The following is a 72089-nucleotide window of genomic DNA, read 5'->3' on the forward strand; positions in this document are numbered from 1 at the left end:
CACTTCTTGATTCATCTTTGAGCCTCATTTCATACACTTTTCATTAGCTCTCTCCTTGCCATAGCCGACCAAGATAGAGAGTGAGGGAGTAAGAGGAAGAGAGTGATTCAACTTGATTCATCTTTAGAATTGCTTGGAATTGGAGGAATTGAAAGGAGTTCTTGCTAGATTGAACCTCAAGACTAGTAATTAAGAAACCTAGGTATGAATTTCATTCTCTTGATTGTGTCTTTAAGTTGATTCATGCATGATTCATGCTTCATTGTAGAACTAAGTCATGTTTTGGTTCATTGTTGTTGAATTGAAGCTCAATCCTTGCATGCATGGTTGTATTGTAGATGTTGAGTTGTTCTCATGGCAAAATGTTACATGCATGTTCACAATTATGTTTAAGTCCATGATTTCATCATGTTTTGGAAACAATTGGCTCCTTAGAGCATCAAATTGAAGCTTTGAGTTGATTTGAATTCATGCATGTTTGCATGTTCTCCATGTTCATGAAATTGGTTTGAGATTGGATTTGAATTAAACACCCTTGGGCTTTGATTTCTCAAATTGAGTTTTGAATCATGTTATTCCATGTGTTTACAAGTGTTTTTCCAGAAATTAGCCCAAGAGGACCGGTTTTGAGTTGCTAACAATTTGGTTTTTGGCTTGGAGGTGCAGTCTGGAATTTCCAGATGTTGCACTTCCGCTCGAGCGGGGGAAGTGCCGCTCGAGCGTGGAATCCGAGCATCCAGCATCTTGCACTATTTTACAGTCCGCTCGAGCGGAGGATTGGGCGCTCGAGCGGAGGCATGTGTCTCAAGCTCGAGCGGGCGTCGAGCGCCCGTCGAGCGGAGATTTCACCCATCCAGTACTTTTACAGTACGCTCGAGCGGGGTATTGTACGCTCGAGCGTGTAACGTTGTCGCATGTTCGCTCGAGCGGGGAAACATGTGCTCGAGCGGGACTCTGTTTTCTGAAAATTCTGAAATTGCTTTTTGAGTACATCTTTGCATCCTCATCCCATTCTAGGCATTCTTAGGCCTAGTTTAAGACATCTTATTGAGGGCATAGGTGTAGAACACACCGAGGCAAATTAGGGATTAAGTTATTATCTTTCCCAGCTGTGTAGCTTAGTGTGTTCAATCTGTTAACTGTGTAGGGTTGGCAACTGGGGAGGCACGCTCTAGCATACTGTAGCCCAAACTCTGTGAGTAACGATTGTGTAAAGATATGTTCACAAATGATTATCTTCTGAACAACTGAACTGTATTGTTTCTGAACTGATTACTGTTAACTGAATGAATGTATGTCCTATATTCTGAACTGTATTGTGGCATCCTTAGCACCTACTGTTTACTGTTACTGTTACAGAGATCTCTGTCGGTTCCCTTGTTGGAACCACTACTGTTACTGACTGATGGCCATCATTTACTGCTCGGTCTTTTAAGACTTACTGTTTACTGTACTGTTATGCTAATGGGTGTACCACATATGACTGTACTGACTGAACAACTGAAATACTGTTTAAATGAACTGTTTTCATATTGTAAGGACATTCATTTTTAACCTCTTTATGCATTATGTTATTCACTAGGCTTTAGCTCACTACTCATATATATATGTAGGTGTACAGGCACCAAACCGCGGCTAGGAGCGTCAGGGTTACTCCAGTTTTGTCGAGCCAACTACTATGCCTCACTGCGAGGTTCCGAGCCTATCATGCTAAGGCTTAGGGGTGTTTTAGGATTCCCCCTTCTGTACTGTCTTACTGTTTTGTGATAACCAAATGGATTGTAGAGACTGAATGTTTACTGTACTGTCATGTAAGAGATGGAGTCCCTAGTCTGAATGATTGTATATATTGTGCATACTGCTCTGTACTGATTATGTGTATATGTATGAAAAGTCTTTTTGCATACAGACTGTCACAGCTCATTAGGCATTGTTTAATTACTGTATTGGCTTCTGCCAGGCCCTGTACTCTGTTTTACTGTTCTACTATTAAGCAGGCCTTCGGTAATCTCGGATTACTGGCCGGTTACGGTGCTAAACCCATAGGGCCGGGTTTGGGTCGTTACAGAGTGGTATCAAAGCGATACTTACCACGAGTTATACCGAACACACGTGTTCAAATAAGCTATAGGGTGTCCTAGAAAGGTAATTAGGGCATGTCATGAGCATGATAAGTGTGTGGTTATGTTATGACTGAATATATGCTAACGTGTTAAACTGTTAAACAAATGACTGCTTATGTTTAAAACTGTTATAACTGCTTATAGTGAAATGGATAACGCAAACACTGCAAATGAAACTGAATCCTCATCCTCTGAGGCCAGAATGGCCAGACTGGAACAAATGATGGAACTGATAACTGCAAGACTGGATCAACAACTGAATCAACAGCCCCTACCTCCTCCTCCTCCGGCTGTACCGGAACAAAATATGAATGTGAATGTACAAAATATGAATGCTAATGATGGGGACATAATTGCACTGACCCATAAGTTCAGCAAAATGAAACCGCCGTCCTTTCAGGGAGGCCTAGAACCGTTGAAAGCTGAAGCATGGGTTCTGGAGACTGAAAAATTGTTTGAAGTTTTCCCGTGCTCTGAAGCACACAAGGTACTGTTAGCCACCTTTACATTGCAAGAAGAAGCTAGAAGGTGGTGGATGCTCATCCGTGATGAAAATACCGTTCTGACTTGGGCTCAATTCAAGGGAGCCTTCTTTGAAAAGTACTTCCCTCAGTGTGTTAGGGACAGAAAAGTAACTGAGTTTGAACAACTGAGACAAGGAGCAATGTCTGTGGCTGAATATGAGACGAAATTCACCGAGCTTGCTAGATATGCACCGCATATGGTGGATACTGAGTATAAGAAGGCCAGAAAATTTGAAGGCGGCCTTAATGTTGCAATTCTTGACCGAATAAATGTTCTGAAACTACCGAATTATGTAAATGTTCTTGACAGAGCCTTGATGACTGAATCAAACATTGAAGCACTGAAAACTGAAACACCATTGCCTGAATGGCGGGGAAAAAGGCAGAATTTTAAGTTTAAAAAAGGCAAGCATAGTCCATTGGACAAGAAACAGAATACGGGGTCAACGACTACGTTTAGTCAAGGAAACCGTACGACACCACCTTGTGCTGAATGTGGTAAAAATCACAAGGAAGTCTGTTACAAGATATCAGGAGCCTGTTATAGGTGTGGCAAAGTGGGCCGCATGGTTAAAGACTGTCCCTCTGCTCCACAAGGTAGTAGTAAAGCTACACCAAGCGTAGCGGCATCAACTGTCACACCGAAACCGAACCCCAAAGCTACCGGGAAAGAGCCTATGAGGCAGGGCCGAGTGTTCGCCCTAGTACCGGGAGACATCCAGAATACCGAGACCGTTGTGTCAGGTATTCTCTCTATTTGTACTCAGAATGCTTATGTACTGATTGATTCGGGGTCTACGCATTCTTATGTGTCGCATGCTTTTTCACGTAAATTGAATAGACCCTTAGAACCTATGAATTATCTGTTAGCTGTATCATCACCCGTTGGGGGATCTATGACCTATGCATACATGTACCCTGCTTGTGAAATCATTGTTGGAGATGCACATCTGCTTATCGATTTACTGCCATTGAACATTGACCATTTTGATGTTATATTGGGGATGGACTGGTTAACGAAATATCATGCCACCATAGACTGTGTAACGAAACAAGTAGTTTTCCGTCCACCTGGTCTACCTGAATTTGTGTTTAATGGGATTGGAGTAGTACCTCCTCCATATTTGATTTCATCTGTCAAAGCCGTAAAACTGATTAGAAAAGGATGTAAAGGGTATCTGTGTTCTGTATTGACTGTGTCTACTGATGATAATGCTAATGTGAACTGATGATAATGCTAATGTGAACTGTATTCCTATAGTCAGAGAATTCCCAGATATTTTTCCAGATAATCTTCCAGGAGATTTGACTGACAGGGAGATTGAATTTACTGTTGATGTGATTCCCGGAACACAGCCAGTATCTAAAGCTCCTTACCGAATGGCTCCAACTGAACTGGAAGAACTGAAGGTGCAATTGCAAGAACTATTAGACAAAAAGTTCATCAGACCTAGTACCTCACCATGGGGCGCACCTGTTTTGTTTGTAAAGAAGAAAGACGGCTCACTGAGAATGTGCATTGGCTATCGCGAACTGAATAAGGTAACTGTAAAGAATAAATACCCATTACCGTGTATTGATGACCTGTTTGATCAGTTACAGGGTGCTAAAGTATTTTTGAAGATTGATCTCAGATCTGGATACCATCAGTTGAAAGTTAAATCAGATGACATTGATAAAACTGCTTTTAGAACGAGGTATGGACATTACGAATTTTTAGTTATGCCTTTCGGAGTCACGAACGCACCAACTGCATTTATGGACCTCATGAACAGAATCTTTAAACCATACCTTGACAATTTTATTGTTGTATTCATTGATGACATACTGATTTACTCCAAAAGTATAGAAGAACATGAATATCATCTGAGACTTGCCCTACAAACCCTAAGAGAACAGAAACTGTATGCTAAATTGTCTAAATGTGAATTTTGGCTTGACCATGTTATGTTTTTGGGGCATGTTGTTAGCAAAGATGGAATTTCTGTTGATCCGCAGAAAATCGAAGCTGTAGTGAACTGGCCTAGACCAACCAACGTGACTGAAGTCCGAAGCTTTTTGGGTTTGGCTGGATATTACAGAAGATTTGTCAAAGATTTCTCCAAAATTGCTTTACCGTTGACTCAACTGACTCAGAAGGGGATATCATTTGACTGGACTGACCAAAGGGAATCTGCCTTCCAGGAGTTGAAAACTCGATTAGTGACTGCACCGGTTCTTAACTTACCTTCAGGTACGGATGGTTATACTGTATTTAGTGATGCTTCTCATAAGGGTTTGGGATGTGTTTTAATGCAGAATGGGAGAGTAATTGCCTATGCTTCCCGACAACTGAGACCGCATGAAAAGAACTACCCGACCCATGATCTGGAACTTGCTGTAGTAGTATTTGCACTGAAAATCTGGCGTCACTATCTGTACGGGGTGACATGTGAAGTATATATCGACCACAAGAGTTTAAAATATTTCTTCACACAGAAAAAACTGAACATGAGACAGCGGAGATGGCTAGAACTGATAAAGGACTACGACCTACAGATCTTGTACCACCCAGGAAAAGCCAACACCGTTGCCGATGCACTGAGCCGGAAATCGACTGGAAACTTAGACTGTTTGCTTACCGGGCAGAGAGAGTTACTTTGTGACCTTGAAAAATCTGAAATTAAAATTGTTTTACGAGAACAAGGTGGAACCTTAGCTGCTATTTCTGCTCAACCGGCACTGATTGAAGAGATTAAAGAGAAACAGCAACTGGATGACTTCTTGAAGAGGATCATCGAAGAAAGAGAATCTAAACCGAGACCGAGATTCAAATTTGAGAATAATGTACTGAAATTTCAAGAAAGACTGTGTGTACCAAATGATACTGAATTGAAAAGAAGAGTTCTGCAAGAGGGCCACAACTCAAGATTTTCTATCCATCCGGGGAATACGAAAATGTACCAAGACCTGAAACTGAATTTCTGGTGGCCGGGAATGAAGAAAGAAATTGCTGATTTTGTATCGAAATGTCTTCATTGCCAACAAGTTAAAGCCGAACATCAACGACCCGCAGGCTTATTGCAGCCCTTACCGATACCGGAGTGGAAATGGGAGCATATCACCATGGATTTTATAGTGGGATTGCCTCGCTCCAGTAAAGGTATGGACTCGATTTGGGTTATTGTTGATAGACTGACTAAATCTGCTCATTTCTTGCCTGTTAAGACAATTTATAATGCGGACAAATTGGCTATACTCTATATTGATGAAATTGTTAGACTGCATGGAGTACCTGTGTCCATTGTTTCTGACAGGGATTCGAAGTTTACGTCGAGATTTTGGCAAAGCCTACAGACCGCACTGGGTACTGAACTAAGACTGAGTAGTGCCTATCATCCTCAGACAGATGGCCAATCAGAAAGGACCATCCAGACTTTGGAGGACTTATTGAGAATGTGTGTCCTTGATTTTCAGGAAAACTGGGAAAGCCATTTACCATTGGCTGAATTTGCCTACAATAACAGCTACCATTTGAGTATTGGTATGGCGCCTTTCGAGGCATTGTATGGCAAAAAATGTAGATCTCCGATTTGCTGGGCAGAAGTTGGAGATGGGCCTTTGCTTGGGCCCGAAATTGTTTATGAAACAACTGAGAACGTGAAACTGATACAACAGAGACTGAAAACCGTACAGAGCAGACAGAGAAGTTATGCTGATGTCAGAAGACGAGACAGAGAGTATGAAGTGGGTGATCACGTATTTGTGAAAGTGACACCGATAAAAGGCCAGACTCGTTTTGGAGTCAAAGGCAAGTTAGCACCGAGATACGTCGGACCATATGAGATTATTGAGAAAATCAATCCGGTGGCATATCAAGTTGCGCTTCCTCCTGAAATGGAGCATATGCATAACGTCTTCCACATTTCTATGTTATGAGACTACCTCTGGGATCATTTCCATGTAATAGAGCCTACTCGTGTAGTGCTGAGTGATGACTACACTTACGAGGAACGACCTATACAGATTGTAAACAAACGGATCAAGAAACTGAGGAACAAAGAAATCCCACTGGTAAAAGTTGACTGGCAGAACCATGGTGGTGTGTATGCCACTTGGGAAAGGGAAGAGGACATGGCTAAAAGATATCCTGAACTGTTTCCACTGAATCCTGTTTTCTTCCAGAACGAAGGTAACTCGAGTTTAGAGGACTAAACTCTTTATAAGGAGGGGAGACTGTAATAACCCTCACCACTGCTTACCGATAAACATTGATTACCGTTAAACTGAACTGATTACGACTGATAATTGAACTGATTAAAGTACTGAACTGACTGACTGAAAACTGGAACTGAATTGACTGAGTATGTATGTTAATTGGTATTCTATCTGTTTGATTGTTTATTTGATCTGTCCACGTTTTATGTTTAAACTGCTAATTGAAGGCCTTATCGGCGGTCGAATCGGGAATTGATTGATGTTTTATGATCCTCATAATTAATGTGATTTTATGGTGTATTTATCTGAAAACTGATTAGGTATGATTAAATTAGATTAAATACTGATCAATTGCTTAAGTTGGCCTTATTTACCAAACTAGCCTTAGTGGCCACTTCTTGATTCATCTTTGAGCCTCATTTCATACACTTTTCATTAGCTCTCTCCTTGCCATAGCCGACCAAGATAGAGAGTGAGGGAGTAAGAGGAAGAGAGTGATTCAACTTGATTCATCTTTAGAATTGCTTGGAATTGGAGGAATTGAAAGGAGTTCTTGCTAGATTGATCCTCAAGACTAGTAATTAAGGAACCTAGGTATGAATTCCATCTTCTTGATTGTGTCTTTAAGTTGATTCATGCATGATTCATGCTTCATTGTAGAACTAAGTCATGTTTTGGTTCATTGTTGTTGAATTGAAGCTCAATCCTTGCATGCATGGTTGTCTTGTAGATGTTGAGTTGTTCTCATGGCAAAATGTTACATGCATGTTCACAGTTATGTTTAAGTCCATGATTTCATCATGTTTTGGAAACAATTGGCTCCTTAGAGCATCAAATTGAAGCTTTGAGTTGATTTGAATTCATGCATGTTTGCATGTTCTCCATGTTCATGAAATTGGTTTGAGATTGGATTTGAATTAAACACCCTTGGGCTTTGATTTCTCAAATTGAGTTTTGAATCATGTTGTTCCATGTGTTTACAATTGTTTTTCCATAAATTAGCCCAAGAGGACCGGTTTTGAGTTGCTAATAATTTGGTTTTTGGCTTGGAGGTGCAGTCTGGAATTTCCAGATATTGCACTTCCGCTCGAGCGGGGGAAGTGCCGCTCGAGCGTGGAATCCGAGCATCCAGCATCTTGCACTGTTTTACAGTCCGCTCGAGCGGAGGATTGGGCGCTCGAGCGGGGGCATGTGTCTCAAGCTCGAGCGGGCGTCGAGCGCCCGTCGAGCGGAGATTTCACCCATCCAGTACTTTTACAGTACGCTCGAGCGGGGTATTGTACGCTCGAGCGTGTAACGTTGTCGCATGTCCGCTCGAGTGGGGAAACATGCGCTCGAGCGGGACTCTGTTTTCTGAAAATTCTGAAATTGGTTTTTGAGTACATCTTTGCATCCTCATCCCATTCTAGGCATTCTTAGGCCTAGTTTAAGACATCTTATTGAGGGCATAGGTGTAGAACACACCGAGGCAAATTAGGGATTAAGTTATTATCTTTCCCAGCTGTGTAGCTTAGTGTGTTCAATCTGTTAACTGTGTAGGGTTGGCGACTGGGGAGGCACGCTCTAGCATACTGTAGCCCAAACTCTGTGAGTAATGATTGTGTAAAGATATGTTCGCAAATGATTATCTTCTGAACAACTGAACTGTATTGTTTCTGAACTGATTACTGTTAACTGAATGAATGTATGTCCTATATTCTGAGCTGTATTGTGGCATCCTTAGCACCTACTGTTTACTGTTACTGTTACAGAGATCTCTGTCGGTTCCCTTGTTGGAACCACTACTGTTACTGACTGATGGCCATCATTTACTGCTCGGTCTTTTAAGACCTACTGTTTATTGTACTGTTATGCTAATGGGTGTACCACATATGACTGTACTGACTGAACAACTGAAATACTATTTAAATGAACTGTTTTCATACTGTAAGGACATTCATTCTTAACCTCTTTACGCATTATGTTATTCACTGGGCTTGAGCTCACTGCTCATATATATATGTAGGTGCACAGGCACCAGACCACGGCTAGGAGCGTCAGGGTTACTCCAGTTTTGTCAAGCCAACTACGGTGCCTCACTGCGAGGTTCCGAGCCTATCATGCTAAGGCTTAGGGGTGTTTTAGGATTTCCCCTTCTGTACTGTCTTACTGTTTTGTGATAACCAAATGGATTGTAGAGACTGAATGTTTACTGTACTGTCATGTAAGGGATAGAGTCCCTAGTCTGAATGATTGTTATATTGTGCATACTGCTCAATACTGATTATGTGTATATGTATGAAAAGTCTTTTTGCATGCAGACTGTCACAGCTCATTGGGCATTGTTTAATAACTGTATTGGCTTCCGTCAGGCCCTGTACTCTGTTTTACTGTTCTACTGTTAAGCAGGACTTCGGTAATCTCGGATTACTGGCCGATTACGGTGCTAAACCCATAGGGCCGGGTTTGGGTCGTGACAGTATGCCATATAGCTCATGTGCATTGTGTATACCATTTTAGTCCATGGCATTGCGTATACTAGGTTGCATGTGTGCATATCATCTTTCGCATGCCAGCATGATTAGGTTGCATTGCATTTAGGGTTGCATGTTAGTTGCATTGTGTATGACATCTCATTGCATTGTGTTTGGAGTAGGGTTAGTGCAAACACGGGAAACGAGGGGCATTTCGTACTCAAAATGACGAAACGTGTCTCAATTTCCGGTCATCAACACTCTTGACTATCCATGATAGAGTTGTTGGCTTTAGATGCTTATTTGTGCATTCATGTCACATTAAATCATGAAATTTGACTCCTCGGCCATCATGCATCGAGATGCGTGATTGGTGGTCTGAGGATCAAGGGTTACACTCCCTAGAGCCTATGCTATGACGGAGAGAGTGGTCGAGCACACATTTGTTGAAAATACCTTGCCATGCCTCCCTATTGCTTTGTGTTGCAGAAAACCAGAATCCAGGTGCAGAAAGTGGTCGGCCGACCAGGTTTTCTGGCAGGCCGACCACCTTTTTTGGTCTCCACCACAAAGGGTGGTTGGCAATGATCTCCCATGTCATTGGCTGGTCGGCAGCCCTCCCACAATTTCCCAGAGTGGAGTTTCAGCTTTTTGGAGCTTCGTGCAAGTTTCTGAAATAAATTGCACACAAAGGCGAGACGAGGCACCGCAATTGTTTTCCCACCGAGGCGACACGAGCATGCATGCATCTTTCGTCATTCGGAACAAGAGCTAAGGCAATCCATTTTATAGCCTGCATGCTAGTTTATTCGCTTTCCTAGTTAATTTGTTAATTAATTAGCGTTTTGTAATATTTAATTAGCTAGAGTAGTTAATTATTTATTCGGACTGTATTATTTATTCGGACCCTCCGAGCGAGGGCACAATTGTAATAAGTGTGCGTGTGTGTGATGTATGTCTTCCAACCCCACGTCTTTCTCCCTTTTATTTACCAGCTTATGATGGTTATTTTAGGGCATGTTTCAATTAGCATACTTATGATAGTATGTTTGCATTCATTCATCTGTTTTGCATACACCGGGCTCGGCGCATCATACTAACTGCATCGTATTTCAATTCCAAGTTGAATACATGTATCAATTGTTGCATTTCATATGCCATCTTAGAATAGCCGAGTCTATCTTAGTTGCATTTTTGCATGTGTTGCATTAGGCATTTCAGCATAGTTAGGATTCATGCATGATTTCTAATTAGCTTCTTTCTTTGGCTCGGAGTACTCGGTAAGTGTTTATGTTTTAGCATCCTTGCATGTGTGTGAGTGACTGGCATGATAGCATGCTTACCATGAGGCTAACTGCTTATGTGATACAATTACCTGAATGCTTGTGGGTGAAGGTTGGGTTGCTTGAGTTGGAATAATTCGTCAAAACCCGTGTTTTAGCTTACTTGCGAGTAGCAAACTTCAATCTATTTTTGAAACAAACGGATATGCGATGCATCGTTCCAACTTAGGCAATCCAGTCTGTACTTGTTTTGCTGTGTGCATCACAAAATAATTCTAGGCTAATAACCAGAATAAGAGCACATAATGTTTTCAAAACTCGATATCATGGTTAGTAAAGGCCGATCTTTGATCGGGCGAGCGGGGGTGCTCACGAAGTGACCTTCCCCAATCGTACCCAAGTTTTCGAGCCGAGGCAACTTTGGTAATGACGGACACGTCGCCTTAGGCAAACGAGTCAGGGTTTCCTAAATTCCCCAAAATAAAATATTTAGGTGGCGACTCTGTATCTGGCAAAGTAGTCCATGTTTGGCACTTCTTTCAAAAAAATCTGTTTTCAAAAACAATTTGCCGAATTTAGACTCTTTGATGATTCATCGGTCTTGCATTGCACTCTACGAGATTAGATACAGGACCGTGACATTTGAGTCCCGAACTATAGTGAGCCCATATGAACAAAACGGGATTTGCCTCCCGGGGCGTTCGGGGACGTCTACACCCTACCTTTGAACTATTTCAATTAAAACCCTCCATTTCTTGCTTACTTGCAATTTGAACCCTAGAATCAAAAACGTGTACCAATCGGAAACTTGCAAACCCTAATCGAACCTGAAAACTCAGGGATCATTTCCAAAGCCCTAATAATAATTAAATTAATTCCCTAATTATATTTTCTGCTCAAAACCCTAGGTTTCCAGTTTTCATTATGATTTGTCGTTTAATTTGAAACAATGAAACTTTAACTGAATTGAATTTCCAAATCCTAATTTAATTAAATACTATACTTAAATAAATATTCCAATTCATAAATTAAAGCCTTAGCCCTCACATTTTACTTGAATTACAAATTGATCCCAAGTTAGTACCATTATATATATATATATATATATATGTTTGTGTGTGTGTACACAAAATATCTTCAAATAAATATCAAATTGTACAGATAATCCCCCCAAATCCAAAGCACATGGCCAGCCACCCCCCCTAGGCTACAATTATAGGTACCTTTGAAACATAATTCCTAAAATCATGGAAAAAGATTTGGACAAATAAATACATTGATATATATATATATATATATATCTAATGTACTTGTAACTAGAATGGATTAAATTAGACTTAAGCCTAGCTAGATCATAATTAAGTACATGATTAAGGTCCTAATCACCCCTCATTTCATTACATTCAAACTAAATGAAAGAACTATTCAGTTGAATTGAAATCAAGGGCAAAATAGTCTTTTTCTCACTTTTTTTTTTCTTCTACAAATACACCACTCCCCTTCTCATTTTTGAAGCAGAAACACACTCACATGCACTATTTTTGGTTGAGAGAGAAAAAGAAGAGGAAGAGAGTGAACCTTGGTGGTGGAGGAGAGGAAAAAAGGAATAAATGGAGCAAACACTTCACTAGGCATTCAAGTAAACATGACCATCCTTCCTTTTATTTCCTCTTTCAAATACATCTTTTTAGAGGTTCTAACCATTATTTTTGGATGTGTTTTAATGATTTTGTTTGATTAAAAATGAAAAGAGTTGAGCCTTGTTCCATCTTTACTCGTGTTTTCTCTTAATAGATGCAAAACCATCTTTTTCTACACCTATCTCACATGAATTCCAAAGCCACACCTTGAATATAAAATTTTGAGTTTATGATATATTATTTAGCATGTTTTCATCACAATTGAAGTGAAAAATTATCCATGGTTACCCTATTTTATTACTTTTTCTCTTATTTCAAGCTTTGTCCTCAAGGAACTACTATTTATATCCCATTTTCAAAAATTATATAAAAATGTAGAAAAATTATATCATTCTCACTTTTATATCAAAACTTCCCGTAAGGTGTTACCTTTTAAGTAAAAATGGTTTTATTGTAGCAGTTTGAGGGAAAATATGATTTTCGTAATGATTGATGAATTTTGACAGAGTTGGAGTACTTCATTAATAACTAAAAAAGCTATCTAACTTCAATAAATTAATTTTGAAACTAGACAAAATTCGCTACAAATCTTCAAGAGTCCGAGTTCAAAAAAAAAAAATCTAAAAGTGACATTTTGATAGTTATCTTCAAAGTAAATCAAATCTAAAAATTTGTAAATTTTGGTAGTCTCATACTCTTATTTGTTTGGATGTACCTCTTATTGTTTGTTCAAGCTTTTGTAGGATATCTACGTATGTTTTGGTTGTATCTCCTTATATTTTTGTCCAAAAATGCCTATACATGTGTAGTAAATATTGTTTTGATTGTTTTTCTAACCTTAACATGATACACCTACTTTAACGGGAAACTTAATAATGGTGATATTGGGTTTTCGATCACTAAGGAAAATTTTATGAGATAATGACATGTTGATTTCAAGTATTGATTGGTGTGATGTGTTCCCTATTCGGGGGTTAAGTATTGCACAAGTGTGTTTTCGAACCCTAATATGGCACAGGAGGTATTCTAGCTACCTGACGAAATTTGAAGGTATAAGAGTGGCAGTGAGGGTCTCATACAAGGAGAGTATCCCTGGAAGGCCGTTCCCTAGGAGCAGACCATGATGTCATCACTCGGGTATGTAACCTTGGTGTGTGACGATCATTGGTAATTATACGGTAAGCGATGCAATGGTATTTGTTTTAACCAATAGGGACTCAGAATTGCCTATGGCCAGTGTTAGTGGTTGGGTAGAAACGACATTCTGTGGGGAGTTTCCTAGAACTAACTTGATTGACCGTTATTCTTGAGCATTGAAATTTAATATAACCTCTGCTTGATTATTACTTCCACTATATATTATGATCATGCTCTTATTGTGTATTAGATTGGGAAAAAAAGACAGGGTGTGTGTGCGTTTACTAGGCATTCAAAGCTTATGGCATTTCATTCCATGTATTAAAGACTATTAGCTGGTCGAAGACGAAGCTAAAGCATTTGAAGACATATTACTACCCTAGGAGATCTAAGAACTAGTTTTGTAAACATGTTTTGGGATTGCAAGTGTTAAATCTCCTGTTGTATTTAAGACATGATTATGTAATTATTAGTTTGCTTATATATCTATACATATATCTTTTGTAGCCTATGCTTATATTCCGTCAACTCATGTAGACCTTGTGTTAATACCTTGTTAAAGATCAGTAAAAAAGGTGGCTTTGTTATCTATGGAGATTGAACTTTGAAGTAGGCTATTTTGACTCCTCAGATCTTTCCTAGGACCTTAGTTAGTTATTAACCAAGTACTCATTAGTGACGTTTCCTACACTTGTAACCTTAGAAAAACCCTGTAATTATTTGTTAATATATTCCTTAATGTTCTCAATTTTTTGGGGCATCACAAGCAGGTTTGGGGAGTGTGGAGGAAATGGACCTAGCGATAGTGGACCTCGGCAGTGCCCATGTCACGACCCAAACCCGCCCCTATAGGTTTAGCATTGTAACCGGCTAGTAATCTTAGGATTACCAAAGGCTTCTAAACAGATTAAACAAATTAGAGGGGCTGGCGGAAGCAAATATCAGATACAATGTCCATAGAGCTGTGCAAACATACGTGAGACAGAAAATTTAAAACTTAAATATATATATATATATATATATGACGTCATATTAACGTTAGTCTCGCGTCACCAACACAGATACAGTCAAAGTGACTTAGCCCTGAATACAAAGTATACAAGAACTGTTCAGACAAACAGAAGAAAACAAAAACTTAAAACTTGTTTGCAGAAGCATGACCACACTTTAACTTGAGAACCTCCTCGGGAGGCGCTATGGTTGGCAGACAAAACAGATCTCGAAGCAATTATCACTGAGCCTGGTCACGTGCCTGATCACCTACATACATAAATGATACAATGAACTGGAACCAAATGAATAATAACAGAGTAAAGATTTTAATTAAAAATGTCTATAACAGGTTCAAAAATCAGAATTCAAATCAGAAACAGATTCTTATCAAAAACAAATTCTTATTCATTTTCAGAATTCAGAACTCACAAAATAGTCATACGTGGTACATCCATTAGCGTTAACAAAATAGATGACCATAAAGGGACCAGATGACCATTGAAGGGACCAGATGACCCAAAGAGACATATACGAAGCAGATATAGAGTAAATAATGGTTATGCTTAACTAGTTTCATTATGAAACCTCTGGTACTAGGTAACTGATAATAGATATCACATGATACTAAGGATTTCATGAATGTATTTCAGAAATCTAAGCCATCATTCATCCATACAAAAAGTAGCACTTCAAAAAAAAAATCAATTCATATCATTAAAAAAATAAGTAAAGTCAAACATAGCTTTACAGAGTTATTACTCATAGATAGCTCCAGTAGAAGAATAGTCAGAACAGAAGGATCAGATAGCCTATTACGCATGACCTACACAAATACATAATGGATACACATTGAAACGCATGTTCGGAAAAACATTTAACTCATTTCTTTTCTATCTTGGTGTGTTTCTAATCCTTACCCTCATTATTATATCTTAATTAAGGTTTAAGAATGCCTAAGATTCAATGAGGATGTCAAAATATACTTTGAAACACTTAGTCAAAGTTCTAAAAATAGGACAATTTGCTTGAGCGCAACATTGGTCACTCGAGTAAACACCTTAGTCTGCAAAACTTCTGGGAGCTCTCATTTTACGCTCGAGCGCAACTTTTGGTTGCTCGAGCCAAGGCTCAAAAATAAGAGTAGTCACTTGAGCGCAAGTTTCGTCGCTTAAGCCAACCCCCAACTCTACAAAAGTATTAGGAGCTCACATTCTTCGCTCGAGCACAGATTATATCGCTCGAGCGAACAGTGCAAATTCTGAAATTTCCAGCCTGCTCTCGAAGCTTCAAAACACAATTCTCATGTATCAAAACACATTCTTTTGGGCCAAAACTTGAGAAAACATGTAGAAAATCATAAAAATTTATGAATTGAAAGTCGTTTTGCAAAATCAAGCCTAAAAGCAAGTGAATTATTCCAAAAGTAAACTTGAAATTTTGAAAACATAACATGCATGTAATCATTTGAACTTCACCTTCCAAAACATGATTAATTGAGATGTTTAGCACAAAAACATGTTGAATTCTTAAAACATAGCCATGATTAGAACATGCATGTGAGAATTTTTTGAAATCAAACTCAAATTGTGATGAAATGGACATGCATGCATGGAATGCTCTTCTTTCCTCCCTTCAAACTCAATTCTCATGTTTAGACACTTAAACCTCTTGACTTCATTCACTAATGTCTTGAATATAAGGGTTAAGAGTATGATTCTTACCTAGAGTTCCCAATTCCTTGAATTCTAGTAATTTCTTGCCAAATTTCTCCAATTCTCTTCAATTCTTCTAGCAACCTTTAGCAATTCTCCTTTTTCTCCTTAAATTCAATCTCTTCCTTTGGTCTCTCTCTCTCTCTCTCTCTCTCTCTCTCTCTCTCTCTCTCTCTCTCTCATTTTTTGTTCTCAAGGAATGAAGATGAAATGTTGTTGGGTCACCATTATCCTTATATAGGCTTGATTAGTGGGGTTTAATTAATCCTAGCTTAACTTAATCAGTTATCATTATTCTATTCTAATTATTTGGTTCTAAATCGAATTCTAATTAAATTTACCATAACATTCTAAAAATTCCAAATTACACATTAACCTAGGCAATTTCGTGATCGGATGCTGCAAAGCCTTCAATTCGCATACCGAAACAGAAATACAAACAAATATTCCTATGTCAGATGGATATAAACACAAATAGCACAATACACATGTAAATAACTCAGAATTTTCGCTCAATTACTTATTAAGCATTCTTAATCATGGTTTAGTGACTAATCATAGTTCGGGGTTGTTACAGCCTGCAACCTTGACCTCGGCCTTCACCGAAACCTTGGCCTGGCCCGTAATAACATCCACATACATGAGCATGGCATGGCACTCATCCCTAAGCTCTCCTGTATTCCCGAGCTCTTCCACGGCCTTGGCCGCGACCTCTGGCAAGTACTACTACATATGCTAGCTCCAGGTCCACGTTCTCTATGATAGCAAGAATGAAAGCTTCTTTGATGTTGTGCCTAAAGGAAGAGTCGTTGTAATCTGTGGAATTCAATTTGTCAAAATTGATAGGAGACTCGAGAGAAAAAGGAAGGAAATCGTCGCCATCCATGGGTGGTGGTCGAAAGTGGCTCAGAGGAGTGTGGGAAATGTTTTTGGATGAGAATACATGGAAGTTGGATGGTTTTGCGCTTTTATAGAACTTTTGGAGGTGAAAAGTCCAAACAACCCTTGTTGTCGCTTGATTAATCCAACCGGCTACAATGTCGTACAACCGACGGATAAATCATCTGGCCACAAGAAGGTGTGGCAAATTATCAGTATGTTTTGTACAGAGAATTAGAGAAGTACATGGTTGTTGCCCTATTATTTTCCAAATGACGGTTATCTTGAGTCTCTAGCTATTAACTCCAGAATCAGTACCCCTATCACGAGAATAAGGTCGCCTTTGCGCTATACCTAGAGATTTTGAGGTGATCTCTGAAGTTTGTGGCTTGCACGCCCATTCCCAAAGTTTTAAGGTATGTCTTTTATACTACTTTCTTACATCTATTGCATGTGATATGTGTTGTATCATTTGTTTATCCTGTTGCTTGTCCCCTTTTTTGCATAGAACACATCTAGGCCTATTTTCTTAAGGCTGCAGTGTCTCTTTCTGGTTCATTCTCTTAAGTTGTGGTGTGTTTGGAGTGTGTTTTTTGGGTTCACCTCTTGACTGTCGGTCAGGATTATAGTTCCATGTTGTTGTGACTGCCGATCACATGCAAGTTTTGGCTTTGGCCGCCCTTCCTCTTTTCACGTTGCGACATGTTTGTAGTGTGATTTGAGGTTCACCTTTATTGACTACCAATCAAGATTGAAGTTCCCCGCTGCTGTGACTATCAAGATTAGGTTCACCTTTATTGACTGCTGGTCAATATTGGAGTTCCCTATTGCTATGACTACCAATCAGCTATAAGTTTTAGCTTCGGCCACCCTTCTTCCTATCTTGTTATGGCATGTTTGGAGTGTGTTTCAGAATTCATTTTTGTTCACAACCGGTCAGGATTAGAGTTCTCTATTGCTGTGACTGCCAAACAAATGCAAGTTTTGGCTTCGGCCATCTTTCCTCCATTTGCATTGCCATATGTTTGAAGTGTGCTTTGGGGTTCACTTTTGTTGACTGTCAGTCATGATTGGAGTTCCTTATTTCTGTGGCTACCAGTCACATGCACGTTTTAGTCATGGCTGCCCTTTCTCATCTCATATTACAATGTCCCTGTCATTGTGATTGCCGATCATGAGCAAGTCTGGCTTCGGCCACCTTTCCTCCTTTGGCATGAAGCGTGTATGGATTTTCATTCTCCATTCATGTAGAAAACATGTATGTGCATCTTGTTTTATATCACTCGTGTTGAAAGCACATTTAAGTGACATTTTTTTATTGCGTATGCATTTGTTAGCATGTTGGATGTCATCTGCTTGAGGCTCGCCTCATTCGTTGCCATCTTTGCAGCTTTATCATCAGTCCATCCTATCACAATTCATTTTATTTGCATTATCAAGCTTTTCAAATTTTGGTTGTGTGGTAACGTAAGACCAACTTTCAAGCAACCGGATGCGCATAGTGTGTAAGTGTAACTTTTCAATTGCATTCCGAGCATATCATTTTCATTTTGTCCCTGAACTATCCTGGTTTGATTCCTTGCGAAGGGATACGCAGGAAATCTGTGGGTTCAACCAATTACATTTGCATTTTGTTTGTTTGCCCAAAGTTTTACGGCCTTGTCAAAAGGTTGTCTTCAGGCTTTGACATTCACTCAAGTCATGAGATGACGCATCGAGCTCTGTCAAAGGAAGGCAACTATGGACATCCTATTTTGACCGGCCTTAAGACTTGGGTGCTCCTTTCTGAACACCCGACGATGAAAGCCAAGATGTGCTAGTCTTATGAAACTCTTCAGCAAGGAGTCCAAACTTAGGCTTTAAATCCAACTTCACACCTGTTTTGGCCAAAACATTTTAGACCAAATTAGCACCTTGTTTTTTTAAAATATGTTTGGTTGCGCAGTTTCAAATATTCCTACAATGTCTCAAGGCTCGCCATTTTAAAACTCCAAACATTGTCTTTTTAGTGAATTGGGCGAAGAATATAATGGGAATGAATGGAAATGGTGAAATCCTCAAAAATACTTGTTTCTCATTTTCAAATCATGCTAGCTTCACCCTATTAATCTAACAGTGTATTTATTTTTTTTCTAGTCGTAGAACAATTCATAGTCGAATAAAAAATGTAGTCAGCTAGATGAATGAGAGTACAATAGGATAAAATGTCTAGGTATAGAGCATTTTCTAGAATTTTGGTTTTTTCTGTGACTATTTCACAAATATGTTAGATATTTGGACCCCTAAAGTCATAAAAACACGACCCAGCTTTAGTTTTGAGGGTTACCAAGATTTAAAAGGCCAAGAGACTTGTTTTGAGAGCTTATCACCTTACCTCTCTGCCAACTTCTATTTTTCACACATCAACCACCCAAACTCCATTGAAGCTCAACACCAAGCTTTCTTGTTAAGGATTGTAAAGACCCTAAGTAATATCTTAAGGACCGTGAGGGTGCTAAGGAGGAGTTTGACAACCAAGAAGCTCAACCTTCTTTTAGAGGTGAAACTGTTGAACTTTTCTCACTTTTTCTTCATTTTTAGGCTATTAGTTTGTTGCAATCATGTGATAAGTTCTCGTGGATGGGTTGGAAAGTATAAAGCAGCCACCCATCTATTGAGTTGATTGTTTCTTTTATTTTTCTACATGTTGGTACTCATTTTTTCTTTTTAGAAGTACAATTCAGTGTTGTTGTATGTAAATGTGTTGATTGGAACCTTGTCGATGGGTTGGGAATTAGAAAGCAACCACTCATCCATAAGTTTCATTACATAGTATAGTTCTTTTAATGTTCTTGCACTATCTCATCATTTATCTACTCATTCAAGCATATTAGTTCTTGTGCTTCAATCTCCACTCAATCTTGAAGAGTTGTTATGGTTATTGCATAGAGCCATTTGAATGATCCTTTAGATTTGAAGTTGAGAAGGTTGTTGGGTATGTTATTTTGATTGATTTTTCCTTGGAAGTAGAATAAGAGATTTTAGGTCAAAGATGTTAAAAACTCTCCTCCTCAATCTTTTGTGAACATGGAGAGGGATGGAAACATCCTTGTTTCGTAAATACGAGATGAGTTTTCAATAACCCTTGATGAATCTCTTACTTTAAAGGCAAAGCTTCCACCAAGAAATAGTGGGCATTAATCTATTCTCTCCAATTAATAGCATGGATTTGGGTATTAACATGCCCCTATTCACAAAGAGATAATTGTAGGTTCTTATTAATTTTTTGGGCTTGAATTTCTTCCAATCTCTAATTATTTTCATTTTATTGATTGTTGTTAATATCATGTTGTATATAGTTTGTTGTGTTGCTAATTATGGGTTAAGGCTTCTCTATCATTTTCCTGAGTCTACCTATGAATGAGGGAAGTGGAGAGGATGAGCACCTCCTAGAAGGTGTGTTTTGGTTCTGCTTTGTTGTTTTTGCACAAAATAGTGTTCATCTCGGAGGTTAGGACCAGTTTGACCTATTTCCATTTGGCTAGATGATTTTTCAGGTAAAGCAGAGCAAAATAGGGTAGTTTTTGGGAAGTTCTCTCCTAGGCATTTTCTGGTTACTATTTGTAGTTTGCTTTTGATTTTTGTATGATTTGCTAGATTTAGCTTAATTTAGCTGAATCAACTCCTTATTGTAATGACCTCAAATCCCACGTCTTTTATTCAATTCATTTGTTGTAATAAGTCTCAACCCCACGTCTCCCATTCAATTCATTTGTTGTAATAACCTCCTAAACCCACGTCTTCTATTCAATTAATTTGTTGTAATAACTTCTAACCCACGTCTTTTTATCCCTTTTATTTCAACGCTTTCCATATATGTTGTAGAGCATCATGTTTTATTCATCATACTATTGTGCATTCATTTTTCATGCATATGGATTCCGTTCTTTATATTTGTGGATTTTATCAATTTAAATGTGATTTCGTGTGCTAATCACATGCCTTGAAATGATACACATGTCACAGGATACTAGCCGAATCCTTAGTTATATCTTGTGGGTGTATAACATTAGCTATTGGTATGTAAGATCATGCATGTGTGTATAGCATATTATTTTGGCTTACCACAAAGAAGTACTAGGTGAGTATTTTTATTTTTTATTTTTTGGTTTGAACATCTTACATGTACATGTTACTTACTATATCTGGCATTTTATCATGTGGCTATATGCTTAAGTGGAATATATGTATGAATGTCAGTGGATGGAGGTTGTGTTGCTTGTGTTGGAATGCAGTTTATTCTTATGCTTCTGAACTCCTTTTTATTGAGAGTTGTGCAAAAAGATTTTTCAAAATGCATGAAATCAAAGCATAACCAGAACAAGTGACAAAATCTATATTTATATGCCTCAGATAGTAATGTTAGCATTATTAAAACCAAAACATGAACATATGGAGACTATGTAACGCCCAAACCCTTCACATGTCATCGTTATTGTCCGCTTTGGGCCATGTCCGCACGGATTTGTTCTTCCCAGTGGGTCACCCATCTCAGAACTACTCCAGCCTAAGCACGCTTAACTGGGGAGTTCTGCTACGGATTTCACCACCTGGGAAAAGGCCTTGATGTTATATAAGGGTCCAGGATTTTACTTTTACAGCTCAGGAACTCCCCCTCCATTCCCGATGTAGGACACCAGGACCTTACAGACTATAAAACTTACATCATGACTTAGTAGAGGCCAGTCCTCTAATCAGGTGAGTGAGGGTACTCAATTCATTATCTTTCCCCCTTATACCTAAGTTCCCGAGCCGAAACACTTTGGTTGTGACAGAAAGTGGCCTTTGACATAAGTCACGGGGTTCCTAGTTTTCCCAAAAGGTTAGGTGGCAAGTCTAAGATCTAGAGATGTAGTCCATTTTCGGAAAAAAATTTTACAATAAAATGAATTTTATGTACTAATTGTCGGATCTAGACTCTGATTTGTGTTTTATATTGCACTTGTGAAACTAAATCAGGAGATTGAGAGTCCGCACCATTGGGCGTGCTTAGTAACCCTAAAATGCATCATATATAGGTTTAATCACTTGCAGAATGTATGGCACTGCCTTATGCCTTAAGGTCATGTCAACTTGGATGGTCTCGGGCCTTTGACATTCACTTCTCATTGCTTCATGATTGTTTGAGCTCTATTAAAGAGAGGCAACTGTAGACACCCCATTTTGGCTGACCCTAAGATTTTAGGCGCTTGCAAGCCTCTCGATGATGAAATGATAATTACTTCATCTTTAGAATATTTAAAAGATTGTTTAAAGTTACTGTATAAACCCATGTTAGCCAAAAATCAACTTTTTGTGAAAATGACCATTTTACCCCTGGACCCATTCTTAGCTAAAAACCATCTTCTTAACCCCAAAGAGCCCAATTGTGCTTTTGATTGATCGTAATTTCCAAAATTAGTGACCCGTTTTGTCAAAAACATTTATCAAAATGCAATTTGGGCTTACTTGTGCCACAAGAAAGCCAAGAGCATAACACCATGTACTTGTGTATGCATGCATGACATGTGTGCCAAGGCAAAATGCACGTGCACACGTGAGATGTGAGTGCGCACATTGTTTGTGCATTATTTTTGGAAACTTCGACTTGGTGCAATTTTGGTGGGAACAGCGGAGGGAGGAACAATAAAACCTTAGAAAGGTTCCAGAGGCTTTTCCCAGCTTTATAAATAGAGCCTCTCCCCCTCTCTTTGAAAGGGTTAAGGAATTGAACCACTTTTTGCAAATTTAAGAGCCAAATATCACCACTCCTCTCTCAGCCTCCTCTGAGCTCCAAAAATACACGACCCACAGCAACTAAACAACTCTAAAAACTTCTAAGGACTGAAACTGTCATGACCCCAACCCGTCTCTAGAGGTTTGAATCATAACCGGCCAATAATCATAAGATTACCTACGACCTTAGACAGAAGTCAAATCATATTTAATCATATGGGGCCAGAAGCGGAAGCAGAATTATAAAATTTTGTCTAATGAGCTATGCATAAATGACATAAATAGAAACTTCTCATATATTAATAACTCACACTCATGCATACATAATAAGAATCCATACGTCTAAGATCTTTCAAACATCACTTTAATACAAAACCAGAACTTATATACATAATCGATAAAAAAAAAAGACAGAATTCAAAAGGCAAAAGCTTCGTATGTGAGACCTCCATAGCTGACTCCACAAAACTTGGTATCCTTTATAGGTTCACTAAGGTTAGGGCTAGAAATCCCGCTGCTCACCTACATACATATATATATATATATATATAACAGAATGAGCGAAAGCCCAATGAATAACATCAAAGTAAAGGCGTTATGTGAATGAGATCTTGTAAATGACATAAGCATTTCTATATCATAAGTAATTCATAACAGAATGACCTTAGGTCCAACAGAAAGCAGATGTACAGAATGGAATTGCTCATATCATAAGAGAAGGACCTCAGGTCAAATCATTTACAATTATATATTGACCATTCGGTCAACTCATAATAGACAATTAGACTTATTAGATGCTCAGAACAACCTTAGGTCCATCTTATCAAATGCACAGAACAGCCTTAGGTCTAATTCAGATATATAGAATGACCTTGGGTCCATCATACACATTCATGTCACATCAATCACATTTACAGATATCACATGGATTAGACAAATAGAAACTCATTCACATTTGCAAAATCATAGTTGCGAAAAGTTTCCCACAATAGGATATACAAAAAATAGAGTAATTAGGAAAATATATTCACTAAGATATTACTGACAATGACTTGGTTGTTGATGATCCTACACAATTCATCAACATACACACGTTGAATTACATTGCTTAACCGGATTGTTCTTTAACTTATTCAATTCTCTTAAGCTTCATTTTAACTCTTTAATTCATTTAGGATGTTCAATTTCATGCCTAAGAATGCCTAGAACAGAATAAGGATGCATATGTTATCAGAGTATGTCTTTTTAAAATTTGCTGGAATGTAGCACTTCACTCGAGTGCAATATTGGTCACTTGAGCGGACCACTTAGTCTGCAAATATACTGGATAGTTTGAATCTAGGCTTGATGTTCGCTTGAGCCAAGGTGCAAAATAAAAGGCGGTCACTCGAGCGGTGACTTGGTCACTCGAGCCAACTATAAATGCATGCAAAAATACTAGACACATGAAATGTGCGCTTTAGCGACGGATTGTTTGCTTGAGCGGTGAGACAAAATTCTAGAAATTCCATAATAGAGTTGAGTTTCAAAGCTGTAGTTTAAAATTAAATTCTTGCATGGCATGTAAACAACTTCTCAAACACTTTAAACTCTTCCAAAAACAAGAATTGAAGACCAATTCTCAAGCCTCAAGGCCAAACTTCATGAATTTAACTCAAATGATCATACATGTATGATTAAACTTCAAATTCCTTTTCAAAGTTTACAAAAACATGCAATTCACTTTCAAAAACTTGTAAATCATGGAATTAACCTCCAAAACTTCATAATTCATGATTGCATGTAAAAGATAGCATCAAAACTCAACATGGATGACAAAATCATGCTTTAAAAAGTGGTGAAACTCAATAAAACTATGCATACATGTATGAATTGTCTCTAAATTCAACAATCTTAACTCAATTTTTGTATTCAATCAGATAGTCCTCTTGAATTCACATATGAAATGACTTAAACGTATGAATTAAGGTATAAACACTCACCTAGAATCTTCAAGAACACAAATCCTAGCAAGAACTTGAGTGGTTTTACCCAATTCTCCAATTTCCTTGTCAAATTCCAAGTCCTCTAGCCTCTTCCTTCTCTAGAACGTGAAGTTTCTCTCTCTAGAGCTCTCCCTCAGATTTTTCTAGTTCAAGTATAATTAAGGGAGTCCAAACTCCTAATTATGCCATTTATATACATGGGGATTAGATTAGGAGGTTATTAAGGTTTAAATTAACTAATCACGCGTAATTCTAATTGATTTTATTCTAATTAATTTGGACTGGACTGAATCAAATGTCAATCAAACTTCTTAATAGGCTCTAAAAATTATGTTGATCACAATAAATTTACCAATTTTGATTTTTGACACCATTAAGGTCTTCAATTTTCAAATCAAAATAGAATTCATAACATATTTTCCTACAATCAGCAGATATGTAGTTAAGACCACATTAATGACATAATTATCACTCAAATTTGCACCTAGCACATAAGCACATGCATAATTAAGAAATTAAAAGCATAATACAGAATGAGGTTGTCACAATCTTCCCGCCTTTAAGAAGGTTGGTCCTTCAAACTTACATTACCTTGAGTCGGAAATAACTTGGCATACCTTTGCCACATTTCATCTTCTTTTTCCCAAGTTGCTTCCATTCTATTTTTACTATAGGAATTGATTTGTTCCTCAACTGCTTGACTTGTCAATCAATAATTTGAATTGGCTTTTCTTTATATATCATATCATCAAGTGCTATCCGGTGATAATCTATAACATGGAATGGATCTCGAAGATAGCCCCTTAACATCGATATATGAAACACATTGTGCATTTATTTCATTCCCGATGGTAGAGCAACTCGATACGCAACCTAACCAAGCCTTTTCAGAATTTGAAATGGTCCAATGTATTGAGGTGATAATTTGCCTTTCTTGCCAAACCTCGATTGACACTTCATCAAAATTACCCTTATGAACATATGGTCACATGTTTCATATTTAAGAGCCCTACTTCTATGATTCATATAACTCTTTTGTTAGTTTTATGTTATTTTGAGCCTTTGTTGAATGACTTTAATCTTTTCAGTGGTTGTTTGCACAATTTCAGGTCTAACCAAGATCTTTTCCCCAACTTTAGTACAACATATCGGAGACCTACATTTTTTTCTGTACAAGGCTTCATATGGTGCCATGCCAATGCTAAAGTGGAAACTATTATTGTATGAAAATTCTGCCAATGGCAAATAAATTTCCCAACTCCCTTGAAAGTCTAGAGCACACATTCGGAGCATATCCTCTAAAGTCTGAATAGTTCTTTTTGATTTCCTGTCAGTTTGCAGATGAAATGCAGTACTAAACCTAAATTCCATTACCATTTCTCTTTGAAGACTTTTCCAAAATCTAGACACAATATTTGGATCTCTATCCAAAATAATGGATACCGGTACTCCATGTAAATGAATAATTTCATGAATGTAAATTGTGGCCAATCTTTAAGCATCAAAGCTAGTTTTTACAGGTAGAAAATGTGCAGATTTAGTCAACCTATCCATAATAACCCAAATAGAATTCATATCTTTTAGTGTTCGAGGTAGACCAACAATGAAGTCCATAGTTATGTGCTGTCATTTCCAATCTAAAATATGAAGAGGTTGAAGTAATCCCGCTGGATTTTGATGTTCAATTTTAGCTTGCTGATGTTGAAGACGTCTAGACACATACTTTGCAATTTCCTTCTTCATGCTAGGCCACTAAAAACTTTTCTTTAAATCTCGATACATTTTGTTGTTGCCCGGATGCATTGCAAATTTGGACTTGTGAGCTTCTTCCAAAATACTTGAAATCTCAACACTTCATTTTCAATACTGAACCCTGGTTTCGAATTTGATTCAAATTCATCAAACATTCTCTTAAGGAATTCATCATATTTTTGCTTCTATTTAATCTCATCAATGATTGTCAATTGAGCTGAAATAGCAGCTATCAACCCACGCTGATCATATAACACTACATCAATCTCGGATCTTTCTAAGTCTTTCAATATCCCTTTCTGTTCAGTCAACAAACATGCCAAGTTCCCCGTTGACATCCTACTCAATCATCGACCACGGTGTTAGATATTCCCAAGTGATACTGAATCTAAAGATCATTGTTCTTAATCAACTCGAGTCATCTTCTTTGTCACATATTCAATTCCTTTTGAGTGAAAAAGTTCTTCAGACTCTTATGATCGGTATAGACTTCACACTTTGCTCTGTACAGATAGTGACACAAATCTTCAAAGCAAATACAACTATGGCCAACTCTAGGTCATGAGTCGGGTAGTTCTTTTCGTGAGGTTTCAGATATCGAGATGCATAGGCTATCCCTTTACCATTCTACATCAAAACACAACCCAAACCCTTGTAAGAAGTATCACTATAAATCAAAAAAATTTATGTACCTTAAGGCAATGTCAAAACCGGTGTTATAGTCAATCATCTCTTCAGTTCTTGGAAGGCGAATTCTCTTTCATGAACCCATCCAAACAGTTATCCCTTTCGGGTAAGTTGGGTAAGTGGTACAATTATCTTTAAAAAGTTTTTCACAAATCTTCTATAATACCCAGCTAATCCTATGAAGCTTCGGACTTCCATCACATTTGTTGGTGTAGGCCAATTTACAATAGCCTCAAGCTTTTGTGGGTCTACTGAAATTCCATCCCTATTAATAATATGCCCTAGAAACACAACCTCATCCAATCAAAATTCACATTTCTTCAGCTTAGCATATAATTTCTTCTCCCTAAGTGTTTGTAAAACTGTTCTCAAATGTTGTTCGTGTTCTTCTCTACTTCTTGAATAAATTAAGATATCATCAATAAAAACAACTATGAATTCATCAAGGTAGGATTTAAAAATTCGATTCATGAGGTCCATAAATGCTGCAGGTGCATTTGTACCTCAAAATGGCATAACCAGAATTTGTAATGTCCATAACTTGTTCGAAATATAGTTTTGTAAACATGTTCAATTTTCACTTTCAGTTGATGGTACCCGGATCTCAAATCGATCTTTGAAAACACTTGTAAACCCTACAACTTATCAAACAAGTCATCAATACGAGGTAGAGGGTATTGTCTCTTGATCGTTGCCATATTCAACTATCGGTAATCGATACAAAAACGTAAGGTTCTATCCTTCTTTTTAACAAATAGATTCGGTGCACCCCAAGGCAAAGTACTCGGTCGGATAAAACCCTTGTCAAGAAAATCCTGCAGCTATTCTTTCAATTCTTTCATTTCAGGAGTTAACATTCTATATGGAGTTTTTGAAATGGGTTGAGTACCTGGTACAACTTTAATAATGAATTCAATCTCCTTGTCAACTAATTACCCTATCAATTCCTCTAGATATACATCTAGAGATTCTCTAACAATAGGAATATCATCTAACACAACATTCATAGATTGATCAGTCAAAACACTACACAAATAACCCTGACATCCCTTCTTAAGTAGTTTGCATGCTTTCATTACCGAAATCAAGTAAGGCAGAGGTATTACACCATTGCCCACAAATACAAATTCATCATGTCCCAAAGGTCTATACAAAACCCGTTTCGTTACATAGTCAATAGTAGCACAGTATTTAGACAACCAGTCCATTCCCAAAATTACATCAAAATGTCTAATGTCAAAAGGTAACAAATCTACAAATAATGTGACATCTCCAACACGTATTTCACAAGCACAATATACAGATGAACATAGAACAAATTCACTAGATAGAGCAGACACACACAACAGATATGGCAATGATTTAATGGGTCTATTCAGTCTAGATGCAAATACAGTAGATACAAGGGAATGTGTTGAACCCGAATCAATTAGCACATAAGTATCTTGGTTACAAATAGAGATATTAATTGAGACAAAGGCTTGAGTGTTTCGTGTATTACCTGGGACAAGTGGAAAAACTTTCCCTTGCCTTAGTGTGTCTCTCGTAGCTGTAGGCCTTGCAACGTTTCCTGGCATTGGGATAAATCTAGTTGAACTAGCAGCTGGTCTTCCACTTCTATGTTCTACCTGGGGATAATCTCTAACCATATGTCTAGTCTTGTCACATCGGAAACATGCCCCAGAAGTATGATAACAAACTCTCTGGTGTTTCTTGCCACACACATTACAGGTTGGTGCAGAATCTCTTGTTGAATTAGAAGCACTAGATGTTCCCCAGTTTTGCTTCTTTGAAGACGATGATCCTTTATTCGAATAAAAATCATGCCTCTTTCCTCTTCATTCAAATGGTCGATTATGGGATGCCAAATTTGCCTTGGACATTAGGGCTCGGTCAAGAACATCCATGTACTTTGGCAGTTTCAAGACATTCACTTTTTCTAAAATTGCATTACGAAGTCCGCCTTCAAACTTTCTTGCCTTTTTATAATTGGTGTCGACTATGTGCGATACAAACCTAACCAACTCTATGAACTTTGCTTCATATTCAGCTACTGTCATGTTACCTTGCTTAAGTCCCTCAAACTCAGACACCTTCGATCAGGGACACACTACGGAAAATATTTCTCATATAATATTTCAAGGAATCGTGCCCAATCAATCCCTTTATTATCTTCTCGGATTATCATCCACCATCTTCTTGCCTCATCCTTTAGAGTGAATGCGGCCAATTGAACCCTTTGTGTCTCAATAGACGAAAATACCTCAAATAATTTCTCTATTACAAGGACCCAAGCTTCAGCTTTCAATGGTTCTACTCCCTCATGGAACAACGGTGGCTTCATCTTCTTAAATTCTTTAGTGAAGGCAATACGGTCACCAGTTTGATAATCTTCTATAGGTAGTACTGGCATTGGCAAAGATGGGGGTGGTTACTACTGTTATTGCCTTAATGCCTCAAACATGTTGTGAATCATTTTATCCACTCTATCTAGTCAAGCGGTAGTCGACTCTTCTATTTCATCAGCCCTTGTTCTCGCCATTATTTATATAAACTTGCATTATAATAGACACAAAAATTGCACATATACACATATAGCCACAACAATTCATATTCCATATACTCACATGTTCTCAATGCACACAAAAAGATACTTATCAGATGAATGCACCTTAAGTCTTTTCTTGACACCTTATTGCTCATTTGAACAAGTGTGTGAGTTATTAACTCATGCTTTGCATAATTAAAGAGAGGTGACAGAAGAATGGCTATCACGGAGGGAAGTGAAAGAGGGTGGAATCCGGTTCTTAGAAAACAGAGGATGGGTATGCAAAATGGTCGATCAACGATGAATGACGTGGTCTTTCTTTTCGTTGATGAAGTACCAGAGGCCATGACCCCTAGAGATCTATTTAATCTGTTCAGCAAGTTTGGAGTTGTGAGGGATGTCTTCATACCAATGAAAAGGAGGGAAACTACAAGAACAAGATTTGGATTTGTTAGGTACGACTGCAAGGTGGCTACAGAGGTGGCAGTACAAAAAGCTGATGGCTTATGGTGTCATAACAGAGCCTTGAGAGTAAAGATGGCTGAGTACAGCAAGTCCAATCAAGGTAGACAGATGCTAACAAATGCTAAGCAGAGAGGTATGGTGCAGAAGAAGCAGTGGACCCCCATCCAACCTATGATAGGAATCAAAGGTAAGTCATATACGGAAGTAGTTCAAACTGAAGGAAAAAATGGAGGAGAATTTGGAAAACAAAATGTGTCAGTTAGAGCTAGTAAGGTTGGGAATGAGTGGTTATATGATAGTGTACTGGTCAAGCTCAAAGCATTTTTTTCCTTCCATGACTTTAGAAAGGAGATCTATAAGAGGATTGTAAAGGAAGTGGTAGTTAGGCAAGCAGGAGGAAAGCTAGCAATTTTATCATTCAGCTCCAACCATCAGATGAAGGAAGAAAGAGCGAAAATGGAGAAGTGGATTTATGACTAGAGTGATGAAGTATCTGAATGGGAAAAAGGGAAGTTTTTGGAACATGATAAATGTATCTGGATCAATTGTGTGGGAGTTCCTCTCAATCTCTGGAGTATCAAAACCTTTGAAGCCATTGGCACTGCATGGGGAGAAGTAGTTCAGTATGATGAAAACACAGTGGGAGGCAAACATTTTATGTTTTCCAAAGTAAGGATTATTACAAAAATGATGGAGCCCATCAATACGACAATTAATCTAGTAGGAAACGTGAGGGCTTATCAAGTGCAAGTGTATGAAGAGCCCTTAGTCAGTATCTGTCAATGTAATGGTGAGTATAGTTGCCACAAAAATGAAGTAATGGAATCCAATATGCACAATGAGGTTGAACACTTGTCCAAACGCATGCGACAAGTTGATCATGTTCATCTAGAGGTAACTGTCAATGGTGCTGAAGGTGGGGTTGAAAGTGAAGTCGGTTCAGTTGCAGATGAGGACGATGATGATGATGATGTGGCAAAAACTGATGAGGTGTCAATTAATGGAACTCACACAGTGGAAAGAGTACTATCAGCAGTGGATGGCGACTATCATTGCATGTCTGGAGCAGCTGATAAAGAAACTGAGCGTGCTCTAGGGAAATAAAGGGTGGTGCAGGCGGTCTGCTCAAGGATAGTGGAGAATGGGTTAGCTCAAGGGGTAGAAGATCAGGTATGCACTACAGGTTTTATAAATACTTCAACTGGGGTGGAGTGTGGCAGGCCCAAAATAAATTTAGAAGTTGTGCTACATGAAGCCCAAGTCCAGCCTATAACTAATGGGCCAAGATATGAAGTTAATTCTAATTTAAGTGACTGCATAGCCCAGTCACAATTTATGGCTGTAGGGAAAGATGTAGCACAGAAAGATAAACATGAGAAGGGTGGCCCATTTCAGCAAGCTAATGTTAGATAAAAAATGAAGTCTGATCTGAGGAGGAAAGGAGTTAAACAGAGGAAATAAAGAATAAAGCAGGGTAGACAGCCAAAACAGAAGGGGATCCTATTCAGCAACAGTCTCAAGAGTGGAGTGATCCTTTGAGTGGCAGCAGTTGCTATGTCTCTACCAATATCACAAAGTAGTAGTTCACAAAGGAGAAAAAAGATACTTAAAGAAGCCCAACCTACGATTGAGGTAGGGGAGGCTTTAGGGCTAAACTGCGAAGGGAAGGAAGAGGAAGTGGTGGCCAGAATAATGGAGTTGGAGGAAAAAGATTTGGAAAAAGTTGAAGGAAGGGGTGAGGCTGATTAAGCTGCTGGAAAAATGAAGGAGCATAGGAGCTGTGTTGAAGGTTTTCATGAAGATTATGTCATGGAATGTTAAGGGTCTTAGCCGACCTAAAAAAAGGAGTAGAATTAAGGCATTGGTGAGGGCAAAATTAGTAGATGTTTTGATGCTGCAGGAGACTAAAAGAGAAGCTGTTGATGGTAATTTTGTAAAGTCCTTATGGCCAATGGATGAAATGGGTTTTATGGAGGTAGGTGCAGAGGGAAGTGTAGGTGGTCTCCTTTGCATTTGGAACACCCAAATTTTTCAATTGATAGACTGCTACAGTTCCAGGAATTCATTCTTCTCTCAAGTATCTTATCTCAATCATTTCATTGTGTTATTTGCAATATTTATGCTCCGATTGATGCATTGAAGAGGAGGAAACTTTGGGAGAGTCTTATAAATCTTAAACTCTCTTATCCCAACCCTTCGTGTCTGGGTGGTGGTTTTAATGAGATTAGAGTTATGAGTGAAAGGAAGGGATGTTCAAGTAGGGAAAGGGGAATGAAAGATTTTAATAATTTTATAGATAGCTTGGAATTAATTGATCTGAATATGCATGGAAGATTATCCACATGGTGTAATGCAATGGATGGGGAGAGGTGGAGTAGGATTGATAGGTTTTGGCTTGATCCTATTTGGCTAGAGAGGTATAAATTTAAACAATGGGGATTGTCCAGAGGCATGTCAGATCACTGTCCAGTTTTGCTAATGGAGGATGGAAAGGATTGGGGGCCAAAACCTTTTCGGTTTATTAATGCTTGGACATCCCATCCTCAGTTTAAGAAGGGAGTGGAAAAGGTCTGGGAGGAGGCTCAGATTCAGGGATGGGCTAGTTTTAGAATCATGTTTAAGTTCAAAAGACTGAGAGCATATCTATGTAGGTGGAACATGGAGATCTTTGGTAATATTGATGATGAACTTAAACAAGATGAAGATGAACTCCATGAGTAGGACCTGAAGGCTGAATCTAGATCCTTGTTGGAATCAGAGGTGAATAGAAGACGAGAGATCAGAAGTCAAGTTTGGCATTTAAGTAGAAGTAAGGAGAGGATGTGGTTACAAAAGTCTACCATGTCATGGGCACAAAATGGTGATAAAAATACTAGACTATTTCACTTGATGGCAAGTAACAGGCAGAGGAAAAATTTATTGGATTCAGTTCAGGCAAATGGTGTTGTGGTGGAAGACCCAAGTATGGTGAAGCAAGTAGTGGAGAATTACTTTAGAAGAGTTTTTTTTGAAAGTTAGAAGAGTCGGCCTAAGTTGGGAAGGTCTTTTTTGTCCATTAGTTCTGTTGATTCAAAGGAAGTGCTGGAGGCAGATTTTAGTGATGCAAAAATTTGGGCAGCCATTCAAGATTTTGATAGGAATAAAGCCCCTGGGCGTGATGGCTTCAATCTGTATTGCATTCAAAAGTGCTGGCTTATAATGAAAGGTGAGTCCATTCAGTTGTTCCAAGAGTTTCATCGTAATGGGAAGTTGGCTAAAGGGGTAAGCAACTCTTTCATCACCTTGATTTCTAAAAAGAAGAACCCAATAGATTTGAGCGAATATAGGCCTATAAGCTTGGTTAGCTCAATTTATAAAGTGTTGGCTAAAGTGTTGTCCAGAAGAATAAGACAAGTGCTCCCAAAACTCATAGGAGAAGTTCAAACTGCTTTTCTTTCTGGTAGATGCATCCTTGATGGTGTTTTAATTGCAAACGAAGTGGTGGATTGGTGGAAAAAGTCCAAGAAAAAAGGAATCATTCTTAAATTGGATTTTGAGAAGACCTATGATTCAATTAACTGGGAGTTTTTGCTGTCAATGATGAAAAATTTTGGGTTTGGTGAAAAATGGGTGGGTTGGATTAGGTCCTGCATTTCTACATCAAGGATTTCAATGCTTGTAAATGGGTCACCCACAACAGAGTTTTCTCCTCAGAAGGGTTTAAGACAAGGAGATCCACTATCGCCTTTCCTCTTTAATATAATGGCAGAAGGTCATTCTGTTAGAGAGGGCCAAGGAAAAGGGGCTGATCAGAGGAGCTTCAGTTGGTCATCAAGAACTGAAAATCTCTCATTTACAATTTGCAGATGACACTATTATTTTTTGTGAAGCCAAATGGGACGAAATCATGGTGCTTAAAAGAATTTTGAGGTGTTTTGAAGTCATGTCAGGTCTCAAGATTAATTTTCATAAAAGTATAGTTTGTGGAATTGGAGTGGAAGAGGAGTTAGTTAAGGAGTTTGCTAATAACCTGAATTGCCTCAGCCAGAGTCTACCTCTGTCATATCTTGGCTTACCTTTAGGGGCCAATCCAAGGAGAAGAAGTACTTGGCAACCAGTGGTGAAGAAGTTTAAAAAGAAGTTAGCATCTTGGAAGAGGAGATTATTGTCCTTTGCCAGCAGATTGATCCTAATTAAGTCCGTATTGTCAAGTCTACTAGTGCATTTTCTATCCATCTTTAAAATGCCTGCTAGTATTGCTAAAATAATTGATAGGATTCAATCAAACTTCTTGTGGGGAGGTTCTGAAATTCAAAGGAAAATTCACTTAGTTCAATGGAAGGAGGTGTGTAAAAGTAAAGCCCAAGGGGGGTTAGGTGTGAGAAGTCTTAGTGATGTTAACGTATGTTTAATGATAAAATGGTGGTGGAGGTATGGTCGACAGCATCAGTCACTATGGAAAATGGTGGTATGTAGCAGATATGGTGGGATTGGGGGCAAGTGGAAACCAGAACCAGTGTCAACTGCAATGGTATCTACAATGTAGAAGAATATTGCATCATTAGCCTCATCAAACAGTGTAGTGGCAGAGTTTTTCTCACAAAACTTCAGGATTATTATGGGAAATGAGGAAAGGATTCATTTTTGGATGGATAGATGATTCAATGATATGAGTCTTAGGTGTGAGTTTCCTAGACTGTTTAGTTTATCAGTGGAAAAGGAAGGTTCCTTGCAGTTTTTTTACCAACGGAAAGGGTAGAGCAGTGATTGGAAGTTGGCATTTAGAAGATCACTCTTAGCTTGGGAGGAGGAGGAAGTTCAAAGGATAAATGTATTATTAGCAGAGGTTCCTAATCTAAATCCTTTAAGGATAACTATTTGTGGAGAGCTGGTAATTCTGGAGTATTCTCTGTGGCTTCAGTATGGAAAAGGTTGGAATTAGTTAAGGGATCCATGATTCACACTTCAAAGTTCCTGTGGAAAAATGCAGCACCCCCAAAGGCTCAGTTCTTCAGCTGGTTAGCTTGGAAAGGGAGAATCAAAACTGCAGAATTTATGCAAAGGATTGGAGCTCTACCTGACAATGTCAGCTCCCTATGTGTATTTTGCAAAGCGAAGGTAGAAACCATAAATCATGTGTTGCTTTTATGCTTATTGTTATGGTCTGAGTTGGTAAGCTAGTGGGAAGTGCAGTGGATAACACCAGGATCTGTGGTTGTTTTGCTTAACTGGTGGTCTGGTATGAAATTAAGGAAGGAGTTCAATATTTGGAAGGTGGTCCGTTTGGTCATGTTATGGTCCTTATGGAAACTTAGGAATGAATGCTTATTTAACAATGGTAATGCAGATTTTGCACAGATAGTAGAGCTATTGAAAGTTAGAATTGCATTATGGGTTAAGTGAAATGTTAAAGGGGTGAATTACACAGTGCATGATATTATCACAAACTTGAAACAGGTGAGAGGTTATATGACTTAGGTTTATGGCTGTTCTGTCTGTGAAGGTAAATCTGTCACCAATATTTGGAAGGTGGAAGGTAAATCTGGCACTAGTGTTGCTCTCTTGGCATGGATGTTGCTGTCTCTATTGTATGCACATTGGTATGTAGCAGATTGTTAGAGTGTAGCAGATGTTGCTGTCTATATAGTATGTAGATTGGTATGTAGCAATCTGGTCTGAAGCTATTACTCTAGCTCCAGTGATGCTCCCTTGGAATGTATGTGGCTGTCTGTGAATGTATCCTGATTGGTATGTAGCAGATTGTTGGAGTGCATTGGCCTAATGATGTGCAAGGCTCAAATCAGTAGCTATGAGGGGTAGCAGCTGAATCTGAATTGATATTGGAATGTGCCTTGATCAAAATAGGGCCCATAGTCATGTTTTGTGTTGTTTTTCCCTACTTGTGTTGTTTTTCCATTCCTCTCTTTTTGGTTCTTTTGATTGGTTCCTCACCAATCGTGGGTTAAGTGCTAGCAAAGGATTGCGCTTCCTTATCGATGCCAACCTAGTTTGGATTGATTGGGTTAGTTATGATGCTCTCTGCACTTCCCTTCTTTGTTGATGTAAGTTTTCGCATGTATCTTGCTTTCTTCATCAATAAAGTTTCTTTTGCTGATAAAAAAAAAAGAAGAAAACTCATGCTTTGATACCATTTTGTCATGACCCGAACCCGTCCCTAGAGGTTTGGATCATAATCGGCTTGTAATCATGAGATTACTTACAACCTCAGACTGAAGTTGAATCATATTTAATCATATGGGGCCAAAATCAAAAGTAGAATTATACAATTTTGTTCAATGAGTTGTGCATAAATGACATAAACAAAAACTTCTCATATATTAATAACTCACACTCATACATACATATATGTCCAAGATCTTTCAAACATCACTATTATACAAAACCAAAACTTATATACATATACAAGGTCAAAAGAAGACAGAATTCAAAAGGCAAAAGCCTCATGAGTGAGGCATCCTTAGCTGACTCCACAAAACTTGGTATCCTTCACAAGTTCAAAAGCTGGAGCTGGACATCCCGCTACTCACCTTCATACATATATATAATGGAGCGAGTGAAAGCCCAGTGAATAACATCAAAGTAAAGAGGTTAATGTGAATGAGATCTAGTAAATGACATAAGCATTTCTATATCATAAGTAATTCATAACAGAATGACCTTGGGTCCAACAGAAAATAGATGTACAGAATGAAATTGCACATATCATAACAGAACGATATCAGGTCCAACCATTTATAGTTGTATATTGACCATTCAGTCAACTCATAATAGACAATCAAACTTATCAGATGTTCCAAACTCAGATGTTCCAAACGACCATGGGTCCGTCTTATCAAATGTACAGAACGACCTGGGGTCCAATTTAGATATACAGAACGACTTTGGGTCCATCATACACATTTGTGTCACATCAATCACGTTTACAGATATTACATTGATCAGACAGATAGAAACTCATTCACATTTGTAAAATCACATTTTCAGAAAGCTTACCACAGTAAGATATACAAAAAATAGAGAAATTAAGAAAATATCTTTACTAAGAGATTACTCACAGTGATTTGGTTGTTGATTCGTCCTCACGAATGATCCTACACAATTCATCAACATATACAAGTTGAATTACATTACTTAACCAGATAGTTCTTTAACTTATTCAATTTTCTTAGGCTTCATTTTAACTCTTTAATTCATTTAGGATGTTCAATTTCATGCCTAAGAATGCCCAGAATGGAATGAGGATGCATACGTGATCAGAGTATGTCTTTAAAATTTGTTGAAACAAAGCACTTCGCTCGAGCGCAATATTGGTCTCTTGAGCGGACCACTTGGTCTACAAAAATACGGGATGGTCTAAATCTAGGCTCGATGTTCGGTCGAGCTAAGGTGCAAAATAAAAGGCGGTCGCTCGAGAGGTGACTTGGTCGCTTAAGCAAATTGCAAATGCCTGCAAAAATACTAGATCCATGAAATGTGCTCTCGAGTGACTGATTGTTCACCCGAGCAATGAGATAGAATTCTGGAAATTCCATAACAGAGTTAAGTTTCAAAGCTTGTAGTTTCAAAACAAATTCTTCCATGGCTTGTAAACAACTTCTCAAACACTTCAAACTTTTCCGAAAACATGAATTCAAGACCAATTCTCAAGCCTCAAGGCCAAACTTCCTGAATTCAACTCAAATGATCATGCATGTATGATTAAACTTCAAATTCCTTTCCAAAGTTTACAAAACACATGCAATTCACTTTCAAAACCTTGTAAATCATGGAATTAAGATAAAAAACTTCATAATTCATGATTGCATGTAGAAGATAGCTTCAAAACTCAACATGGATGACAAAATCATGCTCAAAAAATGGTGAAACTCAGTAAAACTATTCATGCATGTATGAATTGCCTCTAAATTCAACGATCTTAACTCAATTTTTGAATTCACATATGAAATGACTTAAACTCATGAATTAAGGTATAAACACTCACCTAGAATCTTCAAGAACACAAATCCTAGCAAGAACTTGAGTGGTTTTATCCAATTCTCCAATTTCCTTGTCAAAATCCAAGTCCTCTAGCCTCTTTTCTCTCTAGAATGTGAAGTTTCTCTCTCTCTAGAGCTCTCTCCTCAAAATTTTGAGTTGAAATATAATTAATGGAGTCCAAACTCCTAATTATGCCATTTATATACATATGGATAAGATCAGAAGGTTAATTAAGGTTTAAGTTAACAAATCACGCTTAATTGTAATTAATTTAGACTGAATCAAATTTTAATCAAACTTCCTAGTAGGCTCTAAAAATTGTGTCGATCACAATAAATTAACTAATTTTGGTTTCTGACGCCATTAAGGCCTTCCATTTTCAGATCAAAATAGAAATCATAACAAATTTTCCTGCAATCAATAAATGTGTAGTTGAAACCACATTAATGACATAATTATCACTCAAATTTACACCTAGCACATAAGCACATGCATAATTAAAAAATTAAAAGCATAATACAGAACGGGTTGTCACAGAAACACATCAACCCTAACTTGGAGCCAAAGCCTGAGGGAGGTTTGCAAGCAAGAAATTTGAGTTTCTTTGCTTTCTTTCATATTCGCTCTTCGATTTCTCAAAACGAGCAAGTAAACTTCTATATTTTTTTCTATTTCGGTACCTATCTTCTGTTTGTCTTCAATATTCAAGCATGCTAGGATGTTAGTCTATCATAGCATCATGTAAGTTATTCATCTTATTCATATTCTTACTTTATTTCGCATGTTTTCTTTATGTACATTAGAACAACATGACTAGGCTCATCTGATCATCTAGAACTCATGTGTTAGGCCCGGCTTGAATTATCTTGTAAATAGCTAATATCATTGTTTTTCTTTTCATTATGTGTTATTTGGTCTTCTTACGCATATTCGTCATCTAATAGCTTCAAATTGGGCCTAGGTTTATATCTTGCATGTATTAGTTGCATTTAGGCCATATTTATTTTAGGCATGCATGTAAGATGTGGAAATAGGCATTCGGGTAAGGGCTGGTTTGGCATGATATAAAAAAGTCAAAAAGTCAAAAATTAGTAAAAAAACAAAAAAGTTCATACTATTCACCTATTTTTTGGCGGGAAATCTGTCCAAAAAAAAAAAAAAAAAAATTTCAAAACAGGTCAGGTTGTGCATCCACTACTGCAGGCAGCCACAATTTCTCATAAAAGTGCAAAATGTGGCACAATGTAAGCCACACTTACAAAAAAAAAATAATAATAAAAATAAAAAATAAAAATGAAAGGAGAGAGAAAGTTAGCGCAACTACATTAGTCTAGGACATAGGGGTAATTTTGTAATTTTGTTATTTTATACAATATTTTACTATATATTTTTTGGTAAAAAGACAAAAAGTTATCCCAAACAACCATCCTTTTTTTTTCTTTGTTTGTTAGTTCAAAAAGTCAAAAAATATACTTAAAAGTCAAAAAATTCAAAACAGGTCAGGTTGTGCATCCACTACTGCAGGCAGCCACAATTTCTCATAAAAGTGCAAAATGTGGCACAATGTAAGCCACACTTACAAAAAAAAAAATAATAATAAAAATAAAAAATAAAAATGAAAGGAGAGAGAAAGTTAGCGCAACTACATTAGTCTAGGACATAGGGGTAATTTTGTAATTTTGTTATTTTATACAATATTTTACTATATATTTTTTGGTAAAAAGACAAAAAGTTATCCCAAACAACCATCCTTTTTTTTTTCTTTGTTTGTTAGTTCAAAAAGTCAAAAAATATACTTATTTAGAACACCCTAAACAATCTCTAAATTTCGTTGTCCTCCTTGGTATATGTGTACTATTTGCATTATCTTTTAAATAATGTAAATTTCTATGCTCTTTGTGTACAAAATTGTGTAGTTTGTATGTTTTCTTCAATATTGTGTAGCTTAGGTTATGTTTAAAGCCATGGGTTCTCAAAACTCACTTTTCCTTGAAAAATCATTTTTTATGTAAATATAACTTTTTTTATTTAATCCAAAGTATACGATATTTACTTTTCTTCAAATCACATAGTTTAGGTTAGTTAAAAATTTTAAGTCAAAAATGATTTTTTGTGTTAAAATAAAAAATAGAGACTGACTAGAAACTCCCTGTTTGATTGCCAGATATAAAGGGTAGGATTGGATATTATATCCTGTGAGGTCTACGTATTCCATGTTTGCAATTTTTTTTCAAAGAGGATATAATATCCCACGGGATTGTATATCCCCTAAAAGTGGAGGATATACAATACCATCCCCCCATTATATCATATCCCCTTGGTTGGGATATGATTTAAAAAGTCCAATTTACCATTTTGTCCATCTAACATAATATAATTTAATATATTTTTTGAATATAATATAATATAATTATTGAATTTAATTTAATATAATATAATAATATTTAAATTAATTTAATTTAATATAATATAATTTAATACAAATTTTGAATTTAATATAATATAATATAATAAAAAATTTTGAATTTAATATAATATAATTTAATATAAATTTTGAATTTAATATAATATAATTATTGAATTTAATTTAATATTATTGAATTTAATATAATATAATTTAATATAGATTTTGAATTTAATATAATATAATATTATTGAATTTAATTTAATATAAATATTATTGAATTTAATTTAATTTAATATAATTTAATTTAATATGAATTTTGAATTTAATATAATATAATATTATGAGGGCAATCTTAGAAATTACTTGTTTATATCTCCCAATATATTTTGTGAAACAAACATGGATAATATATATCCAATCTTATATATCAAGTCAACAAATATAAATTGGGGGATATATTATCTAATACCTATATCCTCTTTATTATATATCTTAACTAAATCTCACATCATATTATATCCTTCATTTTATATCAAGTGAAAGAAACAGGACCTAATTTTCGAATTGGACAAAAGAAAGTACTTCCATGTAAATGGTCTTTTCCTTCTGTATCGAACCTCCCAAACTTAAAGGCTTTGTGTTGGTTTGTGTTTCTCAAAAAATTTTAGAAAAAATTCTCTACAAATAAGTTTTCAAAAGTAATCAAACCAAACAAATTTTTCCAAATTTTTTTTCAAAAACTTGTTTGGTTTACAAGTTTTCCAAACAAATCTCTCTCTCATACACATCAAATCAATCACTTTTTTCAAAACCCTCTCTCAAAATAATTTTTCAAAACATCTTTTAAAAACAAACCAAACCAAACAAATTTTCGTACTTTTTATCTCAAAACATATTTCTCAAATACAAACCAAATATTCTAGATTTTGATAAATTAGAGAAAAATACTTCGTTGCTCAAAAACATTGGCTCGAAATTGGCTCGAATAATAAAACGACGCCGTTTTGTTTTGTTTTGTTTTGTTTTTTCTTTTCTATCTGAAGCAGACACAGAGGGAAAGGGACGCACGAAGAGAGAGAGAAGGAAAAAGAGAAGAGAGAAGGAAGGGGGAAGAGACCACCAGATTTTGTTGATGAAGATGATGATGATGTTGAAGATGTTGAAGATTTCATGGCTGATTGATTCTGAAATGGTGCATTTAAGTGAAAAGGTGCAGTACATGAACCGTAGACGGACACGGGTAAAGCTGAAGGGTTAGATTAGTAGAGATTGATTCTGGAATGATGTTGTACATGATGAAGATGATGATCTTCAAAATCTGAAGCTGTTGAAAAAAAAAAATTGATCTGGATCTGGATCCAAAAAAAAATTGTTCAATGGATCTGGATTTGTATCAGATTTTGAACAAAAAAAATTTGTACAACAGCTTCAGATTTTGATAAAAAAAAATCTGATCTGAGTCTGCAGATTTTGATCAAAAAAAATATGATCTAAGTCTGCAGATTTTGATCAAAAAAAATTTGTACAAAAAAAAAATTTGATGTTGATGATGTTTGATCTGGATCTGCAGACTCAGATCTTGTTGATGTTGATCAACCAAAATTTTTTTTTTTTTGTTGATGTTAATGAACCCAACAGCACAGTTCCTCCTTCTTCTTCTCTTTTCCTTCTTTTTCTTCTTCTTCTTCTTTATCTTCATCAAAACGTGAAAAAAAAAAAAAAATACCAAAACGACATCATTTTAGGGTTGGTTTGGAATGTCCTAAAAAAGTGTACTTTTTGACTTATTGGTGGGTTTGGATTGGGTTTGGGTTGGGTTTGATGTGATGTGTTAGAGAGGTGATGTGATTTAAATAAGATGATGTGACTTAAATAAGATAGTGACTTTTTGACTTTTTGACTTATTTAGTACATGTCAAACTAGCCCTTAATATTGAGCCAATTCCAAGCCAAGCTCTTTCGAATTACGAATCGGAACCGAAAATTAGACATGAACTTAATTTTAACGGTTAAAGATTCTTTAATTACCCTTTTTAAAGATGAAGTGACAACTCTCTTTAATTACCCTTATTAAAGATGAAGCGACAACTCTATATCAATCAAGTAAGCCGGTGTGAATTGTTTGCCTTAAAGTCAAGAAAAGTACGACGTCTACAGTCATAAGCTAATATTTATCGTTCTCTGATTTTCTAATAAGATACGTGAGTAGTTGCAGTTGTCAACTAAATTAGTCTAAGTTAATTATGACTTAAGATTTTTTATTATATATATATATATATATATATGAAACTTTGTCAGCTAGTAATAAAAATAGAAAACACGTTGTCATCTACAATGGAAGAAAACGTTACAACAGAAATAGGGTGTTTTGAAAAGATAGTAAAAAGTTATTTTTAATTTTTTATTAAATTTTTTAATTTTTTGAAAAAGTGATTTGAGAAATTGGTAAAAAATTAATTTTTTTATTAATATTTATTTATGATGTCACATCACAATAAAATAACTAAATTACTCCTATTTAATTTAGTAAATTTACATTTTTATCTAGGTATAACCCTAAATAACATAAAGGATATAATTGCAATTTCATATCTAGCTTTTTTGAACTCCTCAAATCACTCCATGCTAAAAAAAAGCTAATTTAGCTTTTTATCCCAAGTTACAAAAACGCAGCGTACTGCTGGTGCTCCCAAAAGGCCACAATGTCTTTTATTAGGATAGGAATCATGAAAAATATATTATGAAATGATCATAAAAGATTTTTTACTTTTAAATAATACACACAATAAAATGTCATATACTAATTAAAAGTTAAAAAATTTTCATAACGTATTTTATAATATTTTTTTTATAATTCTTAATATTATTCTTCATTGGTCCTCCAATAAGATACATGAGTAGTAGTCAACCAAAATTTAAGGTTGGTTTGGGATGTCCTAAAAAAATGCACTTTTTGACTTATTGGTGGGTTTAGGTTGGGTTTGATGTGATGTGTTAGAGAGGTGATGTGATTTAAATAAGATGATGTGACTTAAATAAGATAGTGACTTTTTGACTTTTTGACTTATTTAGTACATGCCAAACTAACCCTTAATCTAAATTAATTACGAGTTATGATTTTTAGTTATATATATATATATATATATATCAAACTCTGTCATTAAGTAAAAGAAAATTAAGTAAAAACTCCTTAATGATGAAATTTTAATACAACAAGGATAAGTGTAGAAATTTTTTTTTTAAAACTCTAATAAATATTACTATTATTAAAATATTAAACTTTCAAATAATATAACTTTTGATGTAAATATCAATTTTTAATAAAATTAGTATTTTTAGAATTCTAATCAAGATCTATCAAATAAGATCTATATTGATTATGAAATTCTTAAAAAAAAAAAATTGCTACCGTTAAAATTGATATAAATAGTAATATATTATTCCGATTCACAGTAACATATTATTCTGACAATATTATTTATTTATTTTGTCCTTACTCAATTATGTTATTTCATCCTTGGGTGATTTATGAAACAAAATGAATTGGACTTTCATTTCCACTAAATAAAAGTTTAATGAAATTTTTTTGGCTAAATTTCTCTATGTAAAAAATTTTAAAAAAAATGAAAAAAAAAAAACCATTTAGTGTGTTTGGTTTGAGTTTTCTGTGTTAAATTTTTTACAAATTGACTTTTTTTGTTTTCGTATTTTTTTATTTTTAGTGAATATTTTTTAAATTTTAAACATTTTTTTATTTTTTTAGATACACCTTACTTAGATGTATCTAAAAAGTAAAAAATTTGTGAAAAAATATTTTAAAAAATTAATAAATACATAAAATATAAAAAAAATGTACTAAATTCTTGTATTTTTTTTATAATTTTGGTATTTAGTAAATTTTTAAAAGATTTTTTGATAATTTTTTTACTTTTTAGATGTATTTATGTTAAGTGTGTCTAAAAAATAAAAAATTACTTAAAATATTAAAAACATTTAATAAAAATAAAAAAATACTAAAAATAATAAAGTAAAATTTTTTGAAAAGTATTTTTTAAAGTAAAAACAAGGAAGGTGATTGTCATCCTAGAATAGAACAAAATTAGATGGCTAAGAAAAGTAAAACCATCTGAACTTTTTGCTACACCTTCCATTAGAAATAGTCCAAACTATTTGCAACAACATAACCTATAATTCAACTTTGTTTATCATTAGTCAACATTTTTTATGCCCTTCTCTAACTTTCGGAATCAACTTTCGGAGCAATAACAACATGAGGCGCTGTTTGGAAAAATGTTTTTTTTTTTTTAATTTTTTTTATTAAAAGACAAATTAGTTACAAAATTTAAAAAAAATTAAATCCAAACAAAATATCATATCAAATTTTATAATTATTTCATTTTTTCTCTCACAAATATCACATCTAACCACAAAAAAATCTATCTTCCCAAATACAAAAAAAAAAATTCTCTAATAATATCCTACAACTAAAAAAACTTACAAAAAAACTCACTTCCCAAACACCCACAATATTTACAAACTTTCTTTATTTTATTTTTTATGCAGGAGATTATGTGCCTGCTATATGATAGTTAGTGAAGAGAAATTGTAATCTATATTTTAAAGAGGTATAATCATTTTGTAACCAATTTTAAAAATAATAAATATTAATTGATTGAGATTTTCTCTCTAAATTCCCTCTTACGTTCTTGATTGGGCGTATCATCACTTTTGAATAAATAATTATTGGAATAGTTGGAAACTTGAAAGCGAAAGCTTCAAGAGAGTCAATTTAAGCTACTTTTCCTTGAAAATATGATGCCAGTGACTTTATAAGTACTTCCCACGAATTTTAATTTTCGACCTCTAACGTCATTGCTTTAATCATAAAAAAAGCATAAAAGAAAAAATATTTACATTAAAAATGGAGCCAATAAAATTTTGAATTATGTTAGAAATTTTAAATAAATTATTAAATTTTTTATCAAACCTCTCATATGAGTGTAAGATTCACACAAAATCACATATGTGTGAATCTCACACTCATATGAAAGATTTAATAGAAAATTTAATACTTTATTTAGGATCTATAGTATTTTCTTTAAAAAAAAAAATTAAAAACAAATGCCAAAAGGAAGTCATTCTTGCACGTTCATTTATTTTATTTTCACGATGGTACTATATGTACTAATTAGTTTATTAATTAATGTATCAATACTAATTATGACATTATTATTGACTCAACTTATTACACAAATTATAAATATTAAAAATCTCTTAAATTATGACACATTGTCAATTGATACATTAATTAGTACACTAATTAATGTATATAACATTATTCTTATTTTTATAAGAATAATATTATATGTACTAATCCATATACACACTAGTGTACTAACAGATGATGTGCCATCGTTTGTATGGTTTTAGATATTTGTAACTTGTATAATAAATGACGTTAATAATAATATCATAACGCTAGTTAGTACACTAGTGTGTATATTAATTGGTACATATAGCACCACCATTTTTATAAGATCAATTGATATGGGATATTTACACATTTACTAACAATCTTACTACACTACAATACATAAGAGTTTGTGAGACCAAATGTTTTGGTCTTTAAAAGGGAAAATTTTGTTACAAAAGACATTTAGGAACAAAATTTCATTGTCATGAGGATAGTCGCTAAAAGGTTGTCTCGAAAAGTCAAAACAAGGCTTTTAGCGATAAAATTTTGAAAATGTCACTAATAAATAGACTTTTACTGACAAAATAATTTGGTCTCGAACTTGTTTATTTTTTGAGACAAAAATTTGGTCCCGAAAGAATAATAATTCATTATTAATGTCTGATGTAACTCTTTTTCTGACGAGAGATGGGTGGGCCTGGACTAAGCTTCCAACAGGTTTACAGATCCTAAAGTTTGTGGAACACCCCTGCAAAAAGGTCCAATAAGGAGGTAATCCCCCGGCAGACACTCCGACGATCAAGTTAGAATATGAGAGATTGACTGTGTAGAGAGAGAGGAGAGGAAAAAATGAAAAACTTAACCTTTGATGTGTCTCGAAAACTTCCTTATATCCTTTGCGTATCATTTCCTTGTCCATTCCAACCTGTCGTGTTGGCCAAAAGTCTACGTTCTAGCTTGCATTGTTCATGGTAAGTCTGCATATTCCAACGTGAGGAGGTTGTCGCATTTAATGCTGTGAGAGTCTCATTAATGGCTGATGTGTGGTGCAATAACTTTGTAAGATCTTTGTCTGCTTATGTGTCTAGGCCCCTGCTTGGCAAGTGTTAATGTTATTGGTCCTGGCCTAATATTGATGTTATTGGGCTTAGATCGCAAGAATGTGAATTGGGCCCTGATCTGTGGATTGGGCCCTTGTTGTTGCCCATTGAGCCCTTGCAATTGGGCCTTCCTGTGTGTCCATCAGTATCAGTAGTCCCCCATTCCCGAGTGCAGGTTTAGTCTAACGAAGGGAATAAGAAAGGTGGAGGGGAGGGGGATGGGGGGCGAACAAGCGGCAGGGTTGCCATCAGTAAGGAGGGCCGACTGCGAGGGGGACCAACCGCGAAGATAGCCGAGCTAAATGGCCGACTAAGGGGCTAGACCGCGAAGGTGGCCATCGGGAAAGCCAAACAGGAAGAGGGTCGACCGCGAAGAGGGTTGAATAGGATGGTCGATCGGGAGGAGGGTTGGCTGCGAAGGTGACCAAGCGAGATGGCTGACAGGGAGGAGGGCCGACTACGAAGGTGGCTGAGCGGGATGGCCACCCAAGAGGAGAGTCGACCTCGAAGGTGGCCGACCAGGAAGGTCGACCAGGAGGAGGGCTAGCCGTGAAGGTGGTCGAGTGGGATGGTTGAGCGGGAGGAGGGCCGACTACGATGGTGGCCGAGCGAGAAGAGGGCCAACCGCGAGGGAGGGCGAATGGGATGGTCCACTGGGAGGTAGGCCGACCGTGAAGATGGCCAAGTAGGGTGGCCGACTAGGAGAAGGGCCAGGAAAAGAGGGGCGACACACGAGGCTCGAGGGGGTAAAAACACGTGCTAATGTGAAGTGGAATAGACAGGGAAAAGGAAAAAGAATTAGTGGGGTGAAGAAAGGATCATGGACGTATACGTGGTACAACAAGGACCGCTGAGTGGGGAGACGAATAGGGTGTAGAAGGGGAAGGGTTGAGGAAAGTGGTTTGTTGAAAAGGCAAAGGTTTAAATGTTGTGCGAAATTTCAAACTGGCAAATTTTAACCGTGATCCTTGGGGGATAGCTAAACCGTGGGCTTTTGGATTTGTGCGTTTTACTTACTTGATTGCAAAAAACCAGCGCATTCCAGATTTAAGTGATTTCATTGCAAGAGATTCGCCTGTTTGGCATATTGCAATTTTTCTGGCTCCTGCAACCAAAGCAATAGTAAGAAACATAAAGGAGATGGCACAACAGAAAGCGCCAGCCATAGGAGTGGATGCACTGGGGGAAGATGATGGGGTGGAGTTGGCGGAGCAGTATAGGGTGGGGAAAGGGGTGAAAAAGGGGGCGGAGCGGCCGACGCGGCCCCTAGGGTCGACAATGATCTCGGCGGTGCAGCCGATTAGTCAAGTGGCGCCAAACCACTAGTATATGATGACGAAAAAGTCCACTCTGACAATGGAGGATTTGGAGTAGTTGCAGAGCAAATGTCAGATTCCGACTAACATAGAGTTAAGGCTACCGACAATGAAGAAAAGGGTGTCGGATGCATGACCAATGGAGTTTGCACTATATGAGGAGACGCTACGTGGGGACCTAAGGTTGCCCCTTTCACAGCTAGTGGTGGATATGTTAAATCGCCTGGAGATGGCCCTAGGGCAGCTGATGTCAAACGCGTGGAAGATACTGTTCGCCTGTGCCATCTCGTGGCCGCAGGCGACTGAGGGGGAGATGATGATGGTAGATGATTTTTTCTCCTGCTATAAGGCGTCAGGGCAACAGGACACGTAGGTGACTTTGCAGGCCATAACGGGAAGGGGATTGGTGGCGGGACTTCCATCATCGGTGAAGGGTTGGTGGCCAAAGTGGTTCTTTGTGTCGGCGAGCAGCAGAAGAGGGGCGCATGCAATTTGGAAAGTCCCCACAAAGTCTTGGGAGCCGAAGTTAAACGCCGAGGCAGAGAATAGGGTTAAACGGGTGAAGGACTGGAGGGAGAGGGAAGGATTGAAATGGGACAACCTCGTCCATTCCTCAACTCTGCTAGACCTGAATCTGGGGCCACGACCAATCGAAGGAGATCTGACGCCGGAGGAGATGAAGGCAAAGAAGAAAGCTCAGGAGGAGGAGGACAAACGAGCTTTTTCCGAGGCGAAGAAATATAAAGAGAAAAAATTAGGCCCAGTGCCGAAGGTGATTATGAAGAGGTCGGTCAGACCACGTCCCAAGCCATTGGGAGAGAAGGACTTGACCAATTTTGTCCTTTTGCGGGCGCCAGTTGATCTGCTGAAGGAAAGAAGCAAAAGGGAAGTGGAAGCGACGTTGAAGAAGAAAAAAAAGAAAGGTGGCTGCACAAGGGGGGGAGGGAGGGGGGACCGGTTGGAAAGAAATTGAAAGAGGGGGTAGTGGAGTTATCCCCAAGTCGGGGGGGAGAGGACAGGGCTAAGGGGAGGCAGAGGAAGGTGTGGTCAAGGTACTGAGAGACCAAGTGGTGGACGGATTGTGCGGTCCAAAGGAGTTGGAAGAAACCGATCAGTCAGTCAAGCTGCCCTCCAAAGATGTTTCATTACAAGAGGTGTCACCAAGTCAGGAGTTGGGGGGAGAGCGGGCGGGTGGAGAAGAGACCAGCGCTGTGCTAAAGACCGCCATGCATCATGTTTGTGCGATGGCCAACTGCTTGGCGAGAGATGGTGGTGAAGCCAGGGTCACAGCAGACCGACTGTTGGGGGTTATGGAGGATGCTGTCGTATGGAGTATGGCCCAAGTTACAGAGGTTAAGGGCAGAGACAGCAGGTTGGAGAAAGGTGGCGCGTAGTGCCTATGCGAAGGGGCTGGCGTATACGCAGAGGGTGAAGAAGATGAAGGTTTTGTGGGTGGTGTAGGGATACTTGGCTGAGCGCGTCAGTGTAAGCCAAGCTAGGGTCGCCTCTGAGCTCGTAGTCACCAAATTTGAACTGAAAGTGGTGCGCCACAAAATGATATCACTAGAGTTTGAGATGGAGGGCGAGCGAAAAAAAGTAGGCAACGTCCAAGAATCCTACAACACTGGCCAGGAAAGGTTGGAAGAGGCTCTCACCGACAATGAAGATCTACGCGACTAAGCCCTAAAAGACAAAGAAGAGGTAAATGCGCGCATTGTAGAGTTGGAGAAGACCTTGGGGAAGGAGAGGGCCAAGGCAGTAGAGTTAACTAGGATAATGGCATCTGAGAGAGCGGCCTATCTAGACCTGTGTGTGGCGGTGGTGGAGCAGTTTAAGGGGTCTCCTGAATTCCAAATGGCCATCGACGCAGTGGTCGCGAGGAGCTTGATCAGGGAGGATGAAAGGGGTGCTAGGCCATCAGGAGTGGCTACTGCTAGGAGGATCGAAGAAGATATAATCCAAGGTTTTCAGCAGTCAGACTACTATAAGCATGAAATGAGCCAGTACTGGGACAACGGCTGGATGGGCTTCAAATATAGAGCACAGGAGCTATTCCCAGATGTAAACTTTAGTCTGATGAAGGTAAGAGAGGATGACATCACCCAGACTCCCCTGGATGAGGGGGTGGTAAGATTATTATCTCTCTTTTTTTTTTCTTTTTTTTTTTTATGTAAAGATGTAATTTTTGTAATAAGGTGTATGGTGTTGCAAGATGTTAATAAATAAATATGTAAGTTCTGTAACTGTTTGTGTTTGTGTTTGTGTTTGTGTTTGTGTTTGTGTTTTTTTTTTTTTTTTTTTTTTTTTTTTTTTTTTTTTGTGTTGTGTGAGAATAATGAATCGTAAAATTGGATAAGTAATTTAACTTAGGTAAAATTGGATGAATAATTGAACTTAGGTAAAAATGACCTGGGATAGGAATGAACTTAGATTTGACTAGGTATTGGCAATCTTGGTTGGCATGTTTGAATGGTCATATAAGCAGGGCTAATAGCATTGTATGGTTTAGCCTAGTCTGAGTGAACTTTTCATGTTTGGCTTAACTGAGACTGTGGAAAGCCCAATCTAGTTGAGCTCTTGATGCTCAGTTTGGCTGAGTCTTGTTAAACTTAGTTTGGTTGAGCTCTTCGTGCTCAATTTAGCTGAGTCTTCTTAAGCTCAGTCTGGTTGAGCTCTTCGTGCTCAATTTGGCTAAGGGTTGTTAAACTCAGTCGGGCTCAGCTCTTCATGCTCAGTCTGGTTAAGGCTTTGGAGGGCTCAGTCTAGCTGAGACCATGTTTAACTCAGTCTGGCTGAGTTCTTCATGCTCAGTCTGGCTGAGGCTCTAGAGGGCTCAGTCTGGTTGAGATCATGTTTAACTCAGTCTAGCTGAGTTCTTCATGCTCAGTCTGGTTGAGGCTTTGGAGGACTCAGTCTGGCTGAGGCCATGTCCAACTCGGTGAATGTTGTTTAATTTAGAGTCAAGGCACAACACAAATAATGGGAATCTTGAAGTGTTGTCATAATCCTGCGATCATAAGTACATGCATAGTATGATAAGAGCCAAAATGGACAAGTGTCCTGATCACCAAAATGAGCCAAAATGGACAAGTGTCCTGATCACCAAAATGAAATATACAATAATGTAAAGCTAACAAAAAGCATGGAGCGCCACTTTACTGAAAGTAACGTCTCAAGTGTTCGGCATTCCATGAGTGGGGGAGGTCCCTGCCTTCCATGTCTTGGAGATGGTACGTGCCTGGGCGGGATTGTGATTTGACAATGTAAGGGCCTTCTTACTTGGTTGCCAGCTTGCCCTCAGTTGGATTTTTGGTGGTGAGAGTGGCTTCTCGTAAGACGAAGTCTCCCACTGTGAACGCCCTCGATCGAACTTTGCGATTGTAGTGTTTCCTTACTTTCTGTTGATATGAGGCTAGTCGAACAGCGGCTGTTTCTCGTAATTCCTCAATGAGGTCTAGGTGGGCTCTCCGAAGGTCGTCGTTGAGGTTTGGGTTGGAGTGGAAGACTCTGGGTGTGGGTAAGCTGATTTCCATAGGGATGACCGCCTCGGCACCGTATGTGAGGCGAAATGGGGTCTCCCTAGTTAGAGTCCGGGCAGTTGTTCGATAGGCCCAAAGGACGTTGGGTAACTCATCTGCCCAGAGGCCCTAGGCGGCTGCCAACTTGGTCTTGATGATATGCAGCAGGGATTGGTTGGTAACCTCCACCTGTCCGTTGGCTTGAGGATGACCTGGGGAGGAAAAACAGGGCTTGATGTTGAGTTCTGCGTAGAATTCCCTAAATTTGGCGTTGTTGAATTATTTTTTGTTGTCGGAGACAATGGCTTGGGGAACCCAAAAATGACAGACAATGGACTGCCAGATGAACCTAGTGGTATTCTACTCAGTAATTTTGGTGAGAGGTTCCTCTTCGACCCATTTGGTGAAGTAATCGATGGCCACGATGGCGAACTTGACTTGACCCCTGCTAGTTGGCAAGGGATCCACGAGATCAATTCCCTATTTGTCGAATGGACAAGGGCTGTTGAGCGTGATCAACTTCGTTGGAGGGGCGTGAGGAATGTTAGCGAAGCGCTGGCATTTGTCGCATTTCATCACAAAATCAGCAGCGTCCTGACCGAGTGTGGGCCAAAAGTAACATGTTCGGTGAATTTTATGGGCCAGAGATCGCCCCCAGAGTGATTCCCCACAAACTCTTTTATGTATTTCTCTCATTACATAAATTGCTTGGTCATTATTGAGCCATTTGAGATATGGTCGCGAGAATCCCCTCTTATACAAGGTGCCACTAATAATGACGTAATTCGACGACCGAGTTTTGACTTTGGCAACTTCGAGTTTGTCCGCTGGAAGTGTTCCCTACTCAAGGAATGCGGTGATGTCCTGGGCTATGAGATGGGCTCATCTTGGAGTAGTTGAATTGCTCGTTGATTCAGTGAGATTGCTGGATAGGTCAAGTACTCGATCTGAATGTCATGGCAAAGGTCCGATTGATCGGCTGAGGCTAACTATGCCATTTCATCAGGTTGGGAGTTTTCTGAGTGGAAAACATGTCGAATACGAAAACTGTTACAGGGGCGGGTTAGGTGAAGAGCAAGGTCCCTGTATGATTGCATGGCTTCTTCCTTTGCATCAAACTCGCCCGTTATCTGGCCGACTACCAATCGAGAGTCACTAAAGACTTGGAGATAGTCGATTTCGATATCTCTAGCCAATCGGAGACCCGCTATAAGAGCTTCATATTCGGTTTGGTTGTTGCTTGCTTCAAATAGGAATCGGAGGACACATTTGAAAGATTCCCCTTTTGGGGTTTTAAGGATTAAACCAGTTCCGCTGCCCTCTTTGCAGGATGAACTATCAACACAAAGAGTCCAAGAATGGGGGTCTTCCTCCTCGATAGGGGCGTGTGCTAGTGGAGGCAACGTGCATGGGGTAATATTGGTGAATTCTAAGATAAAGTCGGCGACAGCCTGGCCTTTGATGGCTATTTGTGGTCTGTAAGAGATGTCATACTGACTTAGTTCAACGGACCACTGTATGAGCCTGCCTGAAGATTCTAGTTGTTGCATGATCTTTTTCAAAGGCTGGTTAGTAAGAATCACTATAAAATGAGTTCGGAAATAGGGTCGAAGTCGTCTGGAGGCGATGACCAGGGCGAGAGCCATTTTTTCCAATAGAGGGTAGTTTTGTTTAGCTCCCCTGAGTGTGTGACTAATGTAATAAACGGGCGCTGTACTGATCCATCCTCCCTGATGAGGGCAACATTGTCGGCAATGTAGGACATAACTAAGTAGAGGAAGAGGGTTTCTCTTGTTGTAGACACCCCATTTTTGACCGACCATAAAACTCAGACATCACCAACTGAGCGCTCGGTGATGTTGCATATTGTGCTCGTTCTGAGGTTGCGGAGTCTCGGCTGAGAGCCTTGCCTCCGGATTTCGGGACTCTTTTGTGCTTTGCCTTGATTTGTGAACCAGGCCCTGTTTTCTCTGTTTTCTCTTCTTGAAGGGAGGGAGAGGTCTCGTAGACCATCTCTCAGTGGCCGTAGGCTACGTTTAGTGGTCGTAGGCCATTTTTCCCGTTTGGAGACCAGTTTTCGGTTTTCGGTTTTCAGAGCCGTCAGCCGTGTGCCTCGATTCAGGACCGCTTAACTACCTCCATTTGCTCTGGTTTTTGGCACACACCTGGTTTCCTCTCTTTTGAGGGACACTGTGGCCCGAGAGACCACCTTTGTGGTCGCACGCCGCTTCCGGTACCTAACAGCCTGTTTTCGGGGCCCCAGGGCGCGTGTTTTGGCCCCCGAACCCTCGTGTTGCATCCGTTAGGGTTCATTTTTGGTATGGGTCCTATTTTCATTGTTTGGAAGGTGGTAGGATGGTGGAAGACCAGCAATTCTTTTGAAAACCATTTTCTCTCTCCTCCAGCTGGTTTTCTTGACAGAAAGCTGGTTTTTCTCACTTTTGGACCTTAATTTCTGATCTCCCATACCACCATTGTGTTGTACTCATCTGGGAGGCCACCAATATGGGTAGGCCGACCAGCTTTTCTTCCTGACCCTTTTGAACCTTGCTAGAAAGTTGGTTTTTCTCACTCCTGGGTCACATTTTCTAGTCTCCCACCATACAGCTGTATTCTACTCATCTGGGAGGCCACCTTTCTAGTATGGCCGACCAGCATTCCTTCTTGACCTTTTTGAACCCTGGTCGGCCGACCAGGGTAAGTGGTTGGCCGACCACTTGAACTGGTTGGCCTACCTTCTGCTTTTTGGCCTTCCTGAGTGCAATACAACTGTGCCAGCTATGAAGCATTTAACCCTCTTTCCGAGATTTCACCTTCTTGTTTGTCTTCCTAAGGAAGCTTTGGTCCATTTGCTTAGCTTCTAGGAGAAGTTTGACCCTTTTTTCAAGCTTCTTGAGGAAGCTTGACCCCCTTTGGTCTAGCTTCCTCAAGAAGCTTGACCCTTTTGGTTAAGCTTCTTTGAGAAGCTTTGACCCTCTCTTGAGGCTTCTCCAAGAAGTCTTGGCTCTTCTCCTTTATAAAACCAACACTCCCCCTCCATTTTCAAGGGTTAGAAAAACAAGCCAAGGCATATACACTCCACCCTCCATATCTCTCTCATCCAAGCTCAAATACCCCCATTGTTCTTGGCCATTACACCACACCTCATAGCCTACCACCTCCACCATCCATTCAATCATCTTGGAGCTATTTTTCAGTGGTTGAAGACTCACCTTCTTGGTCCAGAACTTGCCGCATTGCTGTGCTAGAAGGGTAAGTCCTCATTTCCCCATTTTTTGCATTATTTTGCTTCATAACTTATCCCCATTTTCAAGCATTTTTGGGTTTTTTTATAAAATGAAAAGTGTCTTATTTTGAGCTCCTCTTAAAGTTTGATTAAGGACACTTTTCTGTTTGAGGTCATATACCTCCTTGTATGCTCTATCCCTCTTTGTAGGCTTATTTTCCCTCATAGCTTAGCCCTACTTATGAGCATTTTCGAGATTTGTCATAAACTGAAAAGAGTCTTATTTTGAGCCCCTCTTGATGTTTGATTAAGGGAATTTTTCTGTTTGAGGTCATTTACTTCCTTGTATGCTTGTTTGCCTCTTGCTTTGAGCCTTGTATCTAGGCCTTTGTTGCATGCTTTCTTTAGCCTTCTAGCCACTGAAAATTCAGTGGCTAACATACTGTTTTGAGAGCCAAAATCAGAGGGGGGTGACCCCCTCTCTCCTTGTCTTGTTTGTTGGCCCTTTTGGCCTTCCAAAGGAGCTCCATCTTACATGCTTTGAAGTCTTGTTTCAGGCCCTATTATGTGAGTTTTGAGGTCTTGCTTAGCTCTATCCAGAGCCCTTTTGGCCATATTTTGTGTCCCTCATGCATGTGTGGAGCAATCCTCCTCAAGGCCTTTCAAGGGGACCTTTCAGTGCATGTTTCATTTACCCATTTCAGGGCCTTTTTGGTGAGTTTTAGGGCTGTCATAACTGATTTCCTGAGTTGGTTTTTCCATTTTACATGTCTATCTTGTATGTGTTGAGTAATCCGCCTCATGGCCCTCCAAAGGAGCCCATCATTTTTGCATATATTGGATACATTTCAGTGGTTATTTGGGCATATTTTAGCATACCATGTTCCTATTTGTGGCTGATTTGGTGACCTCTCTTGTGCGTCATATACATGCCATGTAAACCATGCTTACTAGCCTATGTCGCATGTTGTTTTAGCCCTTCATGTTAGCACATTTTGGCGAAGCTTGAAACTGATTTGGTGCATGTTTAGGACTGCCTTGGCTCTGTTTTCATGCCTCATGATCAAATAATGCTTGCTTTGCATACTTGTGGTTCAATGCATTTTCCTAGTTTTGAGTTTCGGGGCTTATTTCGCGCATTGGGTGACATGTTTCCATGATTTGGGACCATTGAGCATCTTATTTCAGAGCTGGAAATTACATGTTTGTATGCTATCTTTCATCCCTTTCCATGCTTTGGTAGAGTGGCATTTGATGCCTTAGGATCGGTCCTTTGCATCCGTGCATGTTTGCATGTATTTTGATTGTCTCATTTCCATCATATGGCCATTGATTTGAGTGTGGCTGAGGTCCGCTCATATTGGTTTAAGTCCACCTTGCATTGTGTATGCCATGTTGCAATGTTTTTTGCATGTTATGTTGTTAGCATTGTGTATGCCATGTCATTCCTCGCATTGTGTATGCTAGGTTGTTAGTCGCATTGAGTATGCCATAGGTTATTAGTCGCATTTAGTTTATGAGCATTATGCATTCCATGTAGTGTTAACATTGTATATGCTAGGTGCATGTTTGCATTTTCATCCCTTGCATGTTTACGTCATTCAGTGGCATTGCATCTAGGATTGCATGTTAGAATTGCATTCATGTATATCATGCATATTGCGTTGTGTTTGGAGTAGGGTTTAGTCCAAACACGGAAAACGAGGGACGTTTCATACTCCAAGTGACGAAACGTGCCTCGATTCCCGGTCGCCGACGCTCCGGATTATCCATGATGGAGTTTAGCCCTTGTTGCGTTCATATGTGCATTCATTTCACATCGAGTCGTGCAATTCGATTCCTCGGCCATCATGCATCGAGATGCGTGATTGGTGGCACGAGGATCGGGGACCACACTCCCTAGAGCTTGTGCAATGACAGGGAGAGTGGTCGTGCACACATGTGTTGCAAATACCTTACTTTCTCTTTCTCTTGCCTTTGTTGCAGAAAAACCAGAAACTAGAGGCAGGAATTGGTCGGCCGACCAGCTTTTCTGGCAGGCCTACCACCCCTTTTGGTTTTTCCCACATAAACTGGTCGGTGGGTGGTCTCCAAGCCCAACAGCTGGTCGGTCGCCCTCCCACAGCTTCCCAGAGTGGAGTTTCAGCCTCTCGGAGGTTTGTGTAAGTTTCTGGATTCAATTGCAAACAAAGGCGAGACGAGGCATCGCAATGGAATTTCCCGACAAGGCAAATTGAGCATGCATACACCCTCCATCATTCCGAGGAGTGCTGAGGTAGTCCATTGCACGTAGCATAGCATGCTAGTTTACTTTGCTCACCTAGTTCATTTGTTAAGTAATTAGTGTTGTGTAATAATTCGTTATTTATTTTGGTTGTGTAATTTTCATTTGGACCCTCCGAGCGAGGGCACAATTGTAATAAATGTGTGTGTGTGTGTGATGTATGTCTTCCAATCTCACGTCTTTCTCACGTTTATTTATCAGCTTATGATGGTTAGATTAGGGCATGTTTTAATTAGCATATTTATGCTTGCATGTTTGCATCATTCATCTGTCTTGCATGCACCGGGCTTGGCGCATCATACTAACTGCATCGTATTTCAATTCCGAGTTGAATACTTGTTAGTTGTAGCATTTCACATGCCATCTGTAGAATAGCCGAGCCTATTTTAGTTGCATTTTGCATGTGTTGCATTAGGCATTTCTGTATAGCTAGGATCATGCATGGATTTCTAACATAGCTTTTGTTTTGGCTTGGAGTACTCGGTAAGTTTTATGCTTTAGCATCCTTGCATGCGTGTGAGTGACTGCCATGATAGCATGCTTACCATGAGGCTAACTGCTTATGTGATATAACTGCCTGAATGCCTTTGGGTGAAGGTTGGATTATCTGAATTGGAATAATGCATTGACTATGAGTTTTAAGCCCACTAGATAGTGGGTAAACCATCTTTTCTAAGCCCACCCGAGGGTGGCAAAATCTGCATTTTAAGCTTACTTGCGAGTAGCAAACCGCTTTCAAAAACAAACATGAAATGCTTCGCTCCAATTCAGGTGATCCAGTCTATACTTGTATGCTGTGCGCGTCACGTAGTAAATCTAGGCTAATAACCGGAATAAGGATGCATAATGTTTTCAAAACTCAATATCATGATTAGTAGAGGCCGATCTTTGATCGGGCGAGCGGGGGTGCTCACTAAGTGACCTTCCCCAATCGTACCCAAGTTCTCGAGTCGAGGCAACTTTGGTGATGACGGACACGTGGCCTTAGGCAAACGACTCAGGGTTTCCTAAAGTCTCCCATAAAAAATATTTAGGTGGCGACTCTGTATCTGGCAAAGCAGTCCATGTTTGGCACTTCTTTCTAAAAATCAGTTTTCCAAAACGATTTGCCAGATTTGGATTCTTTGATGATTCATCGGTCTTGCATTGTATCCCGCGAGATTAGATACAGGACCGTGACTTTGGAGTCTGAACTGTAGTAAGCCCATATGAACAAAACGGGGGGGATTTCCCTCCCGAGACGTTCGGGGACGTCTACTGTTTCTGGCGACTCCGCTGGGGATTTGGAGAACTTGACTCGAACTCGTGATATCTGGTTTTGACTACACTTGTGTGTTTCTTTGCATTGCATTTGCATTGGTGTGCCTAGGACACCGTGTTTGCCGTATGCTACTCCTAAACGGTTTGCTAGAGGCTCGCTTCGAGAAGCGTGCCATAAGGCTGACCGGTTGCGGGCTCTGCCACGACGGGAACATAAACCCCGATTTTACCAGGGCACCCTTTTTGACCATTCGACCTAGTGCATATTCGGAATTCATAGTAACCATTCCAAAGCTAGGACAAGTTGCTTACTCGATTATAGGTTGTTTGAAACCGCTGTGTGCGTAATGAAACCTTAGCTCCTGACAAAATAGGACAGGGAAACTCTATCCCAATATAGGGGTGTTTTGGCTCTCACTTGCTTGTTATGTGCTTTTAAAGTGCGTCTCTACAGGAATGCATGTATCAGTTTGCGAGTTTGGGACATCAGGCCTGAGGGCACTAGTTCAGTATTTTGGGAATTAGTTATCTGCGGGTATCAGATTCAGTTTTTGGGGCAGTTATTTAGGGATAATGATCAGTGTTTGAGAACAGTATTTTCATCTTATCGACTGTGTGTTGTGATGCCCGACTGTGAGTCGTGTATTTATTTTAAGCTGTTATGCTGTCCGTTTGTCTGGTTGTTGATTTCCTTATTATTGTTTTATTTATCTTATTGCTAGGTAGTTTAGCACAATTGCTTCAGACCAAGCAGATATTCCCCAAGCACTCTGGACAAGAGGTCGCCGACTCAATCGATTTGAGGATCTGGTCGACGGACAACCAGTGTTCCACTCTCTAACCCCAGTTATCAGACGGAGGTCGAGGAAACACAGTGTATCCGAGCAAAGATTGCCAGATCAGTGGACTTTGAACAGTCAGGTTGAGCTTCCCAAGGTTACTCCAGAGTTAGACCTACCGGTAGTTCAGATAGATCAGGGCAGTATGGCAGGAACGACAGGAATTGAGGAAATGATGCGTCAGATGCAGGACACCATGAGAGCCATGCAGCAGGACGCTGTTCGTCGAGATGAATTTGCCAAACAACAGGTCGAGATCATGGCCCAGCAGGTAGAGTTAATTGCCAGGCTGCAACAACAAACTGGGGCATCTGCTTTACATCAAGCTCCTCCACCACCAGGGGTTCAGACACCTGGGGAAACACCCAATGTCCAGGAAGGTATGGACATTCCAGTAGGGCCGGCTCCACTCCCAATTTTACCCCAGCTATCCAAAACACCTACCAATCTACCGGACTCTCCTTTCGAGTTCGAGGTCGACCCTATCGCGTTAAAATTGAGCAAGCTTGAGAAATTGTTCAAGAAATCCCAAGGGGTGAAGTCTATCCCGGACATTGAGGACGGGTACACCGACGTGGCTGTAACGCTGCCAGATAGGTTCAAAATGCCACAAATCGACCGCTTTGACGGATCTAGGGATCCCATGGTGCATCTCCAGTTGTTCTCGGATGTACTACGGCCGATGGGCCTCACCAGACTACAGAAGCTTTCATTATTCGGCCGGACCGTGTCGGGTGTGGCCACTATCTGGTACGCAAAATTAGAAGACGATGTTAAGCGAAACTAGGATGAAATGGCCGAGGCTTTCATTGCGCAGTACTCCTATAACACACAAATCGAGATTACAACCCGTGATCTTGAGACAACAAGGCAGGAGCCTAAGGAGAGCTTCCTTGAATTCGTAGCCCGGTGGAGGGAAAAGGCCTCGATGATGACCCTAAGGCCCATCGATAAAGACCAAATCCGGATGATTGTGCGCAATCTCCAGCCTAAGCTAACGTAGAAAATGATCGTGCTCCCCTTCCCTACCTTTTCAGATCTGCATGAGATGGGAGTACAGATTGAGGATGCCTTGAAATAGGGCTTGATTGATAATGACAGAGAGCAACCCATAAGAACCTTCAACCGCAATAACAATACAGGAACCAGCAATGCCGCAAATGCTAGAGCTTCAGAAGTAAGCATAGTTGTAGACACCTCAATTTTGACCGTCCTCAAGACTTGGACGTCACCGTTTGAACACTCGGTGATCATCCATGTTTGTGTTCGTTTGGAGTTCCCGGAGGTCTTGGCTACGCGCTTTGCCTCAGGATCTCCGAACTCGACTGTATAGTGTCTGGTTTTGCACCAAACACTTGTGTTTTGCCTTGGAGGGGCAGGGAATGCCTTGTGAGGCATCCCCAAACATCACCGGCCATGGCCAGAGGCCACCGGCTGGTGTTTTGTTGCCATCGGCAATGTATATTGCCGGTCGGCATTCTTTGTTGTCGGTCGGCAGTCCATTTTGTCAAAATGGCATTTTTGAGCAGCCGACTACTGTTCATCTGCTTTTGCAGATATTTTAATAAAGCTGTATGGCATTTTGTTCCCCTCCATACACGTGTATGGAGGGATGGCCTTCTTGTTAGGTTACCTTGTAAGCTTTACAAGATTGGCTCCTCTATAAGAGGAGCCCTCCCCTCTTGGCTTTAGGATTAGAGATTTTAGAGAGAAAAAAACATTGTTAGAAGCTCTGGTTCTAGGGTTAGAACTTATATACATTCTATCTCTATATCTCTCTCTCTTAAGTGTTCTAGGTGTATTTGTTCATAGTATTGCACACAAACACCTACCATTACACCTTCCCTTGGCTATTGAGGTTCTAAGGGATTGTTTTCAGAGTTTTGGAGCTGGTTGGGAGCTTAAGAAGCTGCTGGAGCTTCATTTGTGAAAGAAGTCTTCAAGGGTAACAATTTTGCCCTTTTATTCCTCATTTTTGCATAATATTTTTGCCTATCTTAGAACTGTTTTTGAGCTTAGTGTATAATATAAAAAAGTTCTATTTTTGGGCCCTCTAAATAGTTTGTTTAGAGTATTTTGTGGTTTGGAGATGTTTGACCCCTCTTAGGCCTTGAGAGGCCCCATTTTGTGCTATTTTGAGTGAGCTCCGGGACCTTGGTGTTTGGGCCTCCTCACCACTGAAATCTTGAGGGATTTCAGAGGTGAGGATGGTGCCTTGAGGTCCTAGGGAGGAGAGGGCCACCCCCTCTCCTTGTTGTCCTTGAAAAGGACCATTTTTGGCCTCTTGAGGGAGCACCTAGCTTAGGCTCTTGTTGACCATGCCTTTTGTGCTTATTATGTCATGATATGCCTCTGTTTTTAATTGGTTTTGGTACACCGTGCATGCTTAGCATACCTACCTTATAATGCCATGATTTGCCTCAATACATGCATAGCATTTAGACTATCATGCTTTTGTGTTTTGGCCAAGCTTTGTGAAGCTTACTTGCATGATTTGGTGTGCTAAGGGACTGTTTTAAGTCATTTGAGTCATTCATGCCTTGCTTTGTATAGCTATCATGTAATTCCTTTCGTATGCCTTAAGCTTTGGCCCTTCTAGCATGCCATTCTTGCATTGATTTAGTGGTTTGGAACTATCCACCATGTCATTTCAGTCCACTTAGCATGCTCATATGCTCGCATTTCATGGCCCTTTCGATGCTTCAAAAGTTGATGTTTCATGGTTCATGTTTGTGCCATTGTGTACGCCTTTAGGATTAGGTCATTTAGATGCCATCTAAGTGGTTCTTGAGGCTTACTTTTGCATGATTTGGGACTGTTTTGATTCAATTTGGTCATTTGCTTCATGAGTCATATGATCATGTTTTAGGTCCTTGGGCTTGGTTGTATGCATAGCTTGCATTGGTAGGTTTATTCGGCATCATTTCCTACATATTTTCAAGGCTTATAATGCATGCCATATGTCCATGTTATGCCTCTTTCAAGTGTGCTTGAGAGTTGCCCTTTTGTGCTTGAGTGTTAGCCCTTTAACATGTGCATGTGTGTATGTGTGTTTAGTCCTCATTTCATAGCACTTATGGCCACTATTTTGGGCCTAATTAGAGCTGCCTAAATCATACTTAAGTCCATCCTTTGCATGCTTGCATGCTTTCCTTGCATGTTTGTTTGCATGCTTGCATGTACATCTTGCATTCCCATGTTGCATCCTTAGCTTGCATGCCTAGGTTGCATTGCATCTAGCATGCATGTCTTGTTCCTTGATCTAGTGATAGGAATTGGGCTTTGGTTTGTTGGTTTGCATTTCATTTGACATCAAAATGTGCACACTTGGTCCCTTGGGCCATCACGCATGGAAATGTGCGATTGATGGTCCGAGAACCAAGGAGCATGTCCCTTTGACTTACTCACATGATAAGGGACATGATTGGTGCATATATGGCTTGAATTGCATTGCCATGCAAAGTTTTGTCCTCTGCTGCTGTCAAACAGGTTCTGCAGGAACTTCTTGCCGATCGACTGCATAGAGTGCCGACCGGCAATAAATCGGTGGCCGATGGATCCATTGTGTGCCGATGGACACCAAATCACAGCCGGTGATGATTCCCTCCAGCCGGTGGCACTCCTCAGCATCCAGTAAGCACATCCTGAGACTTTGGTAGTCTTCAGAGGAGTATAGCAGGAAAAACAGAGACAGCTTGCGCATGGCAGTGTACTTCCGAGCAGGACCAAGTATGCATTGCATTGGGCTCTCTTCCCGAGGCGGTTTATCTGTTTTCCCTAGATTAGTTAATTTGCTTAGCTAATTAGATGGCCTGTAATATTTAATTAGCTTGTAGGTTAATTATCTGTAATATTTATTTGGTCCCTCCGGGCGAGGGCGAATTTGTAATAAGTGTGGGTGCGTGTGTGTGCGTGTGTGTGCATGTCTTCCAATCCCCACTTCTTTCTTCCCTTTTATTTACCTTCTTATGAAGGTAGATTAGGGCATGTTTAAATTATCATACCTTATGCTATGCATGCGTGCATCCATACATTTGTCTTGCATGCACCGGGCTCGGTACATCATGCTAACTGCATTTGTACTTCAATTCCAAATTGAATGCGTACATCAATTGATCGCATTTCACATGCCATGTTTAGGTTAGCCGAGCCTACTTTAATTGCATCCTGTATGTGTTGCATTAGTCAATTTGACATGAACTAAGACCATGCATGTTGGCTAACTAGTTTATTGTTTTGGCACGAAATACGATGTAAGTATTTTCATGCTTTAGCATATCGCATGCGTGTGAATGCTATCATGACAGCATGCTTACCATGTGGCTAGATGCCTATGTGATAAACTGTTTGAATGCCTGTGGGTGAAGGTTGGATTGTCTGAGTTGGAAAAACTTGTTGAAATCTGTATTTTAGCCTACTTGCGAGTAGCAAATTCCAAAGTGTTTTTCAAAGACAAACGGATATGCAATGCTTATTTCCAAATTAGGCAATCTAGTCTATATTTGTGTGCTGTGTGCATAACATAGTAATTCTAGGCTAATAATTGGAATAAGAACACATAACATTTTCAAAACTGGATATCACGGTTAGTAGAGACCGATCTTCGGATCGGGTGAGAGGGGGTGCTCATAGCTGACCTTCCCCGATCGTACCCAAGTTCCCGAGCCAAGGCAATTCTGGTGATGACGGACACGTGGCCTTTGGCACCGAGTCAGGGTTTCCTAAATTCCCCCATTTTAAAATATTTAGGTGGCGACGCTGTATCTGGCAAAGCAGTCCATGTTTGGCACTTCTTTTCAAAAAATCTGTTTCTCAAAACGATTTGCCGGATTTGGACTCTTTGGTTCAGATTAAGAACCGTGACACAAATCGAGTCCGAATTGTAGCGAGGGCCCCCCACGCAGGCGCGTCTACAGTTTCTGGCGACTCTGATGGGGATTTAGAGAGCTTGACTCGAACTCGTGATATCATGTTTTGATTTCATTTATGTGTCTATTTGCATTGCATGTGCATTGGTGTGCCTAGGACACCGTGTTTGCCATCTGCCATTCCTGAACGGTTTGCCGGAGGCTTGTCTTGTCAAGACATGACCATAAGGCTGACCGGTTATGGGCTCTGACAGTATGGGAACACAAACCCCGGTTCTTACCGGGGCATCCTTTTCGACCATTCGACCTAGTGCATATTCGGATCCATAGTGACCATTCCAAGTTAGGACAGGTTGCTTACCTGATTATAGGTTGTTTGAAACTGCTGCGTGCATAGTGGAACCCTAGCTCCTGACAAAATAGGACAGGAAAACCCTACCCCAACATAGGGGTGTTTTGGCTCTCTTTACTTGCTATGTGCTTTTAGAGTGTATCTCTACAGGAACGTATACATCAGTTTGCAAGATTGAGTATTAGACCTGAGAGCATCAGTATCAGTTTATGAGAATTAGTTATCTGCGGGTATCAGGTTCAGTTTTAGGAACAGTGATTCTGGGGAACAGTGATCAGCAATAGAGTGCAGTTGTTCGGCTACACCTGTGGTTGATCTGTTTGGGCTGAGATGCTGTTTGTTTTTCCTTTCAATTCAGAGTATCTAGAGAATTGGTACGGAATAGCTAGTATTCCCCTTTGATTGAGGTAGGACTTATGACGACGCAGAATTCAGAAGAGATCGTGGTTATGACAGCTGCATTAGATCAAGGGATCACTCTGCAAAGTGAGACCAACATTGATATGTCACATCCACCTAGGTCGCCTGTTGCGCACCCGGTCTGGGCCCCCCAGCTATACCAGGCTCGCGACCCTACTACATTTGAACTAATGGGGATGATAGGTGATCTCCAGAGGTCTGTGGCGGATCTCGCCTACGGAATGTCAGCTTCACCTCCATCCGCACCATATGCCGGGAGTTTTGTACCCCAGGAGCCCCCGCTGTTGGGGCGAATTATGATTGAACTTAGCCAATCAGAGATGGCCTCCAGCTATGGCAATGACATATCAACATCAACCCAAACCCTCGATCAGGACGAGGCCAGAGGCAAGAACAAATGAAGGCAGATGCCGATCCCATTGAACAACTTTTGTGGGCAGTCGAGGCTTTGAAAGCCGAGGGGATGAGTAAACAACAGGTATTCGCAGTCGTAGCTAAGGCTTTGGATGATGTTTTCCCTACTCCACCTGAGGGTAGTTCAAGTCAGTCAGAAAATCGGGATAGGCCTCGTCATGCCAGAACAGTTCCTCCTATTCCTAGCCCTGCACCTGGGAAAGATCAGAAAGCCAAGGTGGCGCTTGCCGACCCTTTCGCTTGTGCGTTTGGTAAGAACGCTCAGACTTCAAAATACCTGCCCCGAGGGCACAGGGTCTTTCATGCTCTCTACATGCCTCTTTCTAAGGCACTTCAGATCCTTGCCGAGAGGGGACACCTCAAACCCTTGGAGCCTCAGCCCCTCCCGAAGAATCTCCCTGCTACGCATGATGCTGCTCAGTACTGAGCGTACCACCAGCAGACAGGCCATGCTACCGACAATTGTTACCGCCTCCGTCATGAGGTGCAAGATTTGATCGACAACGAGGTTATCCTCCCGCCCACCTCAGCCAAGTCCGTTACACCCAGTTATTGGATTTTGAGGACGCAGATACTGCAAGTATGTAATTAGAAAGTGAACCACCTGCGGACGGCATTCAGTATATTTTGGATGTGGTTTCTGGCACGCATTTTTGAGCATCTGCGAACGCTAGCTTTGTAAATTCTGGCTTGGGTATCGAGTCAGTCTTTTGTTTTGAGTCTGTCTCTTTGTCTTGAGTCAGTCTTTTTGCTTAAGGGTCTGTCTTGTTGTATCGAGTCAGTCCCCTTTGTATAGAATACCAGGTGACTCCGGGGTTGTTGCCTCGAACACCGTTTTGTCTTGTAATTACCCGTTTTTGTTTTTTGAGTCTATTTCTGCCGAGGGGCCAGTTATACCAACAAATCTGAATGAAACAGTTGTGGCTATCTCATTTTCATGCCTGCTTTCAGTGTAAGTTAGTTGTGCCAGAGGTTTTGAATGGAACGACCCTGCATCCTACCTGCTCTTCTGTGCCTTAAGAATTATTGCATTGACCTAAGTTCTTCAAAACTTTTTTCGAAACATTGTGTGATAAAAACGAAAAGGAAGGAATTCCTCGGGTTTTGCAAAATTTTGATCATTTTGAGAGAAAGAGAGGCATGCTAAGCCTTTTAACAAATGAAATCATGCTTGTCAGCGTGAGTACTGGGAAGGACCCTGGCTTGATTCAGATTGGTTCCACACTATCTTCGGCGCGAGCGATTTGTCGCCTTCTTAAAAACTTTCAAAAACAAATGTTTCACGCGGCCCTGTGAAGACCTGTGTGGAACCGCTCTTGAGATTGTGCAGCCTAGGATCGCTCTCAGCCTCAAGATTCAACCTGTTTGTTTTGAACCACGAACTCATTCGGAACATTCAACGGTCAACTGTCGGAGGAGGCCCACGTGGCCAGTTCTGAAGCAGCCCTCGAGCAAGAGGCACCAAAGCCGAATCAAGAAGAGTAGATCTCACCAGAAGAAGCTCGGGAGCAGCCATGATGGATTCTCCTACAAATCACTGCAACAGCCGTTTTCCTAGATACAGAGAGGCTTCAACTCCAAAAACCATTTGGCACGGACTTGTTACACTTTTACCCTTTGAGAGGCTCGCTGGGCCGAAAACCTGGAAGGGCGACCCAGGAAAAAATTAGAGCAAGAGAAAAGTACAAAAAAGCAAAAAATACAAAAAAAGAAACGAAAAAAAAATGCGAAAAAGAAATGAACAAAAAAAAAAGGAAAATAAAAAGAGGCTTGCAAGGTCGAAAACCCGTATCGGGCACCTTGCAAAAGTTAGAGCCTGAAAAGTGAAGGTTAAAATACCCGAGTGTACCTTAACCGGAACTACGTAAGGCTTGATTCCCATGTTTGGGATACGTAGGCAACTTCATTCTGAAGTCCAACCCCCAACGCTTTCATAGCATCTCGGTCCATACAATGGTTTCGATTTCATCCCAAAGTCCAGTCGCCAACACCTTCAAAGTGACTGTGTCCATATATTGGTTTTGACCATCTTCGTCTTCTCTGTATCCGAGAAAGTTCGGTCGTGATCATCACTGGTAGAGACTGTTTACGGACTGCTACGGCATCATCCAAACAAGGGGCAACTTTCCGTTGCCGTGCAGCGTCCTTTAAGCCAGGGGCAATTTTCCATTGCCTCCGATCCGAGGTTGCGTATCTCAAAGAGTAAGTTCCATGCTCGTTGAGCATTGACTGTTTGCAAAATAGTTTTTGAAAATTTTTACTGAGGTTGACTATTTTCTCGAAAATTATTTCATTTTCCAAAACTGGACCATTTTCTTGGACCCAAAAAGGAAAATTTTCAGTGCTTACAGCCTGACTTGCATGGCTTTCAAATAAAAAATCGAACAAGTACGTTAATCCAACTCTCATCTTGATCAAAACTGTTTTAGCAGAAAACCAAAACGAAAAAATGGTCAAAATGATGAACTAGGGGCACAGTTGAGTCAGGTGTTCTGTCTTTCCCCCGTCGTCAACATACTTGCCAGGAGGGCACTCTACCTACCAGAAAAAATAGCTGTGAGCTAATGGCATCGGGCATGAACCCACAACTTCCTATTCATTCATTAATCACTTTGGGAAGGGACGAAAAATGAGACAATAAAGAATAGAGAGGTGTAAGTTGAGAGAAAAGTGAGGAAAAGGGTTTTGAGAGAAAAACCGAGCCCGAGGGTCGAGTGATGTGAGAATCACAAATCAGAAAGGGTGGCAAATTTACCCGGAGGAGCCGACTCCTCGAGATTTGAGGTCTCTCAGTTTATAAGCACGTCTGTGTGTCGTGTCTTTTTGACCTGTCGGTCTCACCTTTTGTTTTTAGTCTTTCCCGAGTGTGTCTCGTTGTGTTTAGGTCGTGTACCTTTGTTGAGTCCTTTTCTGCTGTATCCAGTTGTAGGCTCGATACCCCAGTTAAGAAAACCCCTTTTCCGAAAGTTAATCGTTTATGCTCGGAATGCCGTGCCATTCTCTACATTTGGGCGAACTGAAAGAAGGAAAGGAAAATTTGGGGCATCCGAGCATGTTTCAGCCCCAGCAGGTTTCACCTTTGAAGGTCGTCTTGTCAAATTGGGCTGTTCTGTTTAAAGCTTGCCGTGTGTAGAGTAAACCAAGTGTTGGGTTATTGACTGTATGCAGATTAATCCTCAGCAGAGTATGGGCCATGTGTTCAGGTTAAGCAGTGGTTTGTATGGGTTGCTTTGCTGTTACTTGGTTTGGTTATCTTGTTATTACAATGCAAGTGTTCAACATTCAGACCACAGATCAATTTCATTTACATTGAGGTGTAACATGATGCAATGCAGTGGAATATAAAAAAAAATTTAACGCTTCTGCAGATAAAAAGTTCGTTTCATTTCATAATCTTTTTCAAGTACAAAGTTTTGAGGAAAACAAAAATCTGCCCACGGCAGTACAAGGTAATCTAACTACCAGCAAAAAAAAAACAAAACAAAAAACAAACAAAAAAAGAAGAAGAAAAGCAGCAATCTGGGTCATCATCAGTAGTCTCGGGCCCGGGGATCTGCCCTCGCCCTCTTCCTGGACGAAGGTCCAGGGGCATCGTCATCAGCATCGCCGTCTGAGCCTGAGTCTGAGTCATCTCCAGCCTCCTCAGATGACCCGGCCTCTGCCTCTGTCTCGGACTCATCATCGTCACCATCATCATCATCAGGGGTCGGCGCCCGAGAACTACTCCCGACATGAGTACGCCCTCTCCTGGTACGGGGACGTGCAGTGTCTCCACGCCCTCCTCGAGCAGGAATAGAAGGCCCAGCTGGAGCACCGCCCACCGGAGGAATCTGGAAGGGAGGCTTAAAAGCATAAAAAGGTAAACACATCAGAATGCCATAAACAGTTTATCAGTGCAGAATGCAGTGTATGAGTGCGGTGTGTGGATGCCGAGAGCAGTGTATCAGTGCAGAATGCAGTATACAGTGTGTGAATGCCATGGGCAGTTTATCATTGCAGAGTACAGTGTATAAATGCAGTGTATGCAGTGTATCAGATGCTGTGAGATCAGTGCGTCAGGTGTTGTGTCATGCATCAGATTACGCGAATCAGCTTATGAATGGTTTGAGACAGTGGCCAGAGGAACATACCGGAATACTATAAAGGGCCAGAAGGTCGAAGGTCCGCTGCAGCATCCCCATCATGGAGGCATTCAACTCCACAGACTGTCGGGTGTACTCGGAGGACGCCTGCAAGAGTATAAGATATATCAGTATTCCGCGGAATATCAAATAAACTGAAATGAAATGCCAATGCAAGATGCAAAATGAAGTAATACGTACCAGAGGCAAGTCGGGGATACCGGCTAACTCATGACCACCCGGGGGAGGAGCAAAGGGGATCTGGTAAGTCGCCCCATCCTGCCCTCTATATGATAGTACAGTGGGCAGGGCAGGCCAGCCAGTCCCTCATCCCCCCGAGCTCCGCTCCTGCCATGCACTCGAGCCCTCCTCGATGTGCCTGCTCCAGCCCCAGCTCCCACTCCAGCTGCCGGCGCCGCTGGCCTCTCCCTCTCAGCTTGGCGACCACCGCTCAAGGGTCGCATAATGTAGGTCCGGACGTACTCTACGTAGTTGCCCTCGCCTCTGTGATGCTCTGCTCCCCAGCCGACGGTGTAGTCCCTCATCTCCTGGGCGGCGAACCTCTCTGTATCTCTCATGTGGGCAGGAGGTGGACCCGGCACTATCTGCTCCGGTAAACCTAGGGTCTGACGTAAGAAACGCTCACCCAGGTACCAAGCCCGACAGACCGGGCCCTCCAACAAGATCCGACAACAGGCAGTCTCCCCTGCGCCCTCATAGTGATCCCTCACCACGGCCGGCAACGGAGCCCAGGGCTGCCAGGTGATCTAAAAATAATACGCAGTTTGTTATCTACTGTTATTGAAAACATACAATGCTAAGCGAAGCAAAGCCAAAAAAATAAACTCTAAAGTTGAACATACCTCCGCGGTGGTGATGGTGTCGAAGTATCGGCGGAAGAAAATAAGAGACTCCCGTGGTCTCCGCACGCATCGCACATCGAAGCGATGAGAGAAGGGGACGCCGAGTGGGATCTCCTCATCGGGTACTAGGGCAAGCCTAGGAAAGTAGGCATACACCCATAACTGCAGAACAGATATCAGTATGACTATCAGATAAGGCAGAATACAGAATAAAGCAAAATAGCAGAACCGTGTGTTATGCAGTGTATTGTGCAGAGTGTACAGTGTGTGCAGTATACAGTCAGTGTAAAGCAGAGTATATGTGTACCGAGTGTGCAGTGTACAGTCAGTGCGGGGCAGTGTACAGTATATGTGCAGTGTACAGAATACAGAAAGTAGAAGGCAGGAATGTAAAATGGGAAGAAGACGTACCTCCCAAGCTTGCCAGTAGCCACCAAGGAGCTGTCCGCTGAGGCGGGAAGAAGAGCCCATACAACCATATAATGTGGCCAAGCCTGCGCCACCCCAGTCATAATGGCGGATCCGCCTGACGTCCACCAGTGCGCTCAACAGGCATAGAGGCACGGTGTTCGCCCGGTCGGCGAAGAGAGTCGTCCCGAAGAGGAACATGATGAAGCCCCGCACATACTGGTCCACCTCCTCTGGGGACATCTGCGCCTTCTCTGCCAAGGCCGGCTGGACCCGAAAGTGGCTCTCGAACCAGGAATACCAGACGAACCCCGCTCGAGCGAAGGGAGGCTGAGCGTCGAGCAGGTACAGCTGGGCAGCGTCCCACTCATCCATATCCGTGTCGAAGGGGATCGGATCACCCCCTACCCCAATGCCAGTAAGCATCGAGAAGTCGTAAGGGGTCATCGTCATGTCCCCTGCGACGGAAAAGTGGAAGGAGTTGGTGGTATCCCAGCAACTCTCCGCTAGAGCAGCAAGCAAGGGCTTGCAGGTAGTCAGTCGAGAGAGCCCCCTGCAGAAGATGCCAAAACCGGCCTCGTCGACGATGTCACGAACCGCATCTGGCAGCTCGAGGTACCAGTCCCGAGCAACGGTGTTCCCATACCCGCGAATGGTATGGGAATCCCCCTGTAATCAAAAACAACAATTGCAAGGCAATATTCAAAATGCAGTTCTAAAAAGCATATAGGTATACAACATGTGTGCATGTTTTCGGATTCCAACAGATACCAGGTGTCGGTGTGCTCGCCAGTGAACTACAGCGTGTGATGTGTCAGCGTGTTTGGGTGGTTCAGGGTAGATGTAGCATGCGTGCAAGTTTTAACAAATGCAAACAAATACCGGGTGCCGGTGTGCTTACAGTGAACTACAACATGTGATGTGTCAGCGTGTTTGAGTGGTTCAGGGCAGATGTAGCATGCGTGGAAGTTTTAACATATTCAAACAAATACCGGATACCAGTGTGTATGCGTTGAAATACAGTGTGCGCCGTGTGTTTGGGTGATTCAAAGCCAGTGCAATGTGTGTGCATGTGTCAGTCGCAAACAGATATCAGTTGCACGTATGTTTACAATCAACTACAGTATACAGTATATCAGGATTAAGCAGTTAAAGAGCATAACCAGCTATGGCAGTTTTGTATCCTACATTGCAGAAAGTAAAGCAGAGAAAGAAAGTTACCTCGGAAGCGCCAAAGGACAGGTGGGAGGTAGGCTCACGCAGTAGTAGCTCGGGTGGCACGTGCCTCTCGAAGCTCCTGAACTGGCGTAGTCCGTCAGGAAGCATCACGTGAACTGCAGGCCTGTAGGTCTCCGGATTGAACGGCCGGATATGAAGTGGCAAAGGCTCG

At 39.9% G+C, this 72089-nt stretch overlaps 3 protein-coding genes across 3 annotated transcripts; 1 reads left to right on the forward strand and 2 right to left on the reverse strand.

The window, feature by feature from the left end:
* Nucleotides 1-28957: 28957 nt before the first annotated feature.
* Nucleotides 28958-29532, reverse strand: LOC114292257 (uncharacterized). Its single transcript, XM_028236166.2, has 2 exons — nucleotides 29323-29532; nucleotides 28958-29212 (listed from the first exon to the last, which is right to left on the reverse strand). The coding sequence occupies exons 1-2, from the start codon at nucleotides 29530-29532 to the stop codon at nucleotides 28958-28960; spliced, it is 465 nt and encodes a 154-aa protein (XP_028091967.2).
* A 2404-nt stretch (nucleotides 29533-31936) lies between these two features.
* On the forward strand, nucleotides 31937-32853 carry LOC145800584 (uncharacterized). The gene is made up of 2 exons (XM_082890288.1): nucleotides 31937-32107; nucleotides 32275-32853. Exons 1-2 carry the CDS (start codon nucleotides 31937-31939, stop codon nucleotides 32851-32853), a joined length of 750 nt encoding a protein of 249 aa, XP_082746414.1.
* A 19780-nt stretch (nucleotides 32854-52633) lies between these two features.
* LOC145800585 (uncharacterized) lies at nucleotides 52634-53290 on the reverse strand. Its single transcript, XM_082890289.1, has one exon. The coding sequence runs from the start codon at nucleotides 53288-53290 to the stop codon at nucleotides 52634-52636; it is 657 nt and encodes a 218-aa protein (XP_082746415.1).
* Between the last annotated feature and the right edge of the window lie 18799 nt (nucleotides 53291-72089).

Source organism: Camellia sinensis, chromosome 10 (assembly GCF_055761805.1).
Source record: "Camellia sinensis isolate YWXY chromosome 10, ASM5576180v1, whole genome shotgun sequence".
Lineage (NCBI taxonomy): Eukaryota > Viridiplantae > Streptophyta > Magnoliopsida > Ericales > Theaceae > Camellia > Camellia sinensis.

Excerpts from the sequence above, each read along its gene's own strand:
- LOC114292257 (XM_028236166.2), bottom strand. The coding sequence starts at position 29,532 with ATGCCAGTACTACCTATAGAAGATTATCAAACTGGTGACCGTATTGCC. Across the intron at positions 29,213-29,322 it reads CATTCACTCTAAAGGATGAG|GTGTCTGAGTTTGAGGGACT; the intron begins GCAAGAAGATGG and ends CCCTGATCGAAG.
- LOC145800584 (XM_082890288.1), top strand. The coding sequence starts at position 31,937 with ATGTCATGGAATGTTAAGGGTCTTAGCCGACCTAAAAAAAGGAGTAGA. Across the intron at positions 32,108-32,274 it reads ATGAAATGGGTTTTATGGAG|AGGAGGAAACTTTGGGAGAG; the intron begins GTAGGTGCAGAG and ends GATGCATTGAAG.
- LOC145800585 (XM_082890289.1), bottom strand. The coding sequence starts at position 53,290 with ATGGCTCTCGCCCTGGTCATCGCCTCCAGACGACTTCGACCCTATTTC.